At 36.2% G+C, this 72,089-nt stretch overlaps 1 long non-coding RNA gene across 2 annotated transcripts; it reads left to right on the forward strand.

Annotated features, from left to right (window-relative positions):
- The first annotated feature begins 39,346 nt into the window (after positions 1 to 39,346).
- On the forward strand, positions 39,347 to 48,382 carry LOC129872250 (uncharacterized). Of its 2 annotated transcripts, XR_008762543.1 has the most exons (4): positions 39,365 to 39,833; positions 47,605 to 47,685; positions 47,779 to 47,850; positions 47,971 to 48,382. It is a non-coding gene; the product is annotated as an uncharacterized LOC129872250 (long non-coding RNA). The 2 variants fall into 2 exon arrangements; XR_008762542.1 differs by having other exon boundaries at positions 39,347 to 47,685.
- Positions 48,383 to 72,089: the final 23,707 nt, after the last annotated feature.

The following is a 72,089-nucleotide window of genomic DNA, read 5'->3' on the forward strand; positions in this document are numbered from 1 at the left end:
ATGGATATTGTAATGACCTTGAGGGTCATTTTAGGAAATTTGTCCAAAATTACCATTTTACCCCTATCTTTAGTGCCTACGAGTGTTATTTGATCGGTTTGTGTTGTTGGTTTTGCTATAATCTTAATACGTTGTGAATTGTGTGAGTTTTTGAGTTTTTATAAGCTTTAAGTGTTAAAAAGTGGTTTTCGGTACCAACTGGAGCTACGGGTCTCAGAACGGTGTTTTGACAGTTCCATCAGCTCCGGAATATGAAAATTAATCTAGGAGAGTTTTCGGAATCACATTTGGGGTTAATACATAGATTTGGAGTCTTGAGTTGAAAAGTTTTATTTTAATAAGCTAAGTTTGACTTTGTTCAACAAATCGAGTTCCGTGTGTCGTATGGTGATTCTGTTAGTTCTATTGGCGCCGAAATGTGTTTTCTGATCAATTTGCACTATTGATTCATATTTATAGAGCTCCGACTGAGTTTTGAAGGTCAAAAACATATTTTGAAAGGTGGTGGTGTAAGTTGACCACGGTCAATGCACAATCAACACGCGGTCAACAATTAATATGCATGAACAGTAACTTTTTGGGCAAAACATGCCCCTTTCTTCCCATTTAAATATTTTTCACCATTTATTTGAGCTCTTGAACTCCTAGAGGCGATTTGAGAAGAAATGTTTGAGGCAAAGTGTTGGATAAGTGATTTTTGACCTAAACCTTCATTTTTCATTAAGTATTTAATGATTTTAACTCTTAAATCTTAGTTTCAAACCCCAAAACTCTATGTTTCTTCCCTAATTCGAATTTTAAAAAAATAGTGATTTCTAAATAGTTTTGATCTCTATTTTTATGGGTTTTTCAATCATGAATTCCTTATTACCAGTACAATGTGATTGTCCAATAAATTTCTAGATTTGACCCTTTTTGGTAGTAATTAATTTTTTGACCATTTTACCCCCAAATCTGAAACCTATTAATATGGGTGTCATGGGACTCTTTGTGATGTGTATGTTTTATTATTGATAGTGGGTTGTCATTCCGGGCATTGAATTCCAGAGTTGCTTGTTCGGTGAAGGTATTCGAGTGCGATTTCGGCAATTAAGGTATGTTTGGCTATCCTTCTTTAAGACTGAGACGGGATAATTAGTCATTCATATGTTATATACTTTAGGATGGGGTTGTAGTATGATTTGAGAATGTTATATATATTGTGATGCCCGTGTGGAGGCTTATATATTAATGTGTTGCCGTGTGGGAGTTATTTGCATTACATAGCCCGTGTGGAGGCCTAATTTATTATCTTATTTACTTTGAGAGCATACAATTCATAATATGCCTGTGAAAGAGGCTTTAGTATATTATTTGACTTGTGATGCCCACCTGAGGGGTTGAGTTGGGGGTTTTGAGCATGCCTGATTTTTGAAATATTCTTGAAAAAAAGGTGAATACTAAAATTGAAGTATTTCCTTTCCATTACTATTTATTGAGGGTGAATATCATGTGTAGGTTAAGTTTTGAGAACTTTGAACCTTGTACTACATGTGAGTTGAATGTTACTTTCAAACAATACATGTTTTGATGCATTCATCCTCATTCATCATGTCACAAAATATGAAAAGTTGAGAAATATGGAAATTCTTTTTAAGAAAGAAAATGAAACACCTTTAATTCTTTGTATCTTGAGGTCCTGACCAAGGCAGTTTTACGACAGGGTAGTGGATACACTATGATTCCTTGACCATGAGGAGGCAGCAAGGATGAGATATATTATGGTTGAGGTATATGGTCTGCGAGTTCCTCATGGGTCCTGCTTGGTAGCACAGCTTGGCAAGTGTATACGACAGGCTATGCAATAATCTTGATTTCACTGTACAACCATATCATTGCATCATCATATTATATTGCATTGCATTGATATCTCTACTGCTTGAATTATCTAGTTAATTGTGATTATGAGCTATTGTTATGGGATTAATTTATTTGCGCCATTCTATATAAATTTGTGGCACCAATGCTAGAGTGGGGCTTTTTTGTATACAATTGGAAGCGTTCTTTAATTTATTTCATAGGTTTGATTAATTCCTTATACTCAGTCGGCTAAAACTTATTATACTCAGTTGGCTAAGACCTACTTAGTACATATGGATTGTACTCACCCCTACTTCTGTATCCCTTTTTTGATGCAGATACTAGTTAGGGTACCTCATGTGGCAGTTGATATTCTAGCGGATTGTGTATTCTAAGATTAGTGGTGAGGTTCTGGGATTCAGATCGTCACTAATCTATCTTTATTTCTCAGACTTTTGTATCATTCAGAGACTTATGTTGTATCTTCAAACTCGAACCTTGTATTAGATGCTCTTTATACTTATGACATTAGGTTTTGGGATAATTTCAACGTTGCCCATTTATTGTGTTTAATTATGGCCCGACTTCCCTTTTGGAGTATCCTATGGTTTTATTTTTTTTATTTTTTTGGGCTTGCACATCAGGATGAGACTTGGGATGTATGCCATCATGACCTCGATTTTTGGATCATAAAAAATTGGTATCAAAGCACTAGGTTCACCGATCATATAAGTTAAAAAGCAGGATGTCTAGTAGACTCTTGCGAATCGGTCCGTAGACGTCTATACTCATCTTCGAGAATCTACAAGATACTTAATATGAGGATTTTCTTATTTTTACTCCTTTCATGCGATTTATTCATATCAAGTATTGTATACCACTGATTTATTCCTTCTGCGTAGATAATGAAGACTAGAGCCATTGTTACTAGGGCTCAAACAAATCGGTCCGTAGACGTCTATACTCATATTCGAAGATCTACAAGATACTTAATATGAGGATTTTCTTATTTTTACTCCTTTCGTGCGATTTATTCATATCAAGTATTGTATACCACTGATTTATTCCTTCTGCGTAGATAATGAAGACTAGAGCCATAGTTATTGAGGGTGAGGTTGCACCTGCTGTTCGAGCCCCAGTATGTAGGTGAAGTAGAGAATGTTGTAGAGTCAGGGGACGAGGCCGTGCAAGAGGAGCGGCACCTTCTCCTGGATGAGTTAGAGAGCCATCACCTAAGCATATGTATGACCATGAGGATGACTTAGAGTAGAAGACTGAAGAGCAAAGGCCATCCCAGCCTCCTGTGGTTCCCGATAGTGCCCTGATGCTTCAGAAACTACTGGTTTAATTATTGGCTAGACTAGATGGTGCTCCTAACCCTAGTATTCTTCCAGTTTCTATAGGTTCTCCTATCATAGTTGGTGCTACACCGCTAATTCAGGGTCCTAGTGTAGGATTTCAGACTACTGGTTCCATGTCAGTGCCTTCTATTGCACCTCCAAGATTTGCAGCTCTGCCAGTTTTTGCTAGTGCTACCATATTGGTAGCTGAGAAATAGAGCTTCAAGAGGTTTGTTCAATTGGTGCCTTAAAGGTTTGATGGTATAGTTGGAGAGAAAGCCTATGACTTTTGACTGAGTACCAAGATAGGTTGTTCAACCTAGGTATTTTAGAGGCACGTGGAGTATCTTACACTTCATATTAGTTTGCGGGGGTGGCCAAGAAGTGGTGGAGGTCGGTTTTTGCTGATAGACCTATTGATTCTCCTATGATGAGTTAGGAACAGTTTACTGAGGTGTTCCTTGAGAGATTTGTGCCTTATAGCCTTCCTGATCAGTGCAAGAATGAGTTTGATAGAGTAGAGCAAGGCTCTCTATTTGTATCTGAGTATGAGGCTTATTTTCATGAGTTATCTCATTATGATATATCGAGTATTCCCACCGAGATCGAGCAGATTCGCTAGCTGGTGAAGGGATTCTTCAGTTATATCTAAGAGGCTACTTCCTCTCTTATACTATCTGGGGTACGTTTTAGAGTATTATTTATCATATTAGGATGATAGAAGGTATCCAACGTGCTAGATAGGGCGGGGCTAAGAAGTTCCATCAAAAGGATCAGTTCAGCAGTCATTCCTCCAAGGGCAGAGAAATTTGGGTTCAAGAACCTATGGTTATCAAGGTAGACTAGTCTAGGCAGCTATTTAGGATTTTTTGGGCTTCAAAGGCCATGTCGACACTTCTGGTTATCCCCCATGGGGTTCAGGTCCTCTAGGTTATTATGTATGTCATAATTTTAGGTATAAGGCCCAAGATTTCCCCAAATGTGCTCCTTCTACTGATGGCATAGAGCACCAATTGTTCATTCTAAAGATGCTCTAGTTGTTCGAGGTTCTTCGCAGAATACTAGAGGTGGAACCTATAGTTTTAAGGTGGAGCACGAGGTGGTCCTCGTGGTGGTTTGCAGGCTAAGGGTGACCATCAATTATGTTGTGCTATATCGGGTAAATATGAGGCAGTGGCCTCTAATGTAGTTATTACAGGTATTGTTCTAATTTGCCATCGTTCTGCTTTAGTATTATTTGACCCAGGGTCTACCTATTCTTATGTGTGGACTTATTTTGATGTGGGTATTGATTAAGTAAGTGAGTCCCTTGTTGTGCCTATTACTACTTCTATCCCGATAGGTGAATCTTTAGTGGTGGATCGGGTATACAGGGGATGTTTGGTGATATATTCGAGTAGAGAGATCCATGTAGACTTGATTTTATTATACATGCTTGATTTTGATATGATACTGGGTATTGACTGGTTATCTTCTTATCATGCTACTTAAGATTGTTATGCAAAGACCGTGACCTAAGCTTATCACAGTTTACCTAACTTGGTGTGTAAGAGCCATCTGAGTTCTATCCTAATAGGGTGATATCTTATATTCGTGCTCGTCGCATGATGGATAAGGTTTATTTGTCTTATTTAGCTCTGTACGTGATCTCACTAGAGAGTCATCCCCTATAGAGACTATGAGGGTAGTGATAGAGTTTATGGAAGTATTTCCTACCAACTTGCCAAGAGTTCCTCATGATTGTGATATCGATTTTGTGATTGATTTAAACCCTGACACTAAACCAATCTCTATTTCTCCTTATTGGATGGCTCCGGCAGAATTGAATGAGTTGAAAGAACAATTAGAAGATTTATTGAAGAAGGGGTTTACCAGACCTAGTTTATCACCGTGGGGTGCAACAGTTTTATTTTTGAACAAGAAAGATGGTACTATAAGGATGTGTATTGACTATCTATAGTTGAACAAAGTCACCGTCAAGAACAAGTATCCTCTCCCTTGCATTGATGATTTATTGGACCAGATTCAGGGTGCATCAGTGTTCTCAAAGATTGATTTGAGGTTGTCTTACCATCAGTTGAGAGTTCGAGAATCTGATATCCCAAAAACTGTATTCAGGACTCATTATGGGCGTTATGAGTTTGTGGTTAAGTCCTTCGGGTTGACTAATGCCTCGGCTGCTTTTATGGAGTTGATGAATCGGTTATTTCGAACTTATTTGGACTTGTTTGTGATCATGTTTATTGATGACATCTTGGTTTATTTCAAGAATAAGGCGGATAATGTTAGGCACTTGAGGACTGTGCTTCAGAGATTGAGAGAGGAGAAGTTGTATGCAAAATTCTCAAAATGTGAGTTTTGGCTTGAGTATGTGACATTCTTGGGTAATATAGTGACCAAAGATGGTATTATGGTTTATCCAACCAAAGTTACAGCAGTTCGTTATTGGGTTAGGCCTACTTCGATTATCGATATTCAGAGTTTTATTGGGTTGGCAGGCTATTATCATTGGTTTTTTTAAGGATTCTCTTCTATTGCAGCCCCATTGACTAGGCTAACTCAAAAGACTGTGGCATTTCAGTAGACTGATGAGTGTTAGGTGAGCTTTTAAAAGCTCAAGGAATTATTAACTTCAGCACTTATTATAGCCTTACCCGAGGATGGCGTGGCCTTTATTATATTTTGTGATGCTTCGGGAGTAGGCTTGAGTAGTTTATTAGTGAAAAAAGGTAGAGTTATATCTTATGCTTCTTAAAAGGTGAAGGTACATGAGAAGAACTATCCTACCCACGACTTAGAGTTGGTGGTAGCGGTGTTTGTTCTGAAGTTGTGGAGGCACTATCTCTAAGGAGAGCATTGTGAGGTCTATACTGACCACTTTAGCTTTAATTACATCTTTTCTCAACCGAATCTGAACATGCGGCAGTGTAGGTGGTTAGAGTTATGGAAAGACTATGATATCACCATTCTTTATCATCCAGGCAAACTTATCTTATAAAAAATTTTATGATGAAATAGGAACATCTAGTATGGGTAGTTTGTCCTTTCTTAAGGCTGATGAGAGGCCTTTGGCATTGGAGGTTCAGTCATTGGCTAGACAGTTGGTCGGACTTGATATTTCAATATATCATGGTATTTTGGCCTTTGTGGAGGCTAAGTTTACTTTGACGGACCAGATTCGTACACTCTAGTTTGAAGAAGACAAGTTGAGGGCCATTCAAGACAAAGTGTTGAGTGGTGAAGCAAAATCAACTTCTTTTGATCCGGAAGTAGTTTTGAGGATTAATGGTCGCATTTGTGTGCCTAAGTTTGGTGAATGGGTACGTATGATATCGGAAGAGGCTTATTGTTCCAAGTATTCGATTTACCCGGGAATGGCAAAAATGTTTCATGACTTGAAACAAATTATTGGTGGTGTAGAATGAAGAGAGACAATGTTGATTTTGTGGCTAAGTGTCTAAATTTCCAACAAGTGAAGTATGAGCATCAGAAACAGGGTGGTCCTATGCAAAAGATGCCCATTCCCGAGTAGAAATGGGAGCATATCACTATAGAATTTTTGTCTGGATTACCCATGCTATTTAGACAAGTATGACTCTGTTTGGTTAATCGTGGATCGATTGACCAAATCATCCTATTTTCTTCCATTGAAGACTAGCTACAATGCGGATTAGTTAGCTAGGATCTATCTTCGTGAGATTATTATGTTGCATGGGGTGCCTATCTCTATTGTGTCAGATCGGGGTTTAGTGTTCACCTCTCACTTTTAGAAGGCATTGCAGTATGGTTTAGGTACGCAGCTAGAGATGAGTTCAGCATTTCATACCCAAACCAATGGTCAGTCCGAGTGGACTATTCAGGTGTTGAAGGATATGCTTAGGGACTGTGTGATTCAATTTGGTGCCCGATGGGACCAACACTTTCCCTTATCGAAGTTTACCTATAATAACAGTTATTACTCCAGCATTCAGATGGCATCATTTGAGGCATTGTATGGTCATATGTGTCAATCACCCATTAGGTGGTTTGATTCTATTGCAGTTAATGCATTGGATACTGACGTACTCAGGGATGTTATGTTGCGGGTACATTTGATTCATGGTCAACTATTGACAGCTCAAAGTCGTCAAAAGAGTTATGTTGACAAGAGGGTTCATCCCTAAGAGTTAATGGTGGATGATTGTGTGTGGCTTAAAATATCGTCCATGAAGGGTGTAATGAGGTTCGGGAAGAAGAGAAAGCTTAGCTTGAGTTTTTTTTCCTGTTTGAAATCCTGAGGAGAGTAGGTGAGGTGGCGTATAAGTTTTCCTTACCTCTTACATTGTCAGCTATCCACCCGGTGTTTCATGTTTCTATAATTCGCAAGTACATACCGGATGAGTCTCATGTGGTTTCTTATGATGCGGTAGACTTAGGTCCAAATTTGACTTATGAGGAGGAGATTACAGTTATCCTAAATAGGCAGCTTTGTAGACTAAGTACCAAGGAGGTCACTTCGGTCAAGGTGTAGTGGCAACATCGTCCTATAAAGGAGACGACTTGGTATACAGGCTTAGTACCCTCAGCTTTTTAAGACCTCGGGTACTTTATTTTATCTTATGTTCGAGGATGAACATCCTTTTTAGTGGTGGATATTGTAATGACCTTAAGGGTCATTTTTGGAAATTTGTGCAAAATTACCATTTTACACCTATCTTTAGTGCTCCGAGTGTTATTTGATCGATTTATGTCGTTGGTTTTGCTATAATCTTAATACGTTGCGAATTGTGTGAGTTTTTGAGTTTTCATAAGCTTTAAGTGTAAAAAGTGGTTTTCGATACCAACTGGAGCTACGGGTCTCGAAACAGAGTTTCGGCAGTTCCATCAGCTCCGAAATGTAAAAGTTAATCTTCGAGAGTTTTTGGAATCATATTTGGGGTTAATAAATGGATTTGGAGTCTTGAGTTGAAAAGTTTGATTTTAATGAGCTAAGTTTGACTTTGGTCAACAAATCGAGTTTCGAGTGTCGTATAGTTATTCTGCTAGTTCCAATGGCTATGAAATGTGTTTTCTGATCAATTTGCACTATTGGTTCATATTTATAGAGTTTCGAATGACTTTTGAGAGTCAAAAATATGTTTTGAAGGGGGGTGGTGTAAGTTGACCGTGGTAAATGCGCGGTCAACACGCGGTTAATAGTCAACACACATGAACATGAACACGCGTGAACAGGAACTTTTTGGGCAGAAAATGCCCCTTTCTTCCCAATTTAATAATTTTCACCATTTGTTTGAGTTCTTGAACTCCCTGAGTCGATTTGAGAAGATATTTTTGAGGCAAAATGTTGGGTAAGTGATTTTTGACCTAAAACCTTCCTTTTTCATTAAGTATTTGATGATTTTAACTCCTAAATCTTAGTTTCAAACCCCAAAAATCTTTGTTTCTTTCCAAATCCGAATTTAAGAAAAATAGTAATTTCTAAATAGTTTTGAGCTCTATTTTATGGGTTTTTCAACCATGAGTTCTTTATTACTAGTATAATGTGATTGTCCAATAAATTTCCAGATTTGATCATTTTCGAAAATAATTAATTTTTTGACCATTTTACCCCAGTTCCAAAACCTATCAATATGGGTGTCATAGGACTCCTTGTGATGTGTATATTTCATTGTTGATACTGGGTTGTCATTCCGGGCGTTGAATTCGAGAGTTGCTTGTCTGGTGGAGGTATTTGGGTGAGATTTTGGCAATTAAAGTATGTTTGGCTATCCTTCTTTGAGACTGAGATGGAATAATTAGTCATTCATATGTTATAGACTTTGGAATGGATTATAGTATGATTTGAGAATGTTATATATATTGTGATGTTCGTGTGGAGGCTTATTTAGTAATGTGTTACCGTGTGGGGTTTATTTGTATTACATAGCCCGTGTGGAGGCCTTATTTTTATCTTATTTGCTTTGATAGCATGTGATTTGTGATATGCCAGTGAAAGAGGCTTGAGTATATTATTTCACTTGTGATGCCCGCCTGATGGTATGAGTTGGGGTTTTTTAGCATGTCTGTGTATTGAAATATTATTGAGAAAAGGGTGAATACTAAAATTGAAGTATTTCCTTCCCATTACTATTTATTAAGGGTGAATATCATGTGTAGGTTAAGTTTTGAGAACTTTGAACCTTGTACTACATGTGAGTTGAATGTTACTTTCAAGCCATACATATTTTGATGCATTCATCCTCCTTCATCATGTCATGAAACATGGGAAGTTGAGAAATATGGAAACTCTTTTTGAGAAAAAAAATGAAACACCTTTAAACCTTTGTATCTTGAATCCCTGACCAAGGCAGTTTTACGGCAGGGTAGTGGATACATTGTGATGCCTTGACCGAGAGGAGGTGGCAAGAATGATAAGATATTATGATTGAGGTATATGATCTGCGAGACCCCATGGGTTCTGCATAGTAGCACAGCTCGGCAAGTGTATACGATAGGTTGTACGATAGTCTTGATTCCACCATATCACCACATCATTGCATCATCATATTGCATTGCATTGCATTGATATCTATACTGCTTGAATTATCTGGTTAATTGTGATTATGAGTTGTTGTTATGGGATTAATTTATATTCGCCATTCTATATAAATTGGCTATACCGATGCTGGAGTGAGACTTTTCTTTATGTAGGTGGAAGCGTTTTTTTGTTTATTTCATAGATTTGATTAATTCCTTATACTCAGTCGGCTAAAACCTATTATACTCAGTCGGCTAAAACCTATTATACTCAATCGGCTAAAACCTATTATACTCAGTTAGCTAAAACCTACTTAGTACATATGGATTGTACTCACCCTACTTCTGTGTCCCCTTTTTGATGCAGATACTAGTCAGGGTACCTCACATGGCAGTTGATATTCTAGCGGATTGTGTATTCTAAGATTAGTGGTGAGGTTCTGGGATTCAGATCGTCACTAATCTATCTTTATTTCTCAGACTTTTGTATCATTCAGAGACTTATGTTGTATCTTCAAACTCGAACCTTGTATTAGATGCTCTTTATACTTATGACATTAGGTTTTGGGATAATTTCATCGTTGCCCATTTATTGTGTTTAATTGTGGCCCAACTTCCCTTTGGAAGTCTCGTATGGTTTTATTTTTTTATTTTTTGGGGCTTACACATCAGGATGAGATTTGGGATGTGTGTCATCATGACCTCGATTTTTGGATCGTGACAGTATATTATTATAATAGATGGTATAATGTAAGTATATTATTATAATAGATAGTATATTATTAGTATATTATATATAATATAATTAAGTATATCACTATAATATATAGTATATCGTGAGTATATTTGGTAATATATAATATATAATTAATTATATCACTATAATATATAGCATAATGTTAGTATATTTGACATACATAGTACGTAATATAGTATAATATAACTATATCACTATAATAGATAGTATTTTGTGAGTATATTATAATAGATAATATATTGTGAGTATACTTGTTATACATTGTAAGTATATATAGATAATGTAAGTATATAATTATAATAGATAGTATATTGTGAGTATATCATTATAATAGATAGCATATTGTGAAATATTAGATATACATTGTAAGTATATATAATATAATATAAATATATTATTATAATAGATAGTATATTGTAAGTATATATATAAAATATAATTAAGTATATAACTATAATAGATAGTATATTGTGAGTATATTTGGTATACTTTGTAAGTATATATATAATATAAAATTAATTATATCACTATAATATATGGTATAATGTTAGTAGATTTGATAGACATAGTACGTATATATAGTATAATGTAAGTATATAATTATAATTGACAGTAGATTTTGAGCATATCACTATAATAGGTAGAATATTTTAAGTATACATTATAAGTATATATAATATAATATAAGTATATTATTATAATAGATGGTATAATGTAAGTATATTATTATAATTGATAGCAGATTCTGAGTATATTAGATATTTGTAAGTATATATAATATAAGTATATTATTATAATAGATGATATATTGTGAGTATATCACTATAATAGATAGTATATTGTGAGTATAATATATATATTGTAAGTATATATATTATAATATAAGTATATATATACTAATAGATAATATATTGCGAGTATATTAGATATAGAATGTAAGTATATATATAATATATAATTAAGTATATCACTATAATAGATAGTATATTGTGAGTATATTAATTGTTATAATTACTTCTAAATTAAATAGATAACGATACAATATATTGATGATTGATTCAAATTTTTGAATGCATAAATGCCGCAAGATAAATCAAGTCCAACGGGCCTAACCCAGCCCGGACACTATACCCTTAATGGGTCATGGGCTTGGGCTAGGGCCGTTTAAGATTTGGGAACTATTGGGCCCAGCTTGACCCGACCCAGTAAGGGTATAGTCCGAACTGGCCCAGCCTAGTAATCGGTGGGCAAACAATTAGTGGGCCGGTCTAACCCGGCCTGGCCCACTTAACAGGTATACCAGATACCTTCAAAGTAAGTTTTAAAAAAAAATTCAAGAAACTTAGTAATTCTCTTTACACTTTTCCAATCACTACTCAAAAGTGTACCTCCATCCTCAATATCAACATATGCAAAATGATGTGTCAAGACTATATTACAATCGGCATAATCTGAAATTGCAGCTCATTTTCAATAGCCCTGTCCAAAATTAGATAGGTGGAATTCCACCTTGTAGGAACATCCAAGTATAAAGACTTTTTAACATGATTTTCATCTTCATAACATTTCTGAAAGTTGCTTCACCTATCAAGAATTGTCTAATGCATCGCATTGTATGCCTAAGTCTTTCAATAGACACAGTTGCCTCTTTTATACCATCTTGAACAATAAAATTTATAATATGAGTCATACACCACTGCGAAGATGAGTACCACTTATAAGATTGGTCCCCACTCAGTCAATTATTTCGACAACTCCAAAACTGACACATTATTTGAACTGGCAGTATCAATTGTAACATTGAAAATACGATGCAACCCCCACTTATGCAGACACTTACTAATGGCCTTTGCCAAATCTTCACCTCTATGCCTAGAAATCAGACAAGAATTGATAATCCTTTTATGCAAAGTCCATTTCGTATCAATTAAGTTAGCGGTAATACACATATAATTAATTAATTCTTTGCACGAAAGTCCAAGTACCAGTAGTTAAACACACTCTTTGATTTGTTTTTTTAAAAACAACAATCATTTTATGTTTCTCTTCATCAAATAGATCAAAATAATCACAAGTCACTACGGAAAGGAATTCGGAAAAAAACTTTTGTCACTTTCATAAATTGTTTACAACTTTCATTTTCAACAAATCTAAAAGGCAGATCATCAAAAATTACCATACAACACAAAGTTTTCCTACACTCTTCTTGATCAAATTTCGATGGAACAACAACTACATCACCCTTATTACCCCCTATAACAGGTTGAAATGCTAATTTTGATTGATTAATTTCAATATTATGAGGCATTTTTTTTACATCTAGGTAGATGATCAAGCATTGACCTCGTACCATGATCTTTAGTGTTAGCAAAGTACTCTTTTTTACAATAGTTACATACAATTTTATAATAGTTACACACACCCCTATAATTTCCATCAATACCAACTGTAGGAGTAGAATGATCACACACACGAGATTTTTTTTTCCTTTCTTTTTTTACTTAAGACTCAACATTTTGAATTTCACTCATTGCATTTGAATTATCAGTCTACTTTCATCAATTACGTTATTAATTATGATCTTTTCAACCATGTATGCAGTATGTGTCATTGTGAATTGTGAGTTAAAAGCATATAATCAAACAGCGAGCAAATAAAACACACAAAATAACAAAATAGCACAATCTTAGACACTCAGAATTGTGAATACTAAAGCTAAACACACAATTGTTAATTGTTATCTTAAAATCAATACAAAAAAAAGAAAATAAAAGAATCAGAAATTTATGAGAAATGAGAAAACTTATTACATAAGAAATCATCAATAATTCATTGTATTTTTATGGAACCCAAAAATTATCGCAATGAAATTCAAAAAATTAAGACTTACCAGTTGGAAGAGAAGACTGAAAATTATGAAAGTCGTGAAAGTCACATTGTTTTAGACTAGCAGTACTCTGTTCAGTCAAGAAATCGTGAGTGTTGCAACTACGTAGCTTTAGAGTTCCTCGATTCTGTGAGGACTGAGGTTGCCACTCACCGGAGATAATGAAAGATGTGCAATTTTGAAATTTGAATGTAAAGTGGAAATTGTAAAGTCACTATAAAAACTAAAGTGTAAATCCTAAAGGCAAATTGCCTAAGACCTTAATTGACTAGGGATATAAATGTAATAAATTAAATTTCTTATCCGATTATCGGGTCACCCGGTTATGAATATGGAAAAATCAAGCCCAATCCAATAATTCAATAATTACACTATAGTAAATCGAGAGTCGATCCGTTAAATCCATTAAACTGAACCATTAATTCAATAAAATAAAATAAAAATTGCCAATTCGAATTATTAGTTTCGATTCGATTTTGAATAGCACTACATGTACTCAGGTGGACCCGTACTATATACGTACTTTAGCATCGTGTAGATTCATAGTAAAATAAATATAACTTTTTGAATGTGTCATAATCAATAGAAAATAATTTTGAATAAAACCTATCTCATATAATAATAATTCTTTCAACATAACTAGATTTACCATCCCTGTTAAAATATTATAAAATAATTCATGCACAAATATATCGTAACTAAATAATTTTTCATAAATACTTGACGCATTTTAGGAAGAAACTAAAAATATATATTTATCAAATTTAATTTAAAAAATTAATGTTTCCGACACGAGCGAGGTTACAATAAAACTTCTCAAATTTAGGAGCAATACCTTTCGTACCACAAATCATGTTCCCAATACCTTTCATACCAGATTTGATGACAAAAATTGTCTTCACTCTTTGAAGGACCATTTTGAGAACTCATAATTCTCTTCCTTTTATAATTATCAGAATGATGACTATTATTATTTTGTCCTTTACGTTCATATTCATATGTTCAATCATAAAATTATCTTGTCATCTTTTAGACTCTTAATCTATTGTTATCGCATTTACTTCAAAGAATGAAGCATATTCAATGAAATCAGCTACACTATTTTTATCAAAACCATATCAATTTTCTCAGTCATCATTATACTGTCAATATATTGCATTGGGACTTTAAGCCAATGTCTTATCCATGTAAGGCGTGTTAGGATAAAATACGATGGAACTTGAACCCAAAATATTAGCCTTTAGTGTATGTCTTACCTTTTGGTGTGATGAAACTTGACTCTGCAGTCAAACCCTCAATCAATGACATTATTTATTGTCCAAAATAAAATAAAACTTTGCATTGAGCCTTTAAAATATTATTACTTTATTATTAATAGCACAAATAAATTTAATCATAATAACACTTCAAAAATTTATATATAAATTATTACCATTGCTAAACGAAGCAAAGTTGGTCCTCATAAGCGGATCTGAGTATTCTTTTTCAAATTAAAAGTTTTATGAATAATCGGAAAAGGGCCAAATTACCCTCCAACTATTTGAAATAGAGCACATATACCCTTAAACTATATTTTGGCTCACAAATACCCTTCTCTTCATACTACTGGCTCAAAAATACCCTTCATGCATACTCTTTTTTACAATAGCTACATACAATTTTACAATAGTTACACACACACATCAAAGCAAAACCAACGATACCCATATTACTATAATTAAAAACGAAACTAAAAATCAGGTCAAAAATTTGACATTGGGACCCGCATATAGAATTGAAAAACTAACTCCATCACAAGGTCCCAAATAACTCAAGGAACTTATGCCCCAAAAATGGGCATATTCCGAGCACCGGAAGAGCTCAAACAACCCCACCAATTTCAAGCCCTAGATTAGCCAAAAATGCAAAGAAACGATGAATTTACGCAAAATTTATAAGGTTTTTAGGACGGAAAAGGCTCTTGGAACATCCCCCAAGAATTTCCAACACACTGGAACAAAAATGATCGAAAAAGGCCAAGAATTTCTCTCCAAATCACTATTTTTCTAATTCCCAAAATGGGACCTAGACTGCTGAAAACGGGTATTTATTTCATTGAAGCCAGTGAATTGGTTCATCGCGATCCCAAGCTAGGCCTCGTGATTGCGAGGTATGATCCAGTTAATTCATCACGATCGCGATGGTCAATCACGCGATTGCGATGCCCAGGGTCTCAAACCTTCCCAATCACGGACCCTTGGGTCGTGAATGCGAAGAGCAAAAGCTCTTGCACTAGCAGTTTAGCTGGTGCTGAACTTTGGAGAATTGAGTTTTTCTCTGATGAAGATATGGAATTCATTCGAAATCTCGTGAACGTAAACGGACTATGCTACCCAACCAGAAATGGTATTTTGAACTCAATGGAATTGATGAATTTTTCAACGAGGGTCATTTCATTGGAACATTGACCAAAGTCAAAACCTTCCAAAGAAAACATATCAAAACGCACAAACGGCCTAAAACTCATTTTGAGCACCTTGAAAAATGAACCAAAGATCGTTCTAGACCAAACTTAGTGTTCCGAAGCTAACTGCACGGACGAAATTTTCATCAGACTCAAAATGTTTACCGAAGTCAAACTTGGCTAAAACTTTAAAGTTAAAACGACAAATCGCACAAACTTAAAATGAAGACTTCAAAACCCAAACCAATCTTCCTGTAATCATTTAAAATTTATTAAATATAAATTTATAAAATAATTCAATTTATATTAAATTCAAGATATATTAGTCTAAATAAATATTATAGATTAATAAAATTGGATCAATTATTCAAGTCCAACAAATGTGGGTTTAATTAAAAATCCAAATTCATTGATTTGGGCTATAAAGATGAGCTCACTTTGATAAGCCCAATATCATCTCATTCTAGAGGCCCATTTTGATGTCAGTGTCAAGTGGCGTGTCATGCCAAGTCAAATTAAATAATTCACTAGAATTATGTCATGTGCCAAAGTTAGGTGGCAATCTAAGTCAAATTAAATAGGCCACTAAAATTATGTCACGTGTCAAAGTTATGTGACAATCAAAGTCAAATTAAATAAGCCGCTAGAATTATGCCATGTGCCAAAGTTAGGTGGAAATCAAAGTCAAATTAAATAAGCCACTAAATTCATGCCAGATGTCAAAGTTATGTGGCAATCCAAGTCAAATAAAATGAGCCACTAGAATAATGTCACGTGTATATATGACATCTTATGACCAATCAAATTGAAGCTTTTCACCAAAAACATCCGATTGGTTAGTTCAAATCGACCAATAAAATCACACAAGCATACCACTCTCTACAACTATAAATAGGGGTCCTCATTATTCTCAGAGGGGAAATTTTTGAAGAACAAGAAGCAAGAAGAGAGCTCGTGGATCAAAGACAGCAAATTCTCTACAAAGCTACAAAGTTCAAGTAATCAAATTCAACTTCAAGTTCAAGATCAAGAACGAAGACAAATATTAAGGCGTTCAAGATCAAGTAACTTGTTCATATTTATTATTTGTCATAACCATACAAGTGTTCGTGACGAATAATTCAAATCCAAATTTGAAGACGAAGATTCAAGATAAAGCTATTCAAGCCCTTGACTCAACATCAAACTCAAGTTCAACATATTTTATATTATTTGAAGAATTAGATGATTATCATAGAGATTGTGACACGCACTATATTTTAAAATTAAATATTACACTTTGTTACTCTAATTTTCCGGTCTTGATTATTTATTTTTCTCCACTCAAAAATTAATTGTTTACAAATTTTGGCATGCCCAGTAGGACAATCTCTACCTCTCATCTCTTTACATCGATCATCAAACTTCAAGAATACTTAAATGGCATCTAAGAAGTTTAACTCCAGGACTATTGTTGCTAAGACTACTGATTCCAAATTTTTCTCTGAGGTGGAGAACACACTGGATGCTACTATGGAAAGTTTGGAACCCATCACTAGGAACAGAGCAAACTTGCTAGGACAACAAGCACTTCAAGCGTCGTCCGCATCAGTTACTATTTTTGATCTTCCATCTTCAAAGGGGGAAAGATTCTTTTCGACTGAATTAGACAAAGGAGAGAATATAGCTGATATTGTTGAAAAGACATTGGCTCGACTTAGTCCTTTTAACACAAGAAATTGCACTATTCAAGATGAAGATGATGTCTTGATCACAAGATCTGCCCCAGTCACTCCACGTAACTTATTTCAAACAAATTTCAGCTTGAGGGAAAATCTGTGCTTCACTCCATCATCCATAACGACGATCCAAGCGATGATGACTAATGCCTCAACTGTTGAAGAACAACTCGCGAGTTTGACAAAGGCAATCAAAAGTCTAACAAAATATGTGCAAGATCAGGATGATTGAATTATCAAGCTGACAGACAAAGTTGAAAATTTTATGAAGAGGGACTCAATTTATTCACTTGGAAAATGTTCCATGCTACAAGAAAAGGGAGATTCAGTTACAAAGCAAGTAAATGTGGGTGATAAACTGCAAGTATCCGCTGAAGGAGGAATTCTCATTCATCAACTGAAGAACTTCATTATGGGAACTATCAAAGATATATGACATGTCTTCAAAGTCATCATTTACGTATGCTAAGTCATACACTTCAAGAATCGATGTTTTGAAGATGCCTGCAGGTTATCAACCTCTAAAATTTCAATAATTTGATGAAAGGGAAATCCAAAGCAACATATTGCCTATTTTATTGAAACTTGCAATAATGCTGGAACATATGGAGATTATCTGGTCAAACAATTTGTGCGCTCCTTACAAGAAATGCCTTTGACTGGTTTACAGATCTCGAAGCTGGCTCTATTGATAGTTGGGAACAACTTGAGCATGAATTTCTCAATCGTTTATATAGCATAAGGCGTACTGTGAGCATGGTTGAACTCACAAATACACGTCAAAGGGAAAATGAACATGTCATAGAGTTCATCAATCGATGGAGAAATACAAGCCTCAATTATAAGGATAGGCTTAGTGAAACTTCAGTAATAGAAATGTGTATTCAAGAAATGCATTGGGGACTTTGTTATATCCTACAGGGTATTAAAACTAAATTATTTAAGTAACTAGACACACGTGCTCATAATATAGAGTTGAGCATGTCTGCAAGCGAAATTGAAGGACCACTTATTTATGAGCCTCGCAAGGGAAAAGACAAAATTGAGGTAAAGAAAGGAGGAAAATCGGCACCTAATTTGAAAAGAAGGAGTCTATGAATGTTAATATCGTACCTTTGAAAGTGGATACAAATCTAAGCAAGAATCAAAGGGTGAAGACCCAGATATTCCAGCAAAAGAGTATCCATTCTTGGACTCACATGTTCCAATAATTTTTGAAGAGTTTCTGGCATTAAAACTCTTTAAGCTACCTGAAATAAAGCGTCCAGATGAAGCTGGGAAGATTAATGATCCAAATTACTCCAAATATCATCGTTTGATGGGCCATTCTATTGAAAAGTGTTTTATCTTTAAGTAAAAGATCATAGACTTGGCCCGTGAAGGAAAGATATTGCTTGAAGATGAGAAAAAGAGTTCAAATCATGTCTCTATCATTTTTGGTTCACTCGATCCCATAATCTTTTGCAACTTTGTCGAAATAAATGATGGTGGTGATGTCTTAGCCTCATTATCACCAAAAATAATTAAATTTGGTGATTTCAAACTGATAGATGTTAACACATCACCGCTCGTTCCTTTGATGAATGAAGTTATAGGGAAAGATAAACCTCTAGAGGAAAATCAATCTTGCAGTGCTTATACTGATGATGAAGAATAGATTTTAGTGACACGATAAAGACATTATAAAACGAGCTTGCAAATAGAGCCAAGTAAGCAAGTGACAAGAGCAAAGATGAAGAAACTACCAAACTCAAAGGGTAAAAAAGAATGTGAAGAAGTCAAGAGTTGGGGGGAATTACAATCAAAAGTAATGTTCTCCGGTGACATTAGAGGAATTCTTGCCAAGTTAGTTCTGTGAAAAGATTTCTCATTGTGCCTCGTGTTGTAACATTGATAAAAAAAGAGACAATGGGAGAAGACTCATCGCCATCATTACTTCCATCACATGAAGGCCCTATTAAGTCTCACTCTGAATAAGTGGATACTTGTGATGTGAAGTTTACATTCACTAATGATGATCTTTTATTGGGTTAAGTGTTGCATAATCGTCCTTTATATATGGTAGGTTTTGTGCGTGGATATAAAAGTAAATAGGATCATGGTGGATGATGGATCTGGGGTTAATATTCTCCCTATTTGCACTGTGAAGGAATTTGGAATCCCGATAAATAAATTATCTGAAAGTCATCTAATGATTCAGAGATTTAACCAGAGGGGTAGAGAGCTATTGGCACTGTCAAATTAGATATGACAATGAGAGATATGCGTTCGAGTACATGGATGCATGTTATTGACTCAAAGACCTCGTATAATATCTTGTTAGGAAGGCCATGGATACATGAGAACAAAGTGGTACCGTCCACCTACCATCAATGTTTCAAATACTTTAAAGATGGGGTTTAAAAGAAGGTAGTTGTTGATGATGAACCTTTCACCGAGATAGAAGAACACTTTGGTGATGAAAAATTCTACTTAAAGAATTATGTCTCAAAAGAAGTCAAAGTTGATAATGTGATACCAATCAGAAAGGATGATATCACAAATAAGGTGGATGTAGCACCTGATAATGCGAGGGTCATGATTGAAAAGAATAAAACGCTTTTAGATATGAGTAAAATACCTAAGACAAGTGATGCATCTTCAAGTAAGAGAGTGATTCCTATTTATCACTATATTCCAAAGACAAACAAGGTTAAGATCCCACCCTCTGAGTTGCAGAGTAGCAAGTTGACATTTTCTATCAAGCAAATTGATGCAACCAAATCACTTTTAAAAATGATAGAAGGATTTGTCAGACCATCAAATCATAATTCATATGAATCACTTCCGAAAAAGCGTACAAATGAGGGTTTTGACCCAAATGCATATAAATTGTTGGTGAAAGCAGGGTACAATCCCAATGAACCTTTTAAAGTAGGGAAGCTTCCAAATGAAGTTATTGAAAAGAAAAATCATGGCCTAAATCCACTCAAAGGATGATGATAGAGAGAGGGTATGTTGTCAAGCAATCTCATGAAGGCTTGGGTTACAAACAACCGTCGCCAGTTTGAATCTCTATAAAAAAGATGAGCATCAACTATATTACCCTTGTGGAAGAACCTATGATGTTCGACAAGAAGCCTTCTGTGTTTGATCGACTTAATGGCATGACTCCTAATATTTCTGCATTTGATCAGCTTATTGAATCAACTCCAAAAGCTTCGGTGTTTGATCGGTTGGGACCAATGAAGAAGAAATACAAGCGCCAAGGGAATTATAGAACAATGGAAGAATGGGTACATGCTCGAGAGCATAATTCACCCAAGAATTGCCCCAGTTTGATTCCTTTTAGAATGAGGCAAGAAATAAAACTTGTAGTTTCATGTGGAAATGCCCTGAGAGCAAGAACTCATACCATAGTTTACATTAGGGAGCGAGATGAAGATGAAGAAAGTGTGGTATCATCAAATCACATCATAATTTGTGACGAGGAAAGTACTTCACTATATGTAAAAATTGAGGATGGGTTTGTTGATATTCATGCATGCCATCACGTATCTTTTAATGATGGTGATCTTCAAGAAGATGAGGATGCTGAAAATGCACCACCTGAACTTAAAGAAGGGGTAAGGAATATTGTTGATGCATTGAAGGAAGTAAATATTGGGGTTGATAATGATATAAGGCCTACATATATAAGTACTTCACTAGAAGTCGATGAAGAGAAGAAATATATTGAGATGCTTATGGAATTTAGAGATGTAATATCTTGGAGTTACAAAGAGATGCCAGGATTAGACCCTAAAATTGTAGTTCATCATCTTGCTGTGAAATGAGGCACTCATCCTGTTAAACAAGATCAACTTCGCTTTAGATCTGAACTGGTTCCTTTAATCGAAACTGAAGTTAACAAGCTTATTGAATTAGATTTCATTCATGAAGTCAAATATCCTACAAAGATTTCAAGCATTGTACCTGCAAGAAAGAAGAATGGCCAAATCCGAGTTTGTGTTGACTTTAGAGATCTTATTAATGCATACCCTAAGGATGAATTTCCTTTTTCAATCCCTGAGCTTATGATTGATGCCACGACTAGATACAAGACAATGTTTTTCATGGATGATTCATCTGGATACAATTAAATTTGCATGGCACCAAGGGATGAAGAACTTACTGCATTTCGCACTCCTAAAGGTATATATTGCTATAAAGTAATGCCTTTTGGTTTAAAAATGCTGGGGCTACTTATCAACGAGCCATGCAAAATATTTTTGATGAAATACTTCATAAAAATATTGAGTGCTATGTTGATGACTTATTGGTGAAATCAAGAAATAGTGATGACCACTTGCAAGATTTAAGAATGGTGTTCGAACGACTTCGAAGATACAAACTCAAAATGAACCCTTTAAAATTTGCCTTTGGAGTTACTTCGGAAAAGTTTCTCAATTTTATTATTCGACATCGAGGATTAGAGATTGACCAAGATAAGATAGATGTTATTTTGAAGATGCCTGATCCAAAAATTATTCATGAGTTAAAAAGCTTACAGGAAAAATTAGCATACCTTAGGAGGTTTATCTCAAATCTGGCTGGGAGATATCAACCATTCAGTCGCCTTATGAAGAAAATGTTTCTTTTGAATAGAACCAAGCTTATACCAATGCTTTCGAGAACATAAAGTCTTATTTGATTAAGCCTCCAGTACTTGTAGCTCCTATACCTGGGAAATCATTGATTTTATACATTGCAGCACAAAAAAGGTCAATAGGAGCACTTCTTGAACAAGAAAATAATGAAGGAAAAGAAAATTCCCTGTATTACTTGAGTAGGATGATGACACAAAATGAGACCAAGTATTCACTTATTGAGAAGTTATTTCTGGCACTCGTATTCTCAATTCAGAAGATGAAGTATTACTTCCAAGTTCATATTGTACAACTTATCTCTAAAGCGAATCCTATCAAGTTTGTCATGTCCAAGCCTATCTTAAGTGATCGACTAGCAATGTGGTACCTCTAATTTCAACAATTTGAAATTGTGTATATATCTCAGAAGGCAGTAAAAGGACAAGTGCTAGCAGATTTCTTGGCCAATCATCCAATTCCGAATGATTGAGAGTTATCTGATAAAGACGCAATGCTAATGAAAATTCAGCCACCTTAGAAGATGTAATTTGATGGTGTTGCACATCGTGAAGGAGACGGTGCTGGAGTGGTATTTATCACTTCCCATGGAGAAGTTTTTCCGTATTCCTTCACTCTAACACAACACTGCTCCAATAATATTGCTAAATATCAAGCACTCTTACTTGGGCTTGAAATAGTTGTTGATATGAAATAATTGCAACTACAAGTTTTTGGGGATTCCAAGTTGGTGATCAATCAAGTCTAGGGTAATTATGAAGTAAAGAAGCCTAAGTTACTCCCACACTGTAATTATGCTCAAAAGATGATAGGATGGCTTGGAGAAGTGACTATTCAATATGTCCCTAGAAAGGAAAATAAGAAGGTTGATATGTTGGCAGCTTTAGCCTCTACATTAGTATCGCTTGATGAGATACAAGTTGTGGTTTGCCAAATATGGATAAATCCGCCTCCAGATGAGCATGAAGAAGAATTTCGACAAGTTATCGCCACTTTGAAGGCTGAAATTGAAAATTGGCGACAACCAATAATAAATTACTTGTGTTATGGAATAATTCTAGAAAATCGTCGAAGAAGGACAGAAATCCGACGACGATCCCCTCATTTTATTTATTATAAAAATACACTTTAAAAGCGGTTGTTCGATGGAGTTCTCTTACGATGTTTGGGGGCAGATGAATCTATTCAAGCTATGCAAGAAGCACATTCTGGAGTATGTGGGGCGTATCAATCTAGGCCAAAACTTTATTTTCATATAAAAATGATGGGATATTACTGGCAAACCATGGTGAAAGATTTTCTGGATTACGTCCAAAGATGTAAAGCTTGCCAATTCCATGTGAATTTTATACATCAACCCCCAGAAGTATTTTACCCAACTATTTCCTCGTGGCTATTTGAAGCTTGGGGTTTGGATGTTTTTGGACCATTGCCTAAGTCTTCTAGTGGACATTTGTACATCTTGGTTGCAATTGACTACTTCTCAAAATGGGCAGAAGTGTTTCTCTTAGAGAAGTGAAGAAAGAGAATGTCGCTAACTTCATTTGAGTCAATATTATCTACCATTTTGGTATTCCTTGATACATATTGACAGATAATGGCAAGCTATTTGATAACAAGTTAATGACAAAGATATGTGATCTTTTTGGCTTCAAGCAACGCAATTCCTTTATGTATTATGCGGCTGATAATGGTCTCGCTAAAGCATTTAACAAGACACTTTGCAACTTGTTGAAGAAAGTTGTTTCCAAGTCTAAGAGAGATTGGCATAAAAGAATGGAAGAGGCTCTTTGGGCATATACCTATTGCACGCCAACACAATCGACTCCCTATTCTCTTATTTATGGAGTTGAAGCAGTCCTTCCACTTGAGCATCAAATCCCATCATTATGACTTACCATTCAAGAAGGACTCACTAATGAAGAAAATGCTCGGTTATGCCTTGAAGTATTGGAGGCTCTTGATGAAAAAAGAATAGAGGCCCAACAAAGTCTGGAATGTTATCAAGCTTGTTTAGCTCGATCTTTTAATAAAAAGGTTCATCTTAGATTCTTTCAAGTGGGTGATCAAGTTTTTTTTGTAAGAAGGCCCATTATTATTTCTCGTCGGTCTAGAAGCAAGTTTGCCTCTAAATGGGATAGACCATATGTGGTACAAGAAGTATACTCAAATGGGGCTTACAAACTGGTTGACTCAGAAGAATTGCGCATTCACCCCATTAATGGAAAGTTCATAAAGAGATACTATCCTTGAAGAAAAGAAACACGCTCCTTAAGGTACAAGCATAAACTGCATGTTACTCCTAAGCCTGCAAGAGTATAAATTGTGCACGGTATCAAAATATTTAAAAAATAAAAAATATCCGCTAGGTTGAAAATCCCCAAAGAGGCGGCCTAGGCAAGAGTTCGGACACAAAAAAAATAAAAAAATAAGAATAAAAAGAATTACTCTTTCAGAACTACGTTATGACCTGATCCTCTTCATTGAGGTACATAGGCGCTTGGAATTAGATTTTGAGTTCAGTCGCATGAGTATCCAAAAAACTCATAGTCTCTCTTGACCTTCTTCACCATGGTCCGTGTTGCTTAGAGTTACATCCTAAGTTTACCTCATAAGTTCAAAAGAAATGGGGCACGCTATTATTTGAGTATCACAATATTTTTGTAGATTGTCATATATAACGTGTGAATTAGAGAGGGTCAATCAAAACAGAATTTGAGCTGACTTCAAAAAAATATTCCTACGAATCCATAAAGCTATTAGCTGTGATTATTGTACATGTTATAGTTCTATGAATCTTCTTTTCAATAGATCAAAAATATTATCATTTCAACTTCTCTACGCTGAGATATGGGTATTTTTAATAAGATCATGTGAAATTCATTTTTAAAGTTTGTTTAGAACGATCCTGAGGGACTTGAGCTATGAATTTTGGATATGTTTTAGATGAAGAATTTTAGTTTTTGATGAATTTGGTGCTCTCATACAATGATATATATCTCGTACTATCGAGAAATACAAGGTGATAAACAATGATGTTTAGGGGAAAGTCAAAGCTTAATGCAATTACGTCAATACATCAATATGAATAAATAACTCTTGAAACTGAAACCTAAAAAAATACTTAAAGAAATGTGAAATATAATGCAATCAAAAGGATTTCTAAAAGAGTGACAACTAATCAGTCAGAATGCTAAAGAAAAGGAGCAAAAATAAAAATTAAAAAAAATACAATAGTTTATAATAAGCTAGTCTAAATGTAGATTATAATTAGCTAAGTCTTGAAGAGAAATCTCTAAAACTCTCTTCTTCTCTTCCACATCATTCGAGGCATTCGCAGTAGCTAGAAAAATATCAGCACATTTGTTGTACTCTTATTCAGCTGCTGAGACTTTAGATTCGACATCTTCAACTTCTTTCTTGGCAGAATATCGGAGGGCTTTTAACTCCTTCACCTTTTTTCTCGTCTCCTTAAGGGATTGACAGACGTTAGACAATTCTTAGAATTTTTCATTCTTTTCATTCAAGACTAGATCAAGGTATTTCTTGGCATTTATATATGGCTCATATTCTTCAATTTTTAGGGCTTTATCAGCAAGAAATGATCGTTCTTGGTCATAAAAAGTGGCAACTTCAAAGAGAGACTCTAATAAATTCTTCAAAGGAGAAATATCCACCCCCATTTCATCTACATCCTTAATAATTACTTGGACCTCATCCTTAGGAGAAGAAACACGTTCTGTAGTGAAATTGGCAAGTTTAGAACGAATCTTATTCCAAGCTCCCGCGACAAAATTCATTCGAAGTTCTGAGATGACTTGCTTTCGGTCAAAATTGGACACAGACAAATGTCTTGGTTCTTAGGAGGGGATATTCTACATTTGATGTAGTCCTTTCATGTGGGATAGAAGTAGCATCTCGCTTTGATTATGGTGGCAAAATTGATTTTCTTACAGTCGACCCCTCTACAGATTCATTACTATCTTGTGGCTTGCTTTGGTAAGAAGTCTCCAACATGCTAACATCGTATGCTTGTATGTATATATATATATATATATATATATATATATATATATATATAAAATAATAAATATCATAGTTAGTAGAATCATGTAGTATCATGGAATAAAAAAAATCATTACCTCTTTAATAGCTGTTAAAGTCCTTGAAGAACTAACATTGTTGTCGGAAATCGTTATCGGATGTGAACTAGCATTGTTTGGCATGTCAGAATGTAGTTTCAATTGCTTCCAACAACAATCACTACGGGTGCTAGTCCTTTCATCTTGAGATGGACACTTGTGAGAGGTCCATTGAATTTGTGTTGAATATTGTTCTTTTTGAACTTCTTCAAAGGAAGATCCCTTGATCTTTTCTAGAATAACAACTTTAGACTTCAAAATAGGAGATTGACTTACAATTAATATCCCCTTGTCTTGATTTTGAAGAACATTAGTATCCAGAACAATAGCACTCACCAAAGACTGTATATAATTTTTAAGAAAATTTTCATGCACCTTTTCTCACCAAGACTTGTAATTGAGTGAAAAGAATTTCTTCAAGTTGGACCCACTAGGATGAAATGTTGCTCTTGCGCTAGATTTTATCAGCACATAAATCCATGCAAGCCTTAAAACCTTAGATAATGAAGTTGCAAAAATCTCAATCTAATCGACCAGGAACATCTTGAAAAAAGCTAAATTGACAACTGAATCTATAGGGACTATAAGGCTCCACAATAAAGATATTTTCGTCCCTTAAAGTAAGATAGTTTGAGCGAAGGCTCATAAAGAAATTTTATTGAAATTCTTTTTCAGTGTCGTCATTACGGTAGTGGTGAGCATTAGGTCTTTTGATCAATGTTGCATCCTAAGCAATGGTTCCCCCTTCATGTATACGCTTCCTTACATCCTCTCTTTCAAAATACCTAGTAGAACCTTAGTTAGAAAAAGAAGCCATAAGAGGATCATCCGGTCCACCTGCTAATGGGTAATGAGTTTTGAAGTAATAGGCCAATCAACCATACACGTAATGAATTGGAAAACAAGTTTGGATGAGATCAAATCATGAGCATCTTGAAATTATGTTTAGAATTTATAAATGCTGGCTAAGACTATAATTGCAAGGCTAACTCTTCATCCACATGCTAAATGACAGGCGATTTTGAAGACGCCCGGATGAATAAAGCCATCCTCTTTCGTAGGAAGCACAAATATGCACAACCAGCAAGATAAAAAGGCTGCCAAGTATGTTTCATTTTTCTTATGACTCTTAACTTCCAACTTGTGAAACAAAGCTTCTTCAGCAGGAGACCCATTAACAGATTCACCAATTACGCCATTTGGGTTATGCGATGACTTGAGATGGGCGAACTTCTTTTCTCTTCTTGGTGGGGGTTGTCCATATTTTGTATCTTTCTTACACCAAAACTCTACCCATCTTTCCATAAAGACATTCGAGTCATGATTATTCTCTACTCAGATCTGATGAAAGGCATCAAATAAATGCTTACAAGAGTGAGGGAGAAACTTTTTTCCCTTATCAAATGTGCCTAAAAGTTCTGTAACACTTGGCACGACTTCCTCGTAAAGACTTCCTGTTATAGTTAGACCACCAATCATGTGTAAATCCCAAAGTGATATAGATAATTCTCCAACTGAGGTAAGCAGTGTATTTGTAACAGGACATCAAGCTTCGTAGAAGGCTTGCAAGATGTTAGTGTTACGATCATAAGTAAAAAGCGAACCATATATAGCATCATATATTTTTGCATCCTTCAAAGTCTGGTGATTACTACTAAGGATATCTTTAGCCCACTCCTAATAGCTTGGAATATAGTAAAACTCTCCATCAAGTGTGAAAGTGTCATCCCATTGAATCTCTCCATTAATGATTCGTCGCCCCAAACATGGTAAAAAAGTTACAATATTTTTGGTCAGATGATTAGGAGTACAAAGTACCCACGTCTTGGGAGGACGGCTATTATATTCAAGAGTCCAATTATCTAAACCAGGAAGTTCCCCCAAAGATGGCCACGGAGCAGCATATTGGCTAGCTAATGGCTTACTTACAAGCAATTTGGTCTCCATCTCACTGTCTTTATGATCTGATATCATAAGGTATAGCAACTCTAAAGAAGAAGAAGTCAAATCTCTAAAATAAACCATGATTCAATCTGCCAAAAAAATGTTTTATTAGCTCTTAAATTAGTAATTCAGTAATCATGGTCACAAATCTCAATAATGAACGATTATATTCTTTGAGCAAGAACTATGCCTAATCTAGATGGTGGAAAGTCTTTACAAATCGCTTAAAGTCTTTGCCTTAGATGGTATAAAGTATTTGGCTTGGACTATGGGATGCCTTTGACTCAGACAGTGTAAAGTCTTTGCCACAAATCATGTAAAGTCTTTGCCTTAGACGGTAGTCTTTGGCTTAGACCATGGGATGCCTTTGACTCATGCGGTGTAAAGTCTTTATCACAAATCATGTAAAGTCTTTGCCTTAGATGGTGTAAAGTCTTTGGCTTGGAATATGGAATGCCTTTGACTTAGACGATATAAAGTCTTTATCATAAATAATGTAAAGTTTTTGCCTTAGACGGTGTAAAGTCTTTGGCCTAAACTATGTGATGCCTTTGACTTAGACAGTGTAAAGTCTTTGCCACAACTCATGTAAATTCTTTGCCTTAGATTGTGTAAAGTCTTTGGCTTGGACTATGGGATTCCTTTGACTCAGATGATGTAAAGTCTTTGCCATAAATCATGTAAAGTCTTTGCCTTAGACGATGTAAAGTCTTTGGTCGAAACTATGTGATGCCTTTGACTCAGATGGTGTAAAGTCTTTGCCACAAATCATGTAAAGTCTTTGCCTTAGATGGTGTAAAGTCTTTATCTTGAACTATGGGATGCCTTTGACTCAGACGATGTAAAGTCTTTGCCACAAATCATGTAAAGTTCCTGCCTTAGACAGTGTAAAGTCTTGGGCTTGAACTATGTGATGCCTTTGACTCAGACGGTGTAAAGTCTTTGCCACAAATCATGTAAAGTATTTGTCTTAGACAGTGTAAAGACTTTGGCTCAAACAATGCGACACCTTCGAGTCAAATGGTGTAAAGTCTTTGCCAAGAATAATGTAAAATTATTTCTAACAATGAAACACCTTTGGTTCAAATGATATAAAGATTCGATGGATAAGAAGCAATGTTTTTTTCACTTGCAAAATTTATAAATAAAAAAAATAGACCTACAGCCTAGACAAAAAACAAGAGGAACTTGGTTGTAAAGAAAATAAGTGCATATGAATTAAAAACTATTTATTTTAGTTGGCAATTTATATAAGACAAAACAAGCATGCATGCTGGAATTTTTTTAAAATAAAATAAAATAATGCATGGCTACAAAGTCAACAAAAATGAGCTTCTGCAACAGTATGCTTGAAGTCTTTAAATCATACCAAGTATGCAAATTGAAGTCTTTAAATCCTCTAAGTATGCAAGTTAAAATTTTCAAATCGTCCAAATGTGCAAGTTAAAGTCTTTAAATCCTCCAAATATGCAAGTAGATAACACAAAGAAAACACCAAAAAAAATTATTACCTATCAAGACGAGGAAGCCACACTAGACTAACCAGGATAGACTTGAGACAAGATTTTTTTGGTGATAATGATGCCTTTGAAGTCTAGTTTTTAGCAATCCCAACCCTTTTTGGTAACGATGTTTCTACATCAAGATATAAAATATTTTGTGAGCCAACAAAAATCTGAAATTTTCAGCATGACAAAATTTAAAGTTAAACTTCAAAAAATTATCTAGAACGATATTAAAGGAGTTTAAATCTAAATTTTGAATATGTCGTAGTCGTTCTTGTCTAGTTTATGAAGAATCAAGCGAATTGCAATTTCGATACTTTTATATTGAGATAAAAATAATATTTGGTGCCTTCACACAAATCTAGAATTATTGGTGCGCCAAATTTTAAAGCTGACTTTGTAATAATATCTGGATCAATTACGAAGGTATTAAATTTTGAATTTAAAATATATTGTAGAACTTTGTGTCTAAATTCAAAATAATCAAGCGGCTTGTGATTTTGTAGTTCCTACATTAAGATACAAAAGTTTTAGTAAAATCACGTAAATCTAAAACTTTCAGCATGGCAGAATCTAGAGCTAACTTTAAAAACTTATCTAGAACGGTCATGAAGGTATTAAATTCTCAATTTTGAATATGTTGTAGATCGAGAAGTCTAGTTTATAGAAAGTCAAACCGTTCATAATTTTTACATATCCACAATAAGATATGAATTTTCTACCACAGTATGCCAAAGCTCCGAAAAAGTGACGAAAACACTGCAACCAACAATTGTACAAAGAGCAATATACTAGAAACTTGGACAAATTTCTTTGGTCGTTGATTATATTTTCCTTTTGTATAAGCATGTGTATTGTACATCTGTACTTCTGTTTCAGCAAAAACAAAAATTAAATAAAATTACCTTGTATTGTGCTCCCTCGTTATAGCTTGCAATACTGCAATTGATGCAAAATGCAAAGAGCATATCTCTATTTATAGAGATCCCTAAGGTAGTTGTGGAGTATTTATTTCTAGGTGAAACACTTAAACAATTATACTCCTAAAAGGACATGAATTATTAATGATGGTGGATTAAAATTGGACTACTAATTATAGTCATTGACCGATATTAACTATCCCTCTAAGTGGATTATGATTTCAAGCTTAAAGAATATTATTATTATTATTATAACTTTGATTGTCATGCCTATATAGGTCCTTCAATTTTTGGTCTTTATCCGATTATGGCATGCGAGGTTTACATTTTAATTTAATATTGATCTCAATTAAAATATTAAGTTAATACTTCAAGCCCAGTCTTCAAAAATTAAATATTTTGACAAGACTTGAAGCAGGGGGCATTTGTAATCATTTAAAATTTATTAAATATAAATTTATAAAATAATTCAATTTATATTAAATTCAAGATATATTAGTCCAAATAAATATTATGAATTAATAAAATTGGGTCAATTATTTAAGTCCAACAAATGTGGAGTTAATTAAAAATCCAATTCCATTGATTTGGGCTATAAAGATGAGCCCAATTTGTTAAGCCCAATATCATCTCATCCTAGAGGTTAGGGCTGAGCATAAAATACCAAAAATTGAATTACCGAATTGAATCGGCTATTTCGGTATTTCGATATTCGATAATTTGGTAATTCAATTCGATATTCGGTACTGAAATATAAAATTCGATATTTCATGTCGGTTACCGAATACCAAAATTAAATGACCAATAGTCCAATATTATACGTCTGTAGGGCCTAAGGGAGTAAAGGGCTAAAGTCCCATTGTAAAAATATTTTAAGTCCATCCCAAATTCCTAACCCTAAGAGTGTTAAGACCTTCAGTACTTCACCACCTTCATCTCATTTCTGATTTCCCTTTCTATTCATCCAAATCAGCAAATCCTAATTTGGACAACAACCGTCTTCTTCCAAATTTCTCATCCAAAGTCTATGATTTCTCCATCTTAATTTCTGATTCTGCTCCATCTTCGTACGGCCATACCTCCTTCTTCTTCTTCCGTGGATCGTGATGTGACTACTAATTTTTTGTTATCCGCTGTTCTCTGTCTACTTACTTGGGTCCTTTCTTTATTTGTTTTTTTATCTTTTGGTTCATGTTGGGAGCTTGGGCCTTGGGGTATTCATCTATTCAATTCGTTTTCTTTTTGTATTTTATATATTTTTCATGCTGATGTGGGAAGGGTATCGGGGAATATGGGTGTAGTCACACAGAAAAGGAAAAATTTAAGTTGTTTTGGTTCTTTTTGTTTAAGTTGAAGAAAGGACATAGAAGAAACATAGTATAACAATTTAGAAAATAGAACTTATTTAAGCTTCTTTAATAGCTTCCGTATTGTATTTTTTGATTTTATTTTACACTTTCAATTTATGTCTTATAACATTTGTAATATCTTCTATGTTGTAACATCCCCTAAAAACGTTGTATACGATGTTTCAATTCTCGCATAAATATGATACAACCTCTGTATTTTGGGCATAACTTTTCATAGAAATATCCAAATTGGGTGATTCAAATTTTTGAGTAACCAAAAGATCTTTATCTACAACTCTTGTGAAGACCATATTTTAAGTTTCGGAGGTTAAGTAGGTCAAATAAATTAATTGTTATAAGACAGAATGTTGTGACGGAAAGGAGGGTTTATAGAAGAAAAATCATATCTTACTGTAGGATTATCCAAATTGGTTGATTCTTGAACGACATAAAACTAGACTTCTATATCTACAATTCTTACGAAGACACCAAATCCTAATAAGGAATTTATCCTGTTCAAACGCAGCTCCGAAAAGGAGTATTCTGTCAAAGATAACTCATTTCACCTACTATGGAAAGATCTAGATATATTTGACATCATTCATGACATAAATTGTCCTCCATTTAACATCATCCATGACATCAATATATTCCATTAAATTTTCAGATTTTTTTTTATAATTATTTTATTTATTGTTAGGTCTCTCTTTCCCACCTATAAATAACCACCTTATTTCCTCATTTTATTCATCAAGCTTTCTCAAGCAAGTCTTCTCTCTATACACTTCTTTACACATTTTCAAATATAGTTTTAGTTCTTAGTAGTGAAGAAATACTATTCCGGTGATTCATATACTCCGGGTAGTACACAAAACGTTCCAGCGGGGAGAAAAGCTAGGACTCAAGAATGTTCATTAAGTCTTTCGATTCAGACTAAAGCTTCGGATTCCAGGTATGTGGCTTCAATGAGAGTATTCTTTCCACTCTCATGCCTAAATTATTTTTATTATATGATAAATTATGTTTATTTTCTTTAAGTTTTACTCTAAGTTATAGGGGTTCTTCCACCCATGTAGTACAAAAATCTTTCAACTACATCTCTTGATTTCAAGTAATACTTTCTTATGTTAATTCTTGATTTTACTTAATAGTATGAATAATGGTTAAACAAATGATTATTGCTCTATTTTGATGCAACATAATTTCATATGTATGAATTGATGGTTTACAAGTAATTCCTCTATTTATCTATTTAAAGGTTCTTGAAATTCATGGTGGATTGTTTAAAGCATGATTTTTAATTAATGGATTTCAAAGTATTTATGTATATTTATTTACATACATATTTGCAAGTTGAAGTGATTTGAACCCACCTAGTTTTACTATGTTTTTAATAAAGCTTGACTTGAAAGGTTTGACTCCAAATAAATGTTTATGAAAGCAATATCTATGATCAAAAAAGGAGTCTTATGAAATGAAAGAATGATGAAATGATATGAATGATGGATTCTTTATGCAATAAGGACAATTCTTGCATATTTGAATTATCGAATATTTTAATGAGCTATTTACCGAATATAATGTTTGAATTCTCAAGTTATCTGCTATGAATATTTTGAAGTATTAAACTATTCCGTGGGATTGACTTAGCACCGAATGAGGCATTGAGGTGGAATTCGGTAAGGGAATCCTAGTAGCAACCCCTTGTCTCATTAACTATGTGCCAACATAGGAGCCCTTGTAGGCTTAGGCTAATGGATCCATAAATAGCCCTTAAAGTTAAAGTTAAAGAAATGAATGAAGTTGACGGAGTTCTACCCGGCAAGTAGTCTCCCCGGCCAACGTAGGGGGTTATGTTGGATTCCATGTAATAGCTCGCATGGTCTTAAATGTCGGTTATGGTTAATTTTCCACAAAATGAATGTTTTAAAGGATATATATATAATTTATTATGCATACATTAAATTATGTTCAATATTACATAAATGTTTTAATGTTTCCTCAATGTTCATGCATCCTTACATACTTAGTACATTCAAAGTACTAACGCATACTCTTTTGTCTACATGATATCACCATGTAGGGATCAGTGCTCCTCCTCGTTCTCCTCCACGTGGCTAGTTGATATTCCATTGAAGACTACTTTTGGTGAATTCCTATGTTCCGGGAACAATACTTCTTTATCTTTCTAGCTTATGATATGTTAAGATATTTTACTATGGCATTTCTTCTATTATAATTGAGGGTGAGCTAGGGACTTGTCTTAGCCCCATTAAATCTAATAGTTAGAGGTATTGTTGGACATATGTAAGTTGAAGATTTACTATTATGATTTCCGCTTATTTATTTATCATCATTACCTATGAAAGGCTAAAAGAATGCTAAGAGGCTTGATTGAGGTACTTTCGGGTTCCTCATTTGCCATGTCACGTCTAGGCCCTAGGCTTGGGTCGTGACATATGTTTAGATGGAAGATGAAACAAGTCGAACAACCAATGTCAATGGAAGCAAACCTCTTACTGAGTCTGTTGATTCAACACCGAAAGTTGAACAACATTTAGTGACTATGAAGAGGAAAGCTATAAAATCAAGATCTACTGCTTGACCGCATTATGATAAGCTCATAGAAGATGGAATTAATAAAGAAAAGATTACCTCGTTCTTGATTTGTAATCGCAAGATGCCTCAGGTCAAGTATAAGGCTCTGAATTTTCATTTGATTTTTCCACATTAATCTATCAAATATGTCGAATAGTTATGTATCAGCTATTGTCATGTATCCGAATCAAATTTAAAATGAAAGTTTATGTATCAGATTCTCATGTATCAAGCTTTACTGCTTCTAATACATCTACAACCTATATCAATACAAGATGTTATGTATCAACCACAATTCAGTTGAAAACTAATACAACAAGCTTCATGTATCAAGCTTTACTGCTTATATTAGATACATAAGAATCTGATACATAAATAGCTTTACTGCTTCTGATAACATGAGAATATGATACATGTATCAAGCTTTACTGCTTATGTATCAGATACATAAGAATCTGATACATAAACAGCTTTACTACTTCTGATAAAATGAGAATCTGATACATACATCAAGCTTTACTGCTTATGTATCAGATACATAAGAATATGATACATAAGCAGCTTTACTGCTTCTGATAACATGAGAATCTGATACATCTATCAAGCTTTACTGCTTCTGATAACATGAGAATTTGATACATGTATCAAGCTTTACTACTTATGTATCAGATACATGAGTTACAATTTTGCTGTTAAAAAATTAGACTTTGATAAAAGCAAAGTGGTTTATTTAATTACTAAGCAATTTTCTTGAATTCCTACCGTATATTACTTCAAAATAGCTAACTTGGGGTATTCAATTGTTTACTTATTTCATAAACTGGTATAAATTTTGGTTATACAAATTTCGTTCCCTTTGTTTCACAATCAATGATCAACAAAGGGTCTGTGGATTTGCTTTCTTGTTTCTAAATCAGAATATATTGGAAAGAGTTAATCTTATGTGCTTGAGAACTGGATTGATATGTTGCTGTTGGACCTTAAATTTCCCAAATTGGAGAAAGTGATGTACACGACTATTGCCAGAGAAGTGAATATGTTGTTGTTGTTACTAATTACATTGACCCCTTGCATAGTATACTTGCATTCTAATACAGTGGACTTTAATTTGTATTACCGAATACCGTATCGAACCGAAGTTTGATTTACCGATTACCGAATTACCAAATCAAAGTTTGAAAGTTTGATATTTGATATATACTTTGAATTATCGATTATCGAATTATTGAACCTGAACTTTGAAAATACCGAACCGAATATCGAACGCCCAACCCTCCTAGAAGCCCATTTTGATGTCACGTGTCAAGTGACGTGTCATGCCAAGTCAAATTAAATAAGCCACTAAAATTATGCCATGTGCCAAAGTTAGGTGGCAATCCAAGTCAAATTAAATAGGCCACTAAAATCATGCCACGTGTCAAAGTTATGTGGCAATACTAGTCAAATTAAATAAGCCGCTAGAATTGTGTCATGTGCCAAAGTTAGGTGGCAATTCAAGTCAAATTAAATAAACCACTAAAATCATGCCACATGTCAAAGTTATGTGGCAATCCAAGTCAAATTAAATGAGCTACTAGAATAATGCCATGTGTATATGTGACATGTTATGACCAATCAAATTAAAGTTTTTCACCATAGACATCTGATTGGTCAGTTCAAATCGACCAACCAAATCACACAAGCATACCACTCTCTACAACTATAAATAGGGGTCCTCATTATTCTCAGAGGGGAAATTTTTGAAGAACAAGAAGCAAGAAGAGAGCTCGTGGATCAAAGATAGCAAATTCTCTACAAAGCTACAAAGTTCAAGTAATCAAATTCAACTTCAAGTTCAAGATCAAGAACGAAGACAAATATTAAGGCGTTCAAGATCAAGTAACTTGTTCATATTTATTATTTGTCATAACCATACAAGTGTTCGTGATGAATAATTCAAATCCAAATTTGAAGACGAAGATTCAAGATAAAGCTATTCAAGCCCTTGACTCAACATCAAACTCAAGTTCAACATATTTTATATTATTTGAAGAATTAGATGATTATCATAGAGATTGTGACACGCACTACATTTTAAAATTAAATATTACACTTTGTTACTCCAATTTTTTGGTCTTGATTATTTTTTTTTCCGCTCGAAAATTTGTTGTTTACACTTCCCTCTAGATCAAAATGGACATTTCGGAGCTGATGGAACAGTCAGAATTCTCATACGATGTCTAAATTTCCGGATGTTAACTAAGGTCAATTCTTTCAAACCCTGAGCCTCAAAAATGGCCAGCCCACCTCAAAGCTTAACCGAACACCTTGAAGAGTGTGCCACCCATTCCAACATCACATAAGAGCTATAAAAAAATTATGAAAAAAGGTAAAATGGTAAAAGCACACAAAAGTACGAAAATGACCTTGGAGGTTATTACAAGTTCAATTCTGAAGAATACCAATAAAGTAGAGAAACAAAAATAACAATATTTTTTCTCTATTCTTGAGTGTATTTTTCAATCTAATGCATAATTATTATACAAATGAAAATCGTGCAACTTGAAAAAGTTAATATAATTAATTTAGCATATTTTATACAAATTATTTAGGTTACTATTATAGTAATATTTCATCAATGGACCAAGCAGAATGAGAATATGACAGAACATTAAATATTTGATAAATCTAGTTAGTCAATTTTTTGTTTGTTTGTGATTGATTGGTGGAATTATCCATTTTTTCCTTTTGTAGCAGTGAGCTTATCCACAAGAGAGTAATAAAGTACATATGCAGTAAAATTCATATGCAAATATGCATAACATACAAAAATTAGCTTTGAAAAGAAATGACCTTCTACCAACGAAGAAAATAAACATACAATTCTGGAATCCAAATCAGTCTTGTAGGAATGATAACCCCTATAGTAAGACAGTTCCTTCTATCAACGAAGAAAATAAACATAACTTTGAGTTGATAAATTTGGTTAGAACTTCATGCTGACAACATATTATAAAATAAAAATTATGTACTAAAATTAAGAAGAAAAATAAAAAAGTATAGTATTTTTCTTTCCACTTATCTTACCTTATGTTTTGTTATATATATATATTTGGGCACCAAATATATTATATGAACATTTGTCTGATATATATACTTAGGCACCAAGTATAATATATAATATATGAATATCTAGTTTACAATAGTATATATCCAGTATTGTACAACACAAAACATATCATGTGTATATTCATTATGTAGTATGTGGACATCCATTTTACAACAATTTTTTGACATGTCAACCATTTAAAAAACCATAAAACAAATGGGGTGACCCGAGTTGTCTCGAAAAAGTTCTTTGTTTGGACTAAAGAAAAGAAAGAACTTTCCGATTGAAAATCCATAACACTCTGTTTGGATGGTGGTTTTCTATGGTTTTATAATGTATAGTACTGTATGGTATAGTATAATACTGTACAGTACAATAATATTTTGATAGACTGTATGATTTGCGATTGTTTAATGACAAATTGTTGTTTGGTTTGACTGTATGGTACTGTATCGTAATTGATAAATTTACGAAAATGTCCTTAATTATTATAAATAATAAATTTATCATTTTTCAGCTCTAATCTTACATCCTAAAAGCGACTAGTTACTAGACAATCTCTAACCATTTTAGACATGTATTTCTCACATTAGTTGTCTTTTCAAATGAGAATTTTTTAGTGGCTAAATTTTAAGGTTACAGTACATATATAATAACTATGTCTCAATTCCATTGTCTCAATTCCATGCAAGTTGATGTTGACAATATAATCCTCATAACCATATGTTGCTCCACTTATGTTCATAAATAAGATTACATATTAGAAAAAGTCTACATGAAAAGTGTGATATTCATATTGTAATAAAAAATAGAAGTATTTTCTAAAATTGAAAGTATCACCATTGTACACCAAACATGATACATTAGTTATCCGATATTATCTATTGTAAAGAAATATGGTCTCTCGTTTTGAGTCTAATTAAGTATTTGATTATTAAGCTTGGTGCATAAAGAAGCTCCAACCTTCCTCTTCGAAGATGATTGTTTCCAGAAAGAGGATTTCATGGACGAGGACTATCAAGAATGTGTAGAAGCTTCAAAAATTGTTCCGGAGGAGAATGAGCAATATAATCGTGAAAACAGTAGATATATTAGATTAACGTTTAATAAAATATAAATGGTAAAGTAGAATTATTTAAAATTAAGTAAGGATATAATTAAAAAAAAATAAGTAAACAATGAAATACCACCAAATTGGTGATTTTAAAAAGTAAAATTTTTTATAATTATAAAATCATAAAACTAAATCATACCATATTATATAATTAAAAAATAATTAAAACAAACATGGTTATCTTTCTAACAATAGCCTACACAGACAAGCTCTAAAAGTCAAAAACACATCCTTTCAATAATATTTATTTTTTGATGGCTAAATGTTTCTGTATGTATGTTTTAGTGTGCTGAGCGAGAAAAGAGAGAGAGAAATAGAGAAGCAGATAGAAAGAGGGGCAGAGGGAAACAGAAGGAAGAAACGAGGAAGTAGAAAGAGAATAAGATACAATTTATAACCTAATCAAACTCACATGTTTTTGAAGTGGCCCCCCCCCCCCCCAAAAAAAAAGAAGTCATATTTACATATGAAAAGTTGGGAACAAGTCAGAACTCTTTAGACAATTTAAATTTTATCTCTAAGACTCTTACTGATAGATAAGAATAAAATCAAATTAGGCGGCAACAACAATGACATATCAGTAAAATTTTATAAATGGGATCTGAAGACGATATATTTTATCAAATTAGACAATTGATTCCGGGGTGCTCTCGGTGCACGTTTGGCTAGGGCGTGCTATCGTGCACCTCCGGCTATGGCTCGCTGGGAATGGAAGGGCCGGCCCCAAAAAATACCAAAGACACTACCAGCAGACACTGATCGAAACATAACGCCAACATCTGGGATTTCACAACTACTAAACCGTATCCGACTTGTAAGTTGGATACCTGGATCGAGTACGACGGATATCATCACCCTTGTCCCACCAGCACATCAGGCACATGAGTTGCAATCGTCTGCTAGAGCAGAGCCAATAGTGACTACGAAGAGTGGTGGGCAAGGACCTCGACTGTCAGGACTGTCGCGATTCCTACTGCTCTAGCGGCAAGGAAATTAGATTTCCCCATGGAGAAAAGCAAGCAACCTACTCTGGCCGTTATTGTTCGAGGGAATCATTCTCAACAACAAGGTATGCAATTGAACTACTCTCCACTTATTGTTAAGGATGGGTAAAAGATGGTCAAATTGAATCCAGTTGAGATTAATTAGCAGTGCAAGAAATGGATATCTGCTCTGTGTAATGGGCACTTGGGCAGTAACCCACCTTTCAAGGAAATGCTAAGATGGGTTTATGGGGTTTGGAGATCTGTTGTCCTAAAGTATTCCTTCATGATGATGGATTACATCTTTAAATTCGAATCTGAGGACAAGATGCATATACTAGAGAATGGACCATACACCTTCAATAGTAGACCTATGGTGATTAAAAATTGGGTGTCGTATTTCAAGCTAGTGAATGAACCTATGAGGGTGATACCCATATGGGTGGTTTTTCCGGGACGAGTACAGTATCGAGCAAAGGAAATCTTAGGAAGTACTGCGAGTTCCTTGGGCATGCCAGTTTGCAAGGATAAGTTGACTGCTCATGGTGAAAGGAGATCTTATGCACGAATCCTTATAGAAATGGATGTTGCTCAGATCCTACCGGTTAAGGTATCCATTGAAAGGTCAGATGGAAGCATAAGAGTGCAAGATATTGAATATGAATAAAACCCAAAGTTTTGTCTGAGTTGCAACAAGTTTGGACACATGTCAGGAAACTGTGAGACTCTACAGAGACCAGCAGTGAGGCCAAAATAATGCCAGGATGATTGATAAAACTTGGAGAGCTAAGGCATATGATTCAACACAAAAAGAACGACCAGTGCAGACAGTTATTCATCAACAGACTACTGACCCTAAGGTGACTAACAAGCAGATTGATCCTATTGAGACCTCTTTACCTAAGGTAGACTCTAGAGGAAAGCATAAGGCTGAATTGAGACAAGTAACAGATTATGAGATTGAAGGAGAGATGCAGAGGATACTCCAAACATTCGCTCCCTTGAGAATTTAGGAAGACACAGCTTCAAGAAAAGCCAGTAGGTTTTATAAGCCTCCTGGACAACAGACTAAGCTGATGGAGTTGAAGAAGGTGGATAAAGGGTCCCATACAACCACCAATCCCCCATGATTATTTGCTCTTGGAACATTTGGGGGCTGAATATGCCCTCCAAGCAAGAAGAACTCAAGACCTCCTTGTTTAAGAATAATAATAGCATGTCTTGAGACTAGAATGAAGATCTCTAACGCTGAGAAAATCCAAAAAAATATAGGAGTGGAATGGGAAATCAGGAACTATAGTACAAGAAGGAACAACGGTAGAATATGGTTGTGCTGGAAACATAATGACCCCATAGTGGATGTAGCGTTTTACTCTGCCCAGCTGATTCATTGTGTGGTGATGGATAAATATTCTCCTTTCAAGTGTAGTATTAGTTGGGTATATGGCTGAAATACTATTGCAGAAAGGTAGGATCTTTGGGACCAGTTGAGAGCTGTGCATAACACTGTTAGTGGGCTTAAGCTGATTCTTGGAGACTTCAATAGTATACTGAATTCCAAGGACAAACTTTATGGTGTCCCTGTACATCTTTCAGAAGCTATGGACTTTCAGGACTGCATTGATGATATTGGAATAGGGTATGTTACTTGAAGTAGTTTTCTATACTCTTGGTGCAACAAAAGGGACTCTAATGATAGAATCTACAGTCACATAGATTGGGTATTAGGCAATGCTCAATGGTTTCACTCATATGGACATATTGTTGCTGATTACTTACATCCAGTATGCTCAGATCATTCTCCAGTGGTACTCAATACAGTAACTCAACAGGTCAAAGTCAAAGGCCTTTCAGACTTCTGACAGTACTGTTACAACAAAAGGATTTTAAGCAAATATTTTTGGATGTTTGGGCACAACAAATTCCTGGACGCCACGTGTTTAAAATATGGAAGAAGCTTAAGCTAATTGAACAAAGAAGCAGGGGTATGTCAAAAGAGTACTTCCCAATTGAAACAAAGCTGAATGGGCTGAAACAAAAACGGAATGATATCCAAGATGCATTGAGCACTGATTTACTAAATCATCTGTTGATCTTAGAGGAGAGTGACCCCGTAGCTCAGTACATAAATGGGATGCGATACATGAGAGGGTCCTAAGGCAGAAATCTAGGGCCACTTGGATTGCCTATGGAGACTCCAACTTTAAATTTTTTATGCTCTAGGGATAGAGTTTCCTGCATTTATACTGAACAGGGGGTCAAGCTTACTGATTCAGCATTGATTGAACAAGAGTTTGTTAGCTTCTTTCAAAACTTAATGGGGGATGCTGCACAGGAACTAGCGTGTATAGATGTTAATATAGACAGGGATGGCCCTTGTTTAACACTAGCTCAACAACAAATACTGATGAGTCCTGTCACACAAGAGGATGTTTTGAAGGTTCTAACTGACATGCCTAGTGATAAATCCTCTGGAGTGGATGGATTTCCAGTTGAGTTCTTCAAAGAATATTGGCAAGTTGTGGTCTCTCATGTGATCTCTGCAGTTTTAAGCTTCTTCCAGATGGAAAATTATTGAGGTAAATCAACTATACCACTCTAACATTGGTTCCTAAAGTCCCAAATCCAACTTATGTGAAAGATTCAGTCCTATAGCCTGTTGCTCTACAATGTACAAACTTGTGGCCAAGATACTTACAGCTACTACAATTTTCCTTCATTGAGGGAAGGAATATACTGGAAAATGTGATTATTGCTCACGAGTTGATCAATAAGTATACTCAGAAAGGTATATCCCCTAGGTGCATAGTCAAGGTGGACATAAGAAAGGGTTATGATTAAGTTGAATGGCCTTTTTTACTAATGGCGCTACTAGAGTTTGGGTTTCCTCACAAAATGGTAAGACTTAATTATGACATGCGTGAAGATTGTCCTGTACTCTGCTGATTAATGGAGGACCAACCACTAGATTCCAGGCCAACGAGACCCCATGTCTCCTACCTCTTTGTCTTGGCATGTAATACCTGAACAGAGCACTAAAGCAACTTTGCCATAATCCTTCATTCAACTACCATCCTTCATTCAACTACCATCCCAAGTGTGCTAAGATGAAGCTGGTGCATATTTGCTTTGTGGATGATCTCCTTTTGTGTTGTATAGAAGACACCATCTCAGTCAAGTTGATGATGGAGAAATTTGATTATTTTTATGTGGTCTCAGGGTAGAAGGCAAATTTGGATAAAAGTTCTCTATATGTTGCAGGTGTCTCCACATATGCTACCGATTAACTCCTAAATGAAATGCACTTTACACTAGGAAAAATTCCATTCAAACATCTTGGGGTACGGCCTCAAGAAAGTTGACTATTAGCCGATGTATGCCCATGGTTGATAAGATTATAGCAAGAGTTAAGTGCTGGACTTCTAAACTTTTGCCTTACGGGGTAGATTGCAATTGATAGAGAGTGTTTTATTTGAGATGTAAACTTATTGGACTCAAAAAGTCTTTTTGATACCAAAAATAGATTCTATCATTGATTATCAATGTATGTGGGAATTTCCTCTTGACTGGGTGTCTGAGTATTCAAGAAGAGCTCTTGTAGCTTGGGATACAATTTGTCAACCTAGGTCTTCCGGAGGATTGAATGTACTGGACCTTTTTCTTTGGAATAAGGCTGCACTTTGTAAGCTCTCTGGGCAGTGTCCAAGGGCAAAGAAACTCTATGGGCGCAGTGGATTCACCACTTCTATATAAAGGGTAAGGACATCAACACAGTGAATACTCCAAAACAGGCTTCTTGGCTGTCAGAAAAAACTTCGACGCTAGATTGTGGCTGGAGGGTGCCATTAATGTCGTCGAAACGCTTGATAAGTACTCTGTGATGGGAAGTTTTAGCATCAAAAAGGCTTATCTTGCAATGCTTCCTCAATGCCCAAAACCCTTGTGAAAAAACCTAGCACTGGTCACAGGTTTATTGCCAAGGCATCATTTTATGATGTAGCTGGCACTACACAAAAGCCTATCAACAGTGGACATTCAGGTTGATACAGAGTGTGTCTTGTGCTCATTTCAGGAAGAAGAGTCTCAGAACCATCTTTTCTTTGAGTGTGCCTACTCTTGTTATATGTGGAGAACATTATTAAATTGGCGGAGCATTTATCGACAAATTGGGGACTGGAAATCTGAGGTTTGATGGGTATCTTCTGGAATACATTCCACCAGAGGAAAGTCCCTAGTGCTTCGGTTTTTATTTGCAACTGTGGTCTATCATGTATGGATCGGAAGGAACAATAGAAGATTCAAGCATGAGAGAAGAGATTGTAAGGACAGACTGAAGGAGATAGTTCTACTTGTACATATTAAGGGGCAGAAGCAGGCAAACTGGACCACTGTTTTGACCAAACTAAACAAATACTCCTGCTAGCTACTTATCTATTCCCTTGTACATGGAATCTCACTAGTTATAAAGTGCAGAATCGCTACAGTTAGTGAAAGATAATAGTGTAACTTAAAACTGTTGCTTTTGGTTATTTTTCTAGGATCTAACTCTCGAGTCTAATGAGTTGTACATATTGCTCACTTGATTAATAGAATTCTTTCATTTGACCAAAAATATAATAAATAATTATTTAGGGATAAAATACAACAACAACAACAACAACAACAGTATAATCCCACCATGTGGGGTCTGGGGAGGGTAGACTGTACGCAGACCTAACCCCCACCTTGAAAGGTAGGGCGACTGTTTCTGAAAGACTCTCGGCTTAAGAGAGAAGAACAAGAGAAGAAAAACAAGGAAAGCAAGACATAGGTCAGTAGAACTAAGCATATCAAGAACAATATACAAATATGAATAATGAGAGTGAGAAAGTCAGGGTAGGAAAGACCGGAAAGAAAGGAGCATTAACTACTATAGATAAATAGGATATCCAAAGTAAACCGGACCAACAAATGTAAGTAGTAATCAAATGTAGAAATCAAACGTTAATAAACAAATGAGCAAAACTACAACTACTATGGAGAAAAGATAAGCCACCTATCCTACTATCTTAGTCTGAGTCCTCCACAACCTCCTATCTAAGGTCATGTCTTCGGTGAGCTGCAACTGTGCCATATCCGTCTAATCACCTCTTTCCAATACTTCTTCGGCCTCCCTTTGCCCCTCCTGAAATTGTCCATAGCCAACCTCTCGCACCTCCGCACTGGGGCATCTGTGTTTCTCCTCTTCACATGTCCAAACCATCTTAGTCTCGCTTCCTGCATCTTGTCCTCCACCGATGCTACTCCCATCTTGTCTCGGATATCTTCATTCCTAATTCTATCCATCCTAGTGTGCTCACACATCCACCGCAGCATTCATATTTCCGCGACTTTCATCTTCTGAATATGAAGTTTCTTGATTGGCCAACACTCCGCCCCGTACAATTGAGTTGGTCTAACCACCACTTTGTAGAACTTGCCTTTGAGTTTTGGTGACACTTTCTTGTCACACAACACTCCGAAGGCTAGCCTCCATTTCATCCACCCTGCATCAATACGGTGTGAAACATCGTCGTCGATATCCCCATCTTCCTGTATAATAGACCCAAGATACTTGAAGCTTCTTTTCTTTTGAATGGCCTGTGTACCAAGCCTCACTTCCCCGTCAGCCTCACGCGGCCGGCCACTGAACCTGGACTCCAAATATTCTGTCTTGATCCTACTCAATTTAAATCCTTTAGACTCCAACGTCTGTCTCTAACCTTCCAGCTTGTCGTTAACTCCGTTGCGAGTCTCGTCAATCAGGGCTATGTCATCCACGAACAACATACACCAAGGCACCTCACCTTGTATTTGTCTCGTCAATTGATCCATCACCAGGGCGAATAGAAATGGGCTAAGAGCTAATCCCTGATGCAACCCCATCGTAACAGGAAATTGCTATGAATCTCCTCCTACCGTCCTTACCCTGATCTTAGCTCCATCATACATGTCTTTAATCGCTCTAATGTACGCCACTGTTATACCTTTAGCCTCCAAGCATCTCCATAGGACCTCTCTTGGCACTTTTTATAGGCCTTTTCTAGGTCAATGAATATCATGTGTAAGTCCCTCTTCCGCTCCCTATACTGCTACACCAATCTCCTTACAATATGAATGGCTTCTGTAGTTGAGCGCCCCGGCATGAATCCAAATTGGTTCTCTGAAATAGACACACTTCTCCTCATCCTAATTTCCATCATCCTTTCCCACACTTTCATAGTGTGACTTAGCAGCTTGATACCTCTATAGTTGTTGCAGCTTTGAATGTCTCCCTTGTTCTTGTACACGGGAATCATTGTACTCCACCTCCATTCTTTCGACATCTTCGATGACTTGAAAATGACATTAAACAACGCAGTCAGCCACTTCAATCCTCCCCTATCTGCATTTTTCCAAAATTCCCCAGGGATCTCGTCAGGTCCGGTCGCTCTTCCCCTGCACATCCTACGAACAGCTCCCTTAACCTCCTCAACCTTTATTCTCCTGCAATACCCAAAGTTGCGACGCCTATCCAAGTGCTCCAAGTCTCCCAACTCAAAATATCTGTCCCCTCCTTCGTTCAAGAGTTCGTGAAAGTATGACTGCCATCTCTGTCTAATGCGGGATTCCTATACCAGCACTTGACCATCCTCGTCCTTGATGTACTTCACTTGATCCAAGTCGCGTGCCTTCCTCTCTCTCGCCTTGGCGAGCTTAAATAGCTTCTTATCCCCACCTCTGTCCTCTAGTTCTTCATAAAGGCGTTCAAAGGCTACCGTTTTAGTTGCCGAAACTGCCATCTTCGCCTTCTTATTCGCCATCTTATTTTAAAATATCTAAAGGTATAATCTATCTAAAAGATGAATATGAAAATAAATATAAAATTACTCAAAAATATTTAAGAAAATCTCAAAACATACAATAGTTAGTACTTTTCTGTTATAGGATATTCCAATATAAAATCTGCCACCAGCAGGGAGAAAATTCGGCTTTAGCAAGTAGGTTTCTTCTTGGATCTACTCAAAAAGATCAGGTTGTATTGCCACCCATCACTAATCACGTAGCATTTTGTGGTGGTTGATCCTTCAAGAAACACCGTGCCCGTGCGAACTATCTATTTATAATTGACCGGACTCCCATTTGTATTAGAGTCTTACAAAACTTCAACATTGTCTCCAACTTTCTCAAGTTAAAAATAAAATTGAGTGATCAGTCTTTGTTATCATTTACCCTGCTTGAAGAAAAAGAGGGCCAATTGAAAGGTATAAAATATTATCTAAAAGATTCAAGTTGGTGTCCGGGCTAGCTTGTGTGCACCTCGACCAATTCTACGGGAAACATGCTACATCCCACTAGCACAAGTATCGGGTAACTGTGTTTACCGTTACCGAGGCTTGGACAGATGGAATGTAGTGTTTTTTTTTCTTCCTCTGAGATTTAAACCTGAGACCTCATGGTTGACATTTTAGACACATGTTAAGGTCTTACATAAAGAAAGGTGGAAAGTTGTTTCTCTGTCAAAATGTGGTCTAAGTATGTTGGAAAGGAAAATTGAATCATGTTTGCTCTTTTAGACCCATAATTTGGAGGTATGGTTACCGATTACTGCGAAACCAGAGAATTATACATCTGCTGATTTATTTTGTAATTCTCTTTGCATAAGTTCAGAGGTTATGTTACAGCCTCACAGGAGAGTATTTCTGCAAATGCATTACTCGTCTAATTCTCCTTTATATTCTCAGCTGTGTTAGAAACCAGTTTGGTTTCAGTTACCAAGCATCACTTAGGCTATTACCATTCACACCCTGTTGTGATGATTCATTTTCAGTTTTAATGTGCCTATGTATCTCCATGCAGGCCGTAGATGGAAGAGTCCCAGTTCCTGTGCACACCCCTCATAGCGGTGCTACATCCTCCTCAGGACCCTCTTCTTCCACAGTTAGTTCTTAATCTGCTGCATCTTACTAACCATTTGCAGCTTGTAATTGGCCTACCAGGATTCACTTCTGAAACATTGTTTATCTGTTATAGGCTACGGGCTGTTCACAGAATCAAACCGTGGTCATTCAGAACCCTATGTCTTTAGATGGAAGTGGCAAGTTGGTGCGTCTCTTTAATTTCAACCTCTCTTTCTTTATGTCTTTTACTGCTCACATCTGATTCATTTTATTTTGTGCTTTATTAGAGGCAAGTATTTCTGATACACAATTTTACATTTGCTAGGTGAGCAATGTTGTTGTTGGTGTTACGACGACGACTTAGGGTTAGCTGTGAAATGCAATAGCAGAAGGATTAAGATTCCTATGTCTGTGAAATGCACCTAATTGAAGGCAGTAAGGTTTTTGCTCGCTTCCATTGGATCGATGAGTATAAATGTGGTGCTATATAGATATGGTATTATTTAGTTCTTGTATTAAAGCATTTCTAGATTGAAGAACTGTACCAAAGGTCTGACTATTTGTGGTAACAATACCAAAGTGATTGAACATTTAGGCTTTAGTAATGTTGATTTTCTGAAGACTGTAAATGTTGCCAAATTAGATTCTGTGGTGTGGATACGCCCGATGATCCAATTACAGAATGTTGATATTTACCATTTGTCCTGATGTTAATAAAATTTAATCAACTTGATGTATGTGATCTTGACGTAACTGCTCTTAGGACTGCCTTTGAAAATAAAATGTCTTGGAGATATGGGTAACTCTATCTACCTAGAACTTTAGATTGTTGGGAATAAATTATCTATTTATTAATTTTTACTTCCACTTTGATTCAAACCCTCGGTTGATATAGTTTCTGTTTCAGCTTCCTCGACTGGTAGGCTACATCTGTGAGTGCTTGGTTGGTGTTTGTTGCTAACACTTTGTTTATATGGTTATTACGTATTGTTTCATAATGTATCGTATCGTATTGTGTTGTATCGTATTGTATTGTTTTAATGGATACAATGTTTGGATAGATTGTATTGTTTTCCGTCGTTACATAATGTCACACATCTATGATTTGAATGATAAAACTTACAAGAAAAGTATGGTATGGGGTAAAGTTACTATAAAAAGGAAAGGTAAAAGATGAAATATAATTATTAAATAATAAATAAAGACAAAATGAGAAGAAAATATTAAGGTAACGATGCGAACACACCAAATCAATTGTTACATAAAATGAATCTTTTTATCGTTATCTAATAATGGATTTAAACGATACAATACAATAGAATTTAAATAACAATCAAAAGAAACGTTATATTTAAACTAACAATACAATACAATATAATGGCTAACAACCATCCAAACAAGGTGTAAATCTCTTCCGCTTATTTTTTTTGAAGTCCTTTATTATTGTTCTGTGTCCCAGCCTTTCTTTACTGACATCACACTTTGACTATACTTTTGCACTCAGAACCGCACTAGGTTTTGGTGTTTTTCTATAGCTTTAATCGACTTATACTCATCAATTGCTCAGTTATTTTGAAACACTTTTTAACTCGTCTTCGCACTATAAGGAATAAGGATTTTAAATTTGTATCAATATTTGGAAGTCTAAGAATGAGCGACAAAGGGATTGATCAAGGAATATATCTTTCTTCTTCCTCTATGTAAGATCTCGATTGAAATATGGAATGTTACAAGTGAAAATTTGTGACAAGAAATGAATTCGAATTTTATGATGAAAGATTTAATGTGTTAATTTCATATAGGGGTGTTAATGGTATGGTTTGGTTGGTTATTTATAAAATATATATCTTATAATTTTTGGGTTATTTTATTTTTTGTATTAATTAAAATTAGATTTTTTGAAACTATCTTATCTAGGTTTCTCTTTGGTGTTGGTACAGTTCTGTTAATATGTGGTATTTTTTAAATTAAAATTTTAGGTAAGAGTTACGAGTAAAAGTTGGGACATACTATTATGCATACTTTCTTAGGATTTTGGCAAAATTCTTTATACATTTGACTATTTAAAAAGTGAGAATCAAGAGAACATAAAATATGACAAGAATAGTGTCACGACCAAAAGTGGAGGTTATGATGACACACATCCCAAGTCCCAACCTAATGTGGAAGTCGAACAATGAATTACATAAGAGACTCCCAAAGGGAAAGTCAGGCCACAAAAGAAAAGAAAAGAATAAAAATGAAGAAATATCTTAAAACCTAATGTTATAAGTATAAAGAGCATCTAATACAACTTTTGATTATGAAATACATAATAAGTCTCTGAATAATAATAAAGACTGAAATAAGAGATAAAACTAATGGTGATTCAGGTTACAGGATCTCACTACCAATTCAAAATAAATCTATCTACTAGAGGGGATCAACTGTCGCGTGTAATATCCTGACTAAAATCTGCATCAAAAGTGACACAGAAGTATGGGTGAGTACAATCCACATGTACTCAGTAGGTTTGACCGACTGAGTATAAGAAATTAATCAAACTTATGAAATAAACTAAGAAACGCTTTTACCTGCATAAGAAAAGTCCCAATCCGACATCGATGCCATAAATTTATATAGAACAACACGAGTAAAGTAAACATATAAGGTCAACCCAATATCACATATTATCAAATAAGCCAAATAATTTAAAAGAGCAAGGCAATGCAATGAGATGATGCAATAATGTGGTGGTACAGTAGAATCAAGACTTTCACACAACCTGTCATATGTTCCTGTCGAGCTAAGGCTTCCATACAAGGACACATGGGGGACTCGCAGTCTATATACCAAATCACAATCTCAATATCTCATCAACTTGCCACCTAGTTCTTGTCTAAGGATATAAAAAGGTGTTACATTTTCATTCTCGAAAAGAATTTCCACATTTCTCAACTTCTCAAGATCAATGATATGATGAATGAGGATGAATACATCACAACACATATGTCATTGAGGCAATATTCAACTCAACATGTAATATAAGGTTCAAAGTTCTTGAAACTCAACCTACACATGATATACACCCTCAAATAGATAGTAATGAGAAGGAAATACATTGAAATAAGTGTCACCCCCTTTTAAAAACGTTTCATTATTCATGTGTGATCAAACCCCCAACTCAACCCCTCACGTGGGCATTAGAAGTCAAATAGTGTTTCAAGCCTTTCTCACAGGCAAATTATGAATTACATGTTCTCAAAGAAAATAGAATAGCAAATAAAGCCCCCACACAAGAAACACAGTATAATCAAGCCCCCACCGGGCATCACAATATAATCAATAGTCCCAAATCACATTACAACCCTATCCCAAAGTCTACAACATAAGAATGATCAATTACCCAATTCCAATTTCAAAGAAGGATAGCCAAACCTACCCCGAAGGCCAAAAACTTCACCCTAACACTCTACCAGAGCTTTAACCTTAAATAACGACTCCAAAATGATCCCCTAAAATCAATAATGGAAATAATTTATCAAAAAGAGTTCAACGATACCCATATCGCAAGATTTAGAAATTGGGGTCAAAATTGTCCAAAAATTACCTTGAAAACAAAAAGGGTAAAATTGGAATTTTACTTGAAAATCATGTTCTACATATCAAGAGGAGTTCATGGTTGAAAACTCCATCAAAATTGAGTAGAAATCGAGTTTGAAATCATAAAATTACTAATTTTGAAATTTGGAGAAAAACCTCGAAACCCACATTGAAATCTTGATTTTAAAATGTTTTTGGAAGATGAAATCATTAGGAAATGATTTAGAAATGATAAAGAGATTTACTCCAATGAATTTTCTCAAAATATTACGTCAAAAATCATCTCTGTTAAGGCTCCAATTGAGTAACAATGGTGGAAATAAGAAAAATGAGGAAGGAACCCGAAATTGGGCTAATTTCAGCCAAAAAGGGTCTGTTGACCGCGCGTTGATAATGGTCAACTTGCACTAACACCCTTCAAAACATGCTTTGACCCTCAAAACTCATTCGAAACCCTATAAACATGAACCAATAGTGCAAATTGATCAGAACACATGTTTCGGAGCCAATGAAATCATCAAATTTTTGAAAAAAAGTTGTTATGACCAAAATACCTCCACGGACCTCTCTTAGGCCTAAAAATCAACTTTTAGCCTACTTAAAACAAACTCTAATGTCTCAGAACTCTAACCAACCACACTGCTAGACCAAACTCAATGTTTCAGATGCAATGGAACTGACAAAATCACCATCCGACGCTCAGATCTCGTAATATTGATCAAAGTCAACTATCTCATAAAAATTTCACCCAAAGTCTCAAAATCACCAAAATCTCCAAAATCTCTTCCGATCACATCGGAGACCACACAAACCATTTCCAAAATACAAACAAACCATGAAACCGCTAATGGGAAGGGCCAAATGGCCATTTCACATAAAAACTAATTTCGCAAGAATTGAGATATTACAAATAAAGATACATTTTCACTATTTTAATATCATGTAAAACAAAGTTGACCCAAAATCAAAAAATTAGATGACATGAGGGGAAGAATAAATCAAGGTGGAACTTGAGAAATAATTATGCGAAAAATAAGTATTCAATAAGAAAAATTTAGATCATACGAGAAAAAAGACATTTAATACAATGATTGAGTAAGAGATGAGATCTCATGTACTGTCTCGACATGCATTGCTTTAGATGGGACGGAGATGACTAGGAGGTTCAATAGGGGCTTGATTTGTTATCTTCGTTTAGCTACATCTCAAGTAGCTGTCGCAGGTGCCACATTTTAGAAAGTGATGGATGCTTCCAAGGAGGTTCAGCTATTAGGAGACAAGATTATGATGAGCGGGCAATCAAGAAGACCCGTTTAGTGGTGATAGTGGTACTTCTTCTTAAGTAGAGGTCATTTCGGAAGGATCTATTGTCATTAGTCTAGTACGTCAGTTCACGCAGCTATGCAGGTATTTAAGAGAGGTAAGCTTGGCCGAGGTTGCCATAGTTAAAGTGCAGATTTCTTACAATAGGTGATCTTGGACATTTCAAGAAGGATGGGGTGACAGAGGTGGTACTCATTCCAGTCAAAGCGATGGTTGAGGAGGTACTCACATCGAGGGTGACTCTTCTCATTGTTATGCATTTGCGTGAGGACTAAAGGCAGATGCCTCCAATGCAGTTATCAAAAGTATTATTCTAGTTTTCCATCAACCAACTACGATCTTATTTGATCCACATTCTACTTTTTCATATGTGTCAGCATACATTGCTTTAGGTGTGGATATGTCGTGTGATTTACTTTATGTGCCTATATGTGTTTCTAATCCGATAGTTGATTCCATAGTGGTGGATTAGTTGTGTTGGTCTTGTGTAGTTACTTTGGTAGGGTGTGACACTTGGGTAGACTTGGTGATACTGAATATGGTAGACTTCAGTATTATTTTGGGTATGGATTGACTTTCTCCATATCATGCAATTTTAGATTTTCATGCCAAGACAGTTTACCTTACAATGTTGAGTATTCTTAGACTAGAGTGGAAGGACACTCTTAATTTGATATGATACTAATTGGGAAATGTCACAACTCAAAAATTGATACATGATGGCACCTACCATAATCTACTGACAGGTAAGTATAAGATCTCACAAGTTGAAAAGTTTGAACAAAGAAAAATTCCAAGAGAAATGGACTATCCCAGAGTTTAGACTTGGACCACGAGTCATAGGGACTCCTACGGGTAGTAGGAGTGGCTTGTAGGAATGATATTGAGGTTGAAAAATTGACTAAGTTTGGAACTGAGTTTACGATTCAAGTTGATGATTCGTAGAAATAGTGATGACTAATAGAGTCAGTCATAGAGTTGATCTTTGATATTGTGAAATTGAAAAGCCTCAGTACTTTCGAAACAACTCAACAGGACGAGTCGTAGAATGGACTCGTAAGATTGGGTCCTGAGTTATGATTTTTGACTAAGTGAAGAAGGAAAGTGACAAGTCGTTTGTATGAATCATAGGAGAGTCGACAACTTATAGGAGAGTCGATGACCCATAAGGATGAGTCATAAGGAATAAGTTTCATTCCAGTAGCCTATGAATTTTGGAGCACTACTTTAATGAGTCCTATTGACGACCCATAGACTAAATGATGAGTCGTAGAAGCCATCCATAGTGTCATAAAGGGTGATTCTTAATTGTGCATAGATGTTAAGGTCAATTCTTAAGTTTGGAAATAGATTTGGAGATGTTTTAAGGTCACAAGAATCCTCTAGCACAAAGTCGAGTTGAAAGCTTTCTTACTGATTGAGTTTTGGTGAAAGATTTTACATGGGTCAACTTTAAAGGATCATATATCCTAGAATATAATGCATTATGTAGCCCATTACCTATCAAATTAAAGGTCTTTGAATCTTCTTTTCTAACGCCACCAAGTTTGCCTCATTTGGAATCCTGAGTAAAAGGGTGTGACCGTTTTACTAGAGGCTGGCAGATCATATAAAGATTATGTAATGACCCTGAAGGTCATTTTTGGAATTTTTTGCAAAATGACCATTTTACCCCTCCCTCTAGTTACCCCGAGTCTTTTTTGATTTGTATCGAGTATTGATTTTGGGAAAATTCAACGAAAAGGTTGGGTTTTGGAATTTTTGAGTTTTATAAACTTTAAGAGTATAAAAGTGGTATTTTAGGCCAACCAGAGCTATGAGTCTCGGAATGGAATTTCGTCGATTCTAACAGCTCCGAAATGCGAGAATTTGTCTAGGAGAGTTTTCAAAGTCAAAAGTGGGGCTATAACAAAGAATTGAGGTCTTGAGTTGAGAATTTGATAAATTTTAAGCCAAGATTTGACTTTGGTCATCTTTAGAAGTTTCGATGCTCGAAATAGAATTGTAACGACTCCGTTGAATTCAAGGGATAGTTTTTGATCTAGAAGAAGTGTTAGTTGAATTTTTAGAGGTCCCAAACTTATTTTGGTATTTAAGAGGTCTATGTTAGTTTATTTGCGACTTTTTGAGTTTCGGGTCAAGGAGACCTCAAATTTAAATTATGATGGTTCCATTGAGTCTGGAACGTCAAAATTTGTATAGTAGAATATAAGGTTTGTGTGCTCGGGATTTTGAACGAATCTCGAGGGTTGATTCCGAGAATTGTGACTTAGTGATTTTGCTGTGTTTTGCAATTTGGTATAGGGAATTTTGTTCTTCGCGATCGCGAAGGCCTAGTCGCAGTGATGAAGGGTTTAGCTGAGCTACTCATCGCGATCGCGAGGACCTTTCCACGATCGCGCCAGTCAATTAATGAGTTGACCGAAATTCCTTCTTTGCAATCGCGAGGAGGGGCGTCACGATTGCGAAGGACATTAACTAGGCAGACTCAAAATTCCAAAAAGTCGAGATTTCATTCCATTCTACCATTTTTGAGACCTAGAAGCTTGGTTGAGGTGATTCCTTGAGGGGTTTTTGAGGCAAATCGATTGGGTACGCAATTTCTATTCAATTTTCCACTACCCATCAATTATGTATTGTTTTTAGCCTCTAAATAATGGATTTTTGAACTCAAACCTTGGGGATTTTTCAAGAGAATATAATGTTAACGTTTTGATGATTCTAAGTTGGTTTTAAGTCCAAATTTCATTCCGTTTTCACTAATAGTTTCTAACTACCTCAAGGATCATTTTCAGGTAAAAATTTCCGAATTTCTGTTTGTTTTTCAAAATTGGGTATTTTGGGCTGTTCGAGTTAGATTTGGACCCAACGTTAAAAATATTGAATTGAGTATTGTTAAACTCGTATTCTTATTGGGATTGTTTATTTGAATAGATTATCTTGATTTGGAATGTCGGTGTAAGGGTAAAGCTCAGATTTTGACATAGTTCGAGATTGAAATCGAGGCAAGTGAATATCTAAACTTATGTATAAGCTTGTAGGATTATGTATTCGTGTTTTACAAGTTTAGAAGTGATGGAAAGTGATTTTGGGGATTAGTCGAGGTTAATTGATGTTTAAATGGATTGATATGGAAATAAGGGGGTAATAGATAGCAAATGAGAAAATTTATACAAGTTGTGTTCGATATGAGTTGATACTTGATTTATCGTGTGTCACGACCTAACTCCGTAAGCCATGACTAGTGCTCGAGTTGGGCACCCATACGTACCCTTATCCCCACTTAGCGTGTTAGCAGAATAAACAAAAGTAGAAATAAAAAAAAGGGTCGCTAGAGTGCGCACGAAAACAGATGTAAGCACACGAAGTCCGTTAAGGCCGTCGCTGAACACAAGCCCAAAACACATATAAAGAACCCACCACACAAGTCTACAGACCTCTACAAAATGATAGCATAATCATATGGCGGGACAGAGCCCCCGCCGTACCCCTGAATAAACAAATATATACATCAAATGACCAGCGTTAAAAGTTAGGCTCCGGAACAGTGGAGCACTTTCAACATAGCTGAGTGGACATCCTACGCCGGTGGATCCCCCAAAATAAACATCTGTACCTATGGGCATGAAATGCAACCCCCGGAGAACGGGGGGGTTAGTACGATATATGTACTGAGTATGTAAAACATGGACTGTAATAACTAAAGTCATTACCACAGTAGAAGGTGCAAAAAGGAGCAAACTACCCAGAATACCAAAATGCTTTTCATACCAAAGATAATGTATGCAGAAAACATATTCCATATTCAGCCCCATTATGGGACTTGGTGAACAAATTGTGATCGCCGCCCCGTCATTGGCGCCACAGCACATCATAACTCCAGAGTAGGGAATATTTTCATAACAAATCATATCATATCAGATGGTCATATCATATCATATCATATCATATCATATCTGTACATGACACATCATAACTCCACAAATCCCATGTACAAGTCGTACCTGCCCCCTCACATCGGGGCATGAAGAACAATGGAGAGAAGTACGCATGATAACAAATCCTGACCCGGGCTCAGTGAAGGAAGTATTGAGGCATTCACGAGTGGAGTAGTGAGAAACTATATGCAATTTAAATCATATTTGAGACTCGATGGAATAATCAAAATGAGCTATCATTCAAAATCAAGACAAGAGTCATATCAAGTACCTTTTGAAAGTTACTATGGGTTGTATCAAAATAGAACTTTTGGGAATCATATACACATATCAATGCATAACAAATATGTTTTGAAAAATCAAGAAGTTGTCCATCCTAGTGGCTCTACGAATAGGAACTTCCTTGGAATCATATAAAAGTCATATACTTGCTTCATAAAAACCATGTCAACAAGGAAGATTAGCTTTACATATTTGTGCCCAAAACATGCCAAGAGATAGAATAAGCTTAATACACTTATGCTGAAGACATGCCAAAAGAAAGTCTAAGCCTTACATACTTATGCCAAAAACATGCCAAAAGAAGGAAACGTTAGCTTTACATACCTCTTACTAATTACTCTTAATATGTTCGCCTCGTCGTCTCTTGAACCTATTTAACATGAAAGAAATACAAGCATCAACAACCCTCGACTTTACAGCGTCTTAAGTTACATACGAGTATTCATAGAACTCATCTCCTTGCTCGCCTTCTCGACTAGTTTCTTAGTTAGTTAAGGAGTTAACGAAAATCGGGCAGCACCTCCCCTATAACATGCCCTATCCGAATTTACAATTAGATCCCTAATCACTAAAGCAACCAAAAACAACACCTGCAGCTCATATACAACTAAAACATGGCAACATTACACAACATAAGCTCCAAACAACTTGCTGAAAATTACGATACCAAAATAGGGTTTCTAGTCCTTATTTTGCAAAACCTTTAATTGTACGAAATGAGGGGTAGTGTGGCTTCAACCAACATCCCCCACACATCTTTTAGAATACTTTTAGGCCCTGAAACACACCACCACACACCTGCAGCAGCACACCACAAGCACAACACCTTGCTTCGACTACAATTTAACTATAGCGACTCCAATTTAGTTTGTTTTGAACGTCAAGCATATTTATGGGATTTTCATATTTACAGACACTTACACAACATGTAACATACTTTATAACAACACCATAAATCCCAAATTGAAGGGAAAGGTCTTACCTTACCCGAAATTGGCCAAAGCTTGCCAAAACTCGCCTCGGAAGTTCCTTAATTGCGGCTGAAATGTTGTGGCTGTTTGCTATCCATTTTGTGCTCCAAACCATAAATTTACATTATTAACACCTTAATATCATGTCTAAACCTTACCAAAACGTGGTAGGAGAGAACCAAGCCATATCTTGCTAAAACTTGCTAAAACTTATCTTGGAAGTTGTCTTAACATGCTGAAAATTAACGGACTATTTGTATCTCTTCCTTGCTGCCCCAAAATAAGATTTTATGTTGTTAAAAACCACTATATAACCATAGGATACCTTAAATAATTAATTTACAGAGTGAGAATTTGGGCCTTACCTTGAATTGGAGGGAACCCGTAGCTAGTCTCTCTAGCTCCTCCAGTTTTCTCTCAAAATTTGGCTAAGGAATATATTCTGAAATGAGAGATTACTCATCCTAACACACATATATACCCTTTCTTAGGAGGTGACATGTGGCATCTCCCTAGCGGTTACACGTGGCATCCCCCTAGAGTGCCACCTCACGCCATACAACCTCTCATATGCTGCCACGTGGTAGTGGGGTCCACATCAAGTAGGTGTATCACCTACTTGCTTTGAGTAGGCGCGTCATTTCCTTATTTCTCTTTTGTGAGCTCGTAATCTCGTCTCACTTCAAGAGCCTATATATTCCTTGCTATTTAAGCTCGATGTGTACTCAAGTAGCTTAGTATGTAAAATGTCCCATGTTATAGCTTTCACAAGTAAGTCGAGTCCTACGTATCACTACTTAACCTCCAACTTCTTTCGGATTCTTATAACCCTATTTCCAATCTTCTTTCTTTTGGAGTATCTCCTTTTTCTTTCCTTAGGATTATTTGATAGAGTTATAGATTATTCGACTCACATGATGACTTCTAAGAAACTTAAGAAGCTTAAGAAGCGTTCCAAGGTACCAAAGTATGGGGTGTAACATCATGCATATTTGAATATACTATTGTGATATGAGTTAATATTTGACTTATCGTGGATATTTGAATATACTGTTGAGATATGAGTTTTGATTTGTTGATATTATCATTCCACCATTATATTTTACATGGACATTGCCTATTTGCATTGGTTCTGATACTTTGAGATGGAATTTGATTTGATGATTATGTCGAAGGAAAATGGTTCCAACGAGAAATGATTTATGTTGAAGGAAAATGGTTCCGGCGATGATAAAGGAAATGTTTTTGGCGAGAGATGAGTTATGATGAAGAGAAATGGTTTTGGCCGATACATGGTCTATGTGTGGCCCCCATGGGTTTTGGCCTGCTAGTCAGCGGATGTGTATCATTTAGTAAAGACATGCATCATTATAGGTGACATTACATTACATTTCATTACATCATACATTTTTGCCATTTTGGACTATTTTACCCCTGCTATCCCCTTGATTTGTACTATTATCTGTTGAGATCCTATTTGATACTTGAGTTGTACTATTTTGAAGTCTTATATGTATACTCATACTGTACTGTTAGAAATGTTAGACTGGGTTGATTTCTGTGTAGGTTGTAGTGTGAGGGTTGGATGGTATGACAAGAGTACGTGTATCTTATTAGCTTAGCTTAATCTTAGTTGTTTGCTTTTTGGGTACCGTGTCGGTGGTACTCACCCTTTCTATCTATATTTTTATAGTTTTTGAACCTGGATAATGATCCCATTCTCTCATTTTCCATTCGAGGTTTAATGAGGAGATTCGATAGGTAGTTGATGATGCCGATCATCTTTCCTATTCCTCTTTATCTTTTACTTTGATCTATTTGAGATAAAAAGTTTAAGACTTGTATTTACATCATTTTCTTACTTTAAAAGGATTGTACATGTGATAACAAGTCTATGGAGAAAATTTTGTAAGGATTAAGACTTCCACTTTTGACTTTTAAATTGCTTATTTTAAAATTGTTTTTGCTTTTCTTTTTGCATTTAGTGGGTTAGGCTGACTTGTCCGGTGGGAAAGGATAAGTGCCATCACATCCGAATATCGAGTCGTGACAAATGGTATTAGAGCCCCAGGTTCATAGGTCGTCTCGCGTGTACAAACCAAGTCTAAGTAGAGTGTCGAGGATCTATATGGAGACGCTTGTACTTTTCTTCAAGAGGATATAGAGACTGTTAGGGAAACTTCTGTTATTCATTCTTCTTATCGTGTGAGGTTCTTATCGTAGTATTGAGTGTCGTGTATTGTTTTGGAAGATACCAAGGACTAGATCTACAGCTACTGGTAGAGGGAAGGCAATCCCCAAGGTTGATGTCAGGACCCCAGCTTCGGGTAGAGGTGGAGGCCGAGCTTGAGGCCGTAAGCGTGGACAGGTCGCAGGTAGAGGCCGTGTCTAAAGAGCGCTAACCAGCCTTGTGTTTAGTCTAGAAAGGCATCTCTATAGCCATGTGTTGATATTAGTGGAGACCAAGTCCTTCCCGAGGTCATAGTGCCATTGTTTCAGGATACTTTATTGAGGATGTTGGGAGTGCTAGAGGGCCTTCCTTAGGGGGCTGCAGGTACGTCATAAGGTTTATAGACCAAAGTTGGAATCTAGAATCCAGAGCAACATCAAGCTTTCATTGTTCAGAGTTCGATGGGTCAGCCACCCGTGGGTCCTATAGTTGATAAGGATGGAGCACAGTGAGAGAGAGCTTCGGATGCACCCGTAGTTGTGATGACAGACGACAAACAACGTTGATATGAGAGGTTCTAGAAGATGGACCCACCATAGTTTCAAGGTAGGAAGATTGAGGATGTACACAAGTTTCTGATTACATGTAGGGAGTTATTAGAGACAATGGGGTTGGTTGATCCATATGGGGTTTACTATGCTATACTTCAGTTATATGAGCCAACTCAAAAGTGGTGGAGGGTGTATTTGAGTGCTAGACCAGTGGGGTCACAGCCGGTTACTTGGGATGAGTTTGCTACTGCCTTATATGATTACTTTGTCCCTTAGAGTGTGAGGGAGGGGAGTCAGTTATGGTTCAAGAATTTAAGGCAAGACAGCCTCACAGTTGCTAAGTATGAGACCCGTTGTTGTTGATCCATGATATGGCCATCCTTTCTGATAAGACAAATCGGGCTTGCAGATTTATGTGAGGGCTGACCTTTTCCATTCATACATAGGTGTTTCGAGCATTTTGAGAGGGAGATTCCTTCTAGTCCATTGTGAGTGCCGCTAAAGAGGCAGAGTTGATGGAGAGAGAGAAGTTTGGGGACCCCAAGAGGGCCTGCAATTTTGGTCAGTTTTTGGGTACCTCATTTGGGGGTAGAGATTCTTATAGAGGGGGTGGTTCCTTTCGATGTAGAGGATGGATTCATACTTCCATGCCAGCTTCTGAGGGTGGTCAGACACCGCATGGATCATATAATGCAGGTCAGGGTCAGTAGGGATCACAACAAAGGCTGATGGGCTGGGGTGGTCAAATGAGTTCATCCGGTTCAATACAACAGTATTCGATACTGAGATCTTGTTATGGTTGTGGGGATCCTGGCCATCTGATTTTTTATTGCCCACTACAGGTTCACACCGATCCATAATGCACTTATTCTACCCAGCGAGAGCACCAGTACCTCCGACCTGGGGTTGAGGTAGGGCTTAGGTAAATAGAGGAGGTCGTACAATTGGTAGGGGTGCTAGGGGAGCTATATTACCACAGGGTGGAGGTAGAGGCAATGTGCAACCTGGTGGAGGTGGGGGAGATTAGTGCTATGCCTTTTCAGGGAGACCTAAGGCTGAGGCTTCAGATACAGTCATTACAGGTATCGTCCTAGTTTGTTACAGACGTGCATCTATGTTATTTGATACTGGATCTACTTTCTCCTATATGTTTGCCTATTTTGCATCTAATTTTGATTTAACTTGTGATCGCATGCCCATGCCTGTTCATGTTTCCACACCCATAGGTGAGCCCTTAGTAGTGGATCGAGTATATCGATCCTGTCTTGTTTATTTAGCCGGGTATGATACTTGGGTAGACATGATCATTTTGGAGATGGTAGACTTTGATGTGATATTGGGTATGTATTGGCTTTCTTCTTATCGTGCTATTCTTGATTGCTATGCTATCAAGAATACTAGTGGAAGGGTACTAGTGGTTCCTATCCTAGCAAGGTCATCTCTTATCTTCGTGCTCAGAGATTGATTAATCAAGGATGTATGTCATATTTGGCCTTTATTTGGGATACTACGTTGAGTCACCTCCCATAGAGTCTATTCCTGTGGTTAAGGAGTTTGCCTATGTGTTCCCTACCGATCTTCTGGGAGTTCCTCCAGATAGAGATATTCATTTTGCTATTGACTTAGAGCAGGGCACTAAGCCTATTTCTATTCTACCTTATCGTATGGCTCCGGTAGAGTTGAAGGAACAGTTGTAGGCTCAGAGATTGATTAATCAAGGATGTATGTCATATTTGGCCTTTATTCGGGATACTACGTTGAGTCACCTCCCATAGAGTCTATTCCTGTGGTTAAGGAGTTTGCCTATGTGTTCCCTACCGATCTTCTGGGAGTTCCTCCAGATAGAGATATTCATTTTGCTATTGACTTAGAGCAGGGCACTAAGCCTATTTCTATTCTACCTTATCGTATGGCTCCGGTAGAGTTGAAGGAACAGTTGCAGGATTTGTTGAGTAAGTGGTTTATTTGCCTTAGTATGTCGCCTTGGGGTACATTGGTTCTATTTGTGAAGAAGAAGGATGGGTTTATGAGGATGTGCATCTATTATAGGCAGTTGAACAAAGTGACTGCCAAGAATAAATATCCTCTTCCTTGCATAGATGATTTGTTTGATAAACTTCAAGGAGCGTCTGTGTTCTCTTAGATAGACTTGAGATTGGGGTATCATCAGTTGAGGATTAGGTTATTGGATATTCCTAAGATAGCTTTTCGGACCCATTATGGCCATTATGAGTTTCTGGTCATGTCACTTGGGCTGACTTACTTCCCGCTAGCGTTCATGGAGTTGATGAACGGGGTGTTTAGGCCATATCTAGGCTCCTTTGTGATTGTATTCATTGACAACATCTTGGTGTATTCCAATACAAAAGAGGATCATACTTGTCATTTGAGATCGGTGCTTTAGAAGTTGAGAGAGCAGAAGTTATATGATAAGTTCTCTAAATGTAACTTTTGGCTTAATTCGCTGGCATTTTTGGGGCACGTTGTATCCAAGGAGGGTATTAGGGTGGATCCGGCCAAGATTAAGGCAGTTAAAGGCTAGACTAGACCTATTTTTCTTGCCGAGATCTGGATTTTTGTGGGATTGGCTGGTTATTATCGGTGTTTTATGCAGGGTTTCTCAACCATCACAGCTCTTTTGACTAGATTATCTCATAAGGTTGTAGACTTTCATTGGTCCAATGAGTGTGAGGTGAGCTTTCAAAAGCTCAAGACCTTGTTGACTTTAGCTCCTATTTTGACCTTACCTGAGGAGAATGTAGATTTCATCATGTATTGTGATGCTTCTGGTGTTGGTTTGGGTAGAGTTTTGATGCAGAAAGGGAAGGCAGTTGCCTATGTGTCTAGACAATTGAAGACTCATGAGAATAACTACCCTTCCCATGATCTAGAGTTAGCGGTGGTAGTATTTGTGTTGAAGCTATAGCATCATTACTTATATGGTGTGCATTGTGAGGTATTCACTGATCACTGGAGTCTTCAGTACATCTTCAGTCAGAGGGATCTAAATTGAGATAGCATAGATGGCTCGAGTTACTAAAAGATTATGACATGACTATCTTGTACCATTCGAGGAAGGCCAATGTGGTGGCCAATTCTTTGAATAGGAAGGCTCCTAGTATGGGGAGTCTTACAACGACTAGTGTTGGCTGGAGGACTTTGTCTAGGGATGTACAGAAGTTAGCCAATAGTTCGGTCCAATTATAGTTATCTGAGGAGAGTGGAGGCTTTACTGCTTTCACTGAGGCTCGATCTTCACTAGTTGAGTAGTTTTGGGAGTGACAATGGGATGATGAGAAGTTGTGTCTCATTCAAGACAAGGTGATGAGAAGAGAGGACAAGGAGGCCAAAATCGATTCAGAGGGGGGTTTTGAGGATTGAGAGCCATATTTGTGTGGCCAAGGTAGGCGACTTAATTATATTGATACTAAAGGAGGCTCACTGTTCTCAATATTCTATTCATTCGGATGCGGAAAAGATGTATCATGACCTTAGTCAGCATTATTGGTGGTGTGGGATGAAAAGGGATATCTCATAGTTTGTGTCCATCTATTTTACTTGTTAACAGGTCAAGTGTGAGCACCAGTAGCCTGGAGGTATGAGTCAGAGGATGCCCATTCCCACTTGGAAGTGGGAGCGAATTACTATGGACTTCGGTGTGGGTTTGCCTCCCACCGTGGGTGGTTATGATTCTACATGGGTGGTAGTTTATAGACTGACCAAGTTCGCCCATTTTATTCAGTTAAGGTGAAGTACACGGCCGATAGGCTAGTCCAGTTGTATACCAGTCAAATCATTCGGCTCCATGGAGTCCCACTATCCATTGTTTTAGATCAAGGTTCAGTGTTCACTTCACACTTTTGGCAGGATTTACAGGAAGACTCGGGTACCAGGTTTGATATGAGTACCACTTTTCACCCACAGACTAATGACTAGTCCAAGCGGACGATTCAGGTGTTGGGGGATATGCTCCGAGCTTGTGTTATTTATTCTGGTGCTAGGTGGGATCAACATTTTCCCTTAGCAGAGTTTGCCTACAACAATAGTTATCATTCCAGCATTCAGATGGCCCCATTCAAGGCATTGTATGGTAGGCGATGTCGATCTCCTATCGGATGGTTTGATTCAACAGAGATGGATTCTCTAGGCACCAATTTGCTTAGGGATGCTATGGAGTAGGTTCGTATGATTCAGGGTAGACTCTTGACTTCCTAAAGTTGGAAGAAGGGCTATGCAGATATGAGAGTTTGGCCTTTGGAGTTTATAGAGGGTGACCATGTGTGGCTCCGAGTATCGCCCATGAAGGGCATGATGCGGTTCGGGAAGAAGGGAAAACTTAGCCCTTAGTTCATTAGCCCATATGAGATTTTGGGGAGAATGAGAGAGGTGGCTTACAGACTGGCCTTACCACCTAGCTTGTAAGCTGTGCATCTGGTATTTCATGTTTCCATGCTCTAGAAGCATGTTCTGGACGAGTCTCATGTGATTTCCCTTGATTCGGTGGAGTTGGGTCCAGATTTGACATTTGAGGAGGAGCCCATAGCCATCCTTGACAGACAGGTCCGTAAGCTTAGGACCAATGAGATAGTTTCAGTGAAGGTCCTGTGGAAGCATCGTACAGTTGGAGAGGCTACTTGGGAGACGGAGTCTGATATGCGTGCCCGATATCCACAACTTTTTGAGACTTTAGGTACTTCCTTTACTTTATGTTCGAGGACGAACATTATTTTTAGGGGTGGATGATGTAATGACCCTGAAGGTCATTTTTGGATTTTTTTGCAAAATTACCATTTACCCCCCCTTTAGTTGTCCTAAGTATTTTATAATTTGTATCGAGTGTTGGTTTTGGGAAAATTCTACTAAAAAATTGGATTTTGGAAATTTTGAGTTTTATAAGCTTTAAGTGTATAAAAGTGGTATTTCAGGCCAACTGAAGATACGAGTCTCAGAATGGAATTCTGTCAATTCCAATAGCTCTGAAATGGGAAAATTGGTCTAGGATTGGGAGTCAGAATTGGGGATATAATGAAGAATTGAGGTCTTAAGTTGAGAATTTGATGAATTTTAGGCCAATGTTTGACTTTGATCAACTTTTGGAGTTTCGATACTCGGAATGGAATTGCGACGACTCCGTTGGATTTAGGGGAAGGTTTTTTTTCTAGAAGAAGTTTTAGTTGAATTATTATAGGTCCCGAGCCCATTTTGGTATTTTGAGGCCTAAGTTAGTTTAGTTGCGACTTTTCGAGTTTCAGATCAAAGAGACTTGAAATTTGAATTCTGATGGTTCCTTGAGTCCGGAATGTCAAAATTAATATAGTCGCATATAAGGTTTGTGTGCTCGGGATTCTGGACGAACCCTGAGGGTTGATTGCGAGAATTGAGACTTAGTGATTTTGCTGTGTTCTGCAGTTTGGTGCAGGGACTTTTGTTCTTCGCGAACACGTAGGCCTAGTCGCGATCGCGAAGGTTTAGCTGAGCTAGTCATCGTGATCGCGAGGACCTTTTCGCGATTGTGATGGTCAATTAATGAGTTGACCGGAATTCCTTCTTCGCGATCGCGAGGAGGGGTGTCGCGATCACGAAGGACATTAACTGGGCATACTCAAAATTCCCAAAATTGAGATTTCATTCCATTCAACCATTTTTGAAACCTAGAAGCTTGGTTGAGGTGATTCCATGGGGGGGTTTTGAGGAAAATCGATTGGGTATGTAATTTCTATTCAATTTCGTCATTACCCATCAATTTTGTATTGTGTTTAGCCTTTAAATCATGAATTTTTGAACTCAAACCTTAGGGGTTTTTCAAGAGACAAAAATGTCAATATTTTGATGATTCTAAGTTGGTTTTAAGTCCAAATTCGATTTCTTTTTCACTAATAATTTCTAAATACCTCAAGGATAATTTTCATGTAAAAATTTCCGGATTTTTATTTGCTTTTCAAAATTAGGTATTTCGGGCTGTTCGGGTCAGATTCAGACCCGGTGTTAAAAATATCGAATTGGGTATTGTTAGACTCATATTCTTATTGGGAATAGTTATTTGAATAGATTATATTGATTTGGAACATTTCCGTAAGGGTAAAGCTCATATTTCGGCGTAGTTCGAGATTGAAATCGAGGCAAGTGAATTTCTAAACCTATGTCTAAGCTTGTATGATCATGTATTCATGTTTTACGTGTTTTAAAGTAATGAAAAGTGATTTTGGGGATTATTTGAGGTTAATTGATGTTTAAATGGATTGATATGGAAATAAGGGGTAATAGATAACAAATGAGAAGATTTATACATATTGTGCTCAATATGAGTTGATACTTGATTTATCATGGATATCTGAATATACTATTGTGATATAAGTTGATATTTGACTTATTGTGGATATTTGAATATATTGTTGAGATATGAGTTGTGGTTTGTTGATATTATATTATCATTCCATCATTGTATTTTACATGGACATTGCCTTTTGCATTGGTTTTGATACTTTGAGATAGAATTTGATTCGATGATTATACCAAAGGGAAATAGTTCCGACGATAAATAATTTATGCTGAAGGAAAATGGTTCCGACGATGCTGAAGGGAAATAGTTCTGGCGAGAGATGAGTTATGTCGAAGGGAAATGGTTCCGGCAGATACTTGGTCCATGTGTGGCCCCCATGGGTTTCGATCTGCTAGTCAGCGGATATGTATCATTTAGGACAGACATCCATCACTATATGTGATATTGCATTGCATTTCATCATATCAAACATTTTTTCCATTTTGGACTATTTTACCACTGTTATCCTCTTGATTTGTACTATTGTTTGTTGAGATCCTATTTGATACTTGAGTTGTACTATTGTGAAGACTTATATGCATACTCATACTGTATTGTTAGAACTGTTAGACTGGGTTGATTTCTATGTAGGTTGTAGTGTGGGGGTTGGATGGTATGACAAGAGTACGCGTATCTTATTAGCCTAGCTTAGTCTTAGTTGTTCGCTTTCTGGGTACCATGTCGGTGGTACTTACCCTTGCTATCTACACTTGTGTAGATTCTAAGCCTGGACAATGATATCCCATTCTCTCATTTTCCATCCGTGGCTTACTGAGGAGATTCGAGAGGTAGCTGTTGATGCCAACCATTTTTCCTATTCCTCTTTATCTTTTAATGTGGTCTATTTGAGATACAAAGGTTGAGACTTGTATTTACTTTAGTTTCTTACTTTAGAAGGCTTGTACAAGTGGCAACCAGTCAGTGGGGGAAATTTTGTAATGATTAAGACTTCCAATATTGGCTTTTAGATTGGTTATTTTAAAACTATTTTTGCTTTTATTTCTGCATTTAGTGGGTTATGCTGACTTGTTCGATGGGATCTATCTAAGGTATTTGGGGATTGATCTATGGAGTCTTGTAGGGGAAAAAGAGAATCTTGAGAGGATATTTGGGGATTGATCTATGAGTTTCTTTCACCCATGGAGTCCCAAGATTTTTCTCAAAAATCTCCTTAGATTTCATTGGTTTCTAAACTTAGTTTTGATGAATTGCATTGAGTTGTTTCAATCTCATTTTTAATTATTATCAATGATCATTAAAATCATGATTCTACATTTATTAGATGATTTCAAGTTGGATTATGAATGCCCATGCATAACTCTATTTTCAATGGTGATTTTCATGAATTATGATTAGTTTCAAAGGGTTTTTCAATGAAGGAAAATAAATGATGTCCGAAACTTATAGAAGTTGGTTAAGATTATAAATGATGATTTCAATGAGTTTTCTATAAATTTCCTACATTGATCTTTAGGTTGATATAAAGTATGTGTTCTCCATCAAATTCCATGTTGTCAAGTCAAATTTATTATGTATGCATGCTTCACCTAAGTTGCAAGTATAAGCTATGATCTTGAGTTCCAAGTTATATTCAATGAAAGCTTTATGAATGTTTGATACAGTTTACGAATGAGTTTAAAGGTGCTTTTTGTAAAGAAGTTCTATGTATGATGATTCTATAATGTTCAAGCAAGTTAATGATAGGGTGAGTTAAGGCCCTAAAGATGTCTTATGAATAAAGATATGAAATGATGAAAGGAGCTATTCTATGACTATGCTTTTATAAAGAGTGGACGGGTAGTAGATATGGCCCCTCCCACTTGATGTTGACTTATTATTTTATAGTTAAAGCTATTCCGTTGAGAGTTTATGTAGCATCAAGCGGACCTTGGGTAAGGCACTATCTCCCATAGTTGAGGCAATAGACCCGTAGTAAGATCCTATTGTCCTATAACTACATGCCACCTAGGATAAAGGATCACCCGTAGTAGAGGCACGATTCCTAATGTGTCACCCGTAGTTGAGGCTCGATCCTTCATGTATCTAAGTGGATCCACTTAGGAAACTAGGAGTCTACCTTGGCAAGTAGTCTCCCCCTTTCCTCTAATGTATGGGTAAATATTGGGACTCCATGTTATAGCTCACATGGTTTATGTCGGTTAAAGGTTGCTCTCACAAAGGTAAAAAGTCTTTTTCACAGTGTTTAAGATATTTCTTACTATGACTATTGAGATCTTTCACACCTCCATGATCTCTCATAAGGTTAAAGCTCCTATCTTACACACGTTATATGAAATGAAGTAATATTTGAATAAGTGAATTGTAGAAGAATTAATAGAATTAGAGGTTTAGGTTAATTTATAGAGCTGAATTAAGTCCTAAAATTTTGTGGTTCATTAAATAATGATTAGGAAAAAGTCTAAATTGCCCTTACCTAAAAAAACTAAATTCGGACAAACACCATCGCCAGGTCCGCAATGCGGACTTGGCGCGCACTTTACTGTTTTGTGCAGTTTCTTTGAAAAATCTATCTTTTAATATACGGGTCCTAAAAATCCACCGAGACTATTTTTATGTAGGTTTTGACCCCCTGATCGATATTCCGAACTCTCATTTGCCAAAAAGATTAAGGATAATGCATTACATGAGCAGCCTATTCCCAAAGCATTCTTAAGGCACTTGTGAGAATTTTGAGGAATGTTACAATATCTCCCCCTTGGGAATAGTCGTCTTCGAATGAGATTCACTAATATAGGAAAGACATACAAAAAGGAATAGCAACCCAACATGAACATGAGGACACTTTGAAAAATGCATAGAACATGAAAACTTGATACTTAACATAAGATATAGTCCTTGAGAAAAATCATTTTCATGAATCATACATGCATATAAATGACACATAGAACTGAAATGTAGGAGTTTAAATGATTTTATCATGAACAAATTAGTACCTTTAGGCTTGAGTGGAAGAAAAGAGATACAGACAATGCTTCATCATGTCCGATTCCACTCACGCAACACTCTCTACTTGTTGATTCCTCCATAACACTTTGACCGATGGAATGCCTTTATATCTTAACCTCTTGACTTGCCGGTCTAAAATCTCAATAAGGACCTTATCATAAGTCAAATTCTCTTCAATACTCACATTCTCTATTGGAAAAATAGAATTTGGATCACCCACAAACTTCCTCAACATTGACACATGAAATACCGGATGAACCAAAACCAACTCAAGTGGCAAGTCTAACTTGTATGCTACTTTTCCAATGCGCTTCAATATTATATATGGTCCTATATATATAGTACTCAACTTCCCTTTCTTACCAAACCGCATTACCCCTTTCATAGGTGAAATCTTCAAATACACCATATCATTCACATCAAATTCAAGCTCTCTCCTCCTAGTGTCAGAATAAGACTTTTGACGACTTTAAGCCATTTTAAATCTTTCTCTTATGAGCCTCACTTTCTCCATTGAATCAACTACCAAATTTGGACCAATCAATTCCATCTCACCAACTTCAAATCACCACATCGGAGACCTACACCTTCTCCCATAGAAGGCTTCAAAAGAAGCCATTTGGATGCTAGAGTGATAACTATTATTGTAGGCAAACTTAATCAATGGAAAATGCTTATCCCAACTTCCTCTAAGATCAATTACACATTGCCTTAACATATCCTCCAAGGTTTGTATTGTTCTTCGGCTTGTCCATCAGTTTGAGGATGAAAAGCAGTACTTAGCTTGACTTTAGTACCAAGACCTTTCTAAAATGACTTCCAAAAATGTGAATTGAATTGCGTATCTCTATTCGATATAATCGACAAAGGCACACCATGAAGTTTCACAAGTTCACGAATGTACAACTTAGCATAGTCTTCAACACCATAAGAAGTCTTCACTGGTACAAAATATACCGATTTGGTCATTCGGTCCATAATGAACCAAATAGAATCATATTGTCTTCTAGTACGAGGCAAACCCTTGAAAAAGTATATATTAACATCTTCCTACTTCCATGTAGGAATTTCGATTTCTTGAGTTATACCTCCCGGCCTTTGGTGTTCAATTTTCACTTGTTGACAATTAGGACACTTAGACATGAACTTCTCTATGTTCTTTTTCATGCCATTCCACCAATACACTTACCTCAAGTCACGATACATCTTGGTGGATCCCAGAGAAATTAAATATCGATAACTATGGGCCTCATTCAATATCAACTCTCTTAATCCATCAACATTTGGAATACACAAATGACCTTGGTAGTGTAGAACCCATCTCCTCCTAGGGAGAAAGCCTCAGCGGCTTTATCTTCAACCAACTTCTTCAATTCGACCAAAATTGAATCATTGTCTTATTTGGCCTTAACTTCTGCCGCAAGAGATGATTCCAAACCATTATGTATAAGAACGCCTCCATCATTGGAATCAACCAAATGCACCCCTAAATTTGCCAATCTATGGACCTCTTTAAACAATTCTCTCTTACCTTCTTCAACATATGCGATACTATCCATAGACAACTGACTAAGAGCATTGGCTACAATATTTGCCTTACCTGGATGGTACAATATGCTCATATCATAGTCTTTTAGGAGTTCCAACCACTTCCTTTGCCTAAGGTTCAAGTCCCTTTGACTAAACACATATTTCAAGCTTTTGTGGTCAATAAACACATAAGCATACACCCTCGTCGCAAGTTCAAGATCATGGATTGGATAGTTCCTTTCAAGCACTTTAAGTTGCCTGAAGGCATAGGCTATAACCTCTCATGTTGCATCAAGACACAACCCAGACCAACACGTGAAGCATCACAATAAACAACAAACCCATCCAAACCTTCGAGCAATGTAAAAATAGGAGCCGACGTGAGACGATCCTTCAATTTTTGGAAACTTTTCTCACATTCGTCCGACCATTGGAATTTTTCCTTCTTTTGTGTTAACTTAGTTAAAGGCGAAGCTATAGATGAAAACCCTTTAGCAAACTTACTGTAGTATCCAGCTAAGCCCAAAAAGCTTCTAATATTCGAAGAAGATAATGTCCTGGGCCAATTCTTAACCGCCTCCATCTTCTTTGGATCTACTTTAATCCCATCACCGGACACCACATGGACAAGAAATACAACTTTCCTCATCCAGAACTCGCACTTACTAGATTTAGCAAATAATTGTTTCTCTCTCAATGTTTGCAACACAATCCTCAAGTGACCCATATGATCTTCCTCATTTAGATAATATATCAAGATGTCATCAATAAACACCATTACAAGTTGGTAAGCAGCCAACTCTATTTTTTC

Source organism: Solanum dulcamara, chromosome 11 (assembly GCF_947179165.1).
Source record: "Solanum dulcamara chromosome 11, daSolDulc1.2, whole genome shotgun sequence".
Classification (NCBI taxonomy): domain Eukaryota; kingdom Viridiplantae; phylum Streptophyta; class Magnoliopsida; order Solanales; family Solanaceae; genus Solanum; species Solanum dulcamara.